This window comes from Vipera ursinii (assembly GCF_947247035.1).
Source record: "Vipera ursinii genome assembly, chromosome: 13".
Classification (NCBI taxonomy): Eukaryota; Metazoa; Chordata; class Lepidosauria; order Squamata; family Viperidae; genus Vipera; species Vipera ursinii.
Window position 1 is genome coordinate 14,842,071 of NC_139526.1, and position 59,493 is coordinate 14,901,563.

General features: G+C 45.2%; 2 protein-coding genes across 2 annotated transcripts; both read left to right on the top strand.

The window, feature by feature from the left end:
* Positions 1-2,408: 2,408 nt before the first annotated feature.
* Positions 2,409-28,264, top strand: MOSMO (modulator of smoothened). The gene is made up of 3 exons (XM_083372879.1): positions 2,409-2,769; positions 20,278-20,490; positions 22,323-28,264. Exons 1-3 carry the CDS (start codon positions 2,664-2,666, stop codon positions 22,505-22,507), a joined length of 504 nt encoding a protein of 167 aa, XP_083229005.1. The 5' UTR covers positions 2,409-2,663; the 3' UTR covers positions 22,508-28,264.
* A 3,387-nt stretch (positions 28,265-31,651) lies between these two features.
* VWA3A (von Willebrand factor A domain containing 3A) lies at positions 31,652-57,164 on the top strand (the record flags this gene model as incomplete). Its single annotated transcript, XM_083372443.1, has 25 exons — positions 31,652-31,747; positions 35,513-35,637; positions 35,706-35,771; positions 36,699-36,753; positions 37,315-37,413; positions 39,085-39,191; positions 39,890-40,015; positions 41,628-41,736; positions 41,848-41,913; positions 42,423-42,548; positions 43,960-44,098; positions 44,197-44,300; positions 45,534-45,614; positions 46,460-46,554; positions 47,785-47,904; positions 48,553-48,627; positions 48,852-48,996; positions 49,919-50,114; positions 52,584-52,654; positions 53,618-53,782; positions 54,035-54,113; positions 54,933-55,043; positions 55,648-55,730; positions 55,852-56,004; positions 56,997-57,164. The coding sequence occupies 25 exons, from the start codon at positions 31,652-31,654 to the stop codon at positions 57,162-57,164; spliced, it is 2,760 nt and encodes a 919-aa protein (XP_083228569.1).
* Between the last annotated feature and the right edge of the window lie 2,329 nt (positions 57,165-59,493).

Genomic DNA, 59,493 nt, shown 5'->3' on the forward strand with positions numbered 1-59,493 from the left:
CAGATCTTGACTGAATGCCATGAATTAATGCGGTCCTGTTGTAAACAACGCATAAACTCTGCCTCTGAGGGGGAAAAAAAACTTTCCGGTATATTTTTTTCCTTAAAATGAGGCTCTACAATAGCGTGATAGATTTTGCACATCAAGCCATGGAGATAATGTCCTAAAGGTCGTTTTCAAGGGTTTTGAATAAACGCTGGAGTTAAGTACTTTCTCAGAGACTCTGTAATTTGCACAGATGGATCTAAAAATACAGCAGATCGACCATCCATTATGTAAATGTCAATGGCAATTTAGGGCAACAACAGTGTTACGGGTATGTCCTATCAAGACAACTCTCGAAAGGAAGGGGTGTTGCTATGGTTTTATACATATATCTAGAATTTTCTAGAAGTCTGTGGCTTTCGAATTAAGAGTTGGCAGTCTAATATACTACTTATCGGTCAAACATCTGATACTACTGGATGCAAATTAATCGTACCTTGTGGGGTCTCTTGTGGAAGAGCTGTTTAGCATTGCCAAAGCAAAACATTTAGAACGTGATAACTCTTTAGGAACCACGCACCCAAGACACATTTTACACACGGTGTTTTATAAATGACTTTGCCTAGTCAACAAGCAAAATAAATAAATAAAAAGAAGTTTGGAATTTTTAAAAGTAAGTGGGGAGAACTAGTTAGAATTCCAGGAAATTATCTCTTCTTCGAAGCCTGGACCCAAGTTGCGTTAATTGTTGGTAATTGTGTTATCCAACTCCTGTTGGTAAGTGCCAGTTTTTTTGTGTGTGTGTGTGTGTGTGTGTGTGTGTGTGTGTAAAAAAAAAATAGCAGAAATCTGCTAAGGATTTAAATAGCAAGGTCTGGGAAGAATTGTTATTTGGAGGTCTTCAACTCCAACCCCCTTATTTTTGCAACTACATCTTCATTTTTCTTTTAGTTGAATCGTTATCTAATTCCACCAAAAGTCCTTTGAGCTAGGTGGGCAAGGTTTTTTTTTAAAATCCCATTTATATCCCGCCCTTCTCCGAAGACTCAGGGCGGCTTACAATCTAAGAAGCACAAACCAATGTGCTTAGCAGTAGCCTTCATTCTATGTATGTGCCTGCTTATTAGGGCTTTCGCTCCCCCCCCCCAAGCGGCATTATTACAAAGTCAGCTTAATTGCCCCCAACAATCTGGGTCCTCATTTTACCTACATTTACCTAAGGATGGAAGGCTGAGTCAACCTTGAGCCTGGTGGGACTCGAACCTGCACTAATTGCAGGCAGCTGGTGTTACTTAAGGAGGCATTAGCCCACTGCTCCACCAAGTCCCAAAGAAATAAAATTAAAAATAATATTGTGAAGGCTCGTTTTTTTTCCCTGTCATTTTGCATGGGTTTCCCCCCCCCCCCTGTCACATCCAACAAGGAAGGCCGATTTCGACCTCTTCTCTCCTGCTAATCTCAATGTACACATATTGTACTTTGACAATAAAGGTTTATTATTTTTATTTTAATTCCATTTATATCCCGCCCTTCTCCGAAGACTCATGGCGGCTTACAAGCTTAGCAGTAGCCTTCATTCTATGTATTATTATGTATTATTATTATTATTATTATTATTGGGTTAGGGTTGGGGTTTTAATACATCTTAATTATTGTTTAGGGACGCGGTGGCTCAGTGGGTTAGGACACTGAGCTTGTCGATCAGAAGGTCGGCAGTTTGGTGGATCAAATCCCGAGTGCCGCGTAGCAGAGTGAGCGCCTGTTACTCGTCCCAGCTTCTGCCAACCTAGCAGTTCGAAAGCACGTAAAAATGCAAGTACAAAAATAGGGACCGCTACGGTGGGAAGGTAACAGCGTTCCGTGTGCCTTTGGCGTCTAGTCATGCCGGCCACATGACCACGGAGACGTCCTCGGACAAGCGCTGGCTCTTCGGCTTTGAAACGGAGATGAGCACCGGCCCCTAGAGTCGGAAACGACTAGCACGCATGTGCGGGGGAAACTTTACCTTTTTAATTATTGTTTTAACCTTGGGCATTTATTTCATTCGCTTTTAACTTTTGTCTCCTGTTTTTGTATTTATTGCCCTGTACACCGCCCTGAGTCCTTCGGGAGAAGGGCGGTATAAAAACGTAATCAATAAATAAAATAAATAAATAAATTAATTAATGGCGCCCAAATCCAGCACGAGGCACCTTTTTTTTTTCCTCCCACCCGGCAGCTGCCAAGCCACGCCCCTTCCCGCCCACCCGTCACGCCCTTCAAGCCCCGCCCCGCCCCCCCAAGCTGTCCTGGCGACGGCGACGCCTCCACAGAAGCCCCGCCCCGTCTGGTGCCCGCTGTGAGAGAGAGAGAGAGAGAGAGACTGTGAGAGAAAAAGACGCCTCACTTTCGCTTCCGGGTGAGGCGAGCGCGGCGGTGCCTGCTCGGGTTTTGCTTCCGGCGCCGTCCCGAGTCGGGGCCCGGCGGCGGCGGCGGCGGCGGGGAGGGGCCGCCCCTGCGCAGCGGCTACCTGAGGACGGCGGGGAGGGACGGGGAGCGGGCGGCCGCGGGCCCGCTCAGGCCAGGCCAGGCGGCGGCGGCGCGAAGGGTCGGAGGCCGCGCCGAGCCATGGAGCCGCGGCTGTGAGGAGCCCCCGGCCCGGGCCCCGCCTGTGGGAAGCCGGGCCGGAGCCGGAGGACATGGACAAATTGACCATCATCTCAGGATGCCTCTTTCTGGCCGCCGACATCTTCGCCATCGCCAGCCTGGCCAACCCGGACTGGATCAACACCGGCGAGTCCGCGGGTGGGTGGCTCGGCCGGTGGGGCGGGAGGGGCGGGCTGGGGAAGGGCGGGAGAAGCCAAGCCCCCCCCCACCCACCCCGGGTGGAAAGGACGGCGCCGGGCGGCTCGTGGCTCTGCCGCAGCCCCTCCATCCCGCCTACCACCCCCCCCTCGGGGACGACCACCCCCCAAAATCCCCAGCGTGTGTGTGGTGGTGGTCGTGGGGGGGTCGGAGGTGGCTTTTGCGGGAGGGGGGAAATGTGGGGGTCGCGGAGGGGGTCCAGGCAGCGGAGAGACTCGCCACTTTTCAGATTCGGGCTGCTGGGAAAGGTAGGGGGGGGGCTGGCTCTGGTGGACCTTCGGACTGAAGGCCTTTGGGAGGGGGGACAGGTGGAGTTTTTTTGGTGGGGAGGGTCGAGAGAGAAGCTGGGAAGGAGAGGAAGGAAGGACAGAGTCCAGCCCTGCCAGGCTTTTCTTCCCAAGGTGGGTTTTTTTTGTATAAGTCCAGGGGCTCTTCAAAGCTGGGCCCTTTTGTGACTTGTGGACTTCAACTCCCAGAATTCCTCAGCCAGGCACGCCTGGCTGAGGAATTCTGGGAGTTGAAGTCCACAAAGTCATCAAAGGGCCAAGTTCGGAGACCACTGCCGTATACCGTTCGGACAAATGATGGTCTAACCCAGGGGTAGGCAACCTTGGCTCTTTTATGACTCGTGGACTTCAACTCCCAGAATTCCTGAGCCAAAATGGGGGAACTTTGGCCCCTTCATGACTCGTGGACTTCAACTCCCAGAATTCCCGAGCCAGCATGGGGGAACTTTGGCCCCTTCATGACTCGTGGACTTCAATTCCCAGAATTCCCAAGCCAGCATGGGGGAACTATGGCCCCTTCATGACCTGTGGACTTCAACTCCCAGAATTCCTGAGCCAGCCGTGAGGGAAACGTGGCCCCCTTCGTGACTCGTGGACTTCAACTCCCAGAATTCCTGAGCTGGCATGGCTCAGCTTGGAAACCTCTCCCTTTCCCCTCAGCGTGGCTGGCTCAGGAATTCTGGGAGTTGAAGTCCACGAGTCATAAAAGAGCCAAGGTGGCCTACCCCTGTTCTAATCTCTTCTTAAACCCTCCAGTGATGGAGCACCCACAACTTCTGGAGGCAAGGCTGGAATCTGTTGTATCTGTTGTCTAGACCAGGGGTCCCCAACCCCCGGTCTGTGGGCCGGTACTGGTCCTCAACATGCAAGAAACCGGTCCGCACAAACAGTGAAGCCCCATCTGCGGGATGCAAGCAGCATGCAAACCTATTCCCCCTCCGGTCCGTGGAAAAACCTCTCTCCATGGAACCGGTCTCTGGTGTCCCAAAGGTTGGGGACCTCTGGTCTAGACAATGGTCAGTCAACTAAACCCTCAGGTGCAACACCGCCCTTCCTCTGAAGAAGTTTGGGGAGAGAGGAAAAAATATTTCTTTCCTTTTACCATCCCCAAACCTGCTTGTTAGAAGTGGAGAATCTTCAGTTGCTGGATTTGATCCATTTCCATCAGCCACCATGTAGATCAGCAATTTTTGGAGCAGGGTGAAATTTCCCCGCCTCTGCTGTAAATCTGGGATAGAAGGGAATAAAAAGTACTACACGGGTGCAAGTTATGAGGAACTAGTAAGGAATTTGGTCTCCATGTTGACGGGTGCAAGTAATGTGTGACCTACCATTAATTGCTGTAGCCCATTGACCAACAATTGAAGTCAGTATGGTCTCAGGGGTCTTCAAACTTGGCCCTTTGATGACCTGTGGACTTCAACTCCCAGAATTCCTCAGCCAGGCATGCTGTCTGAGGAATTCTGGGAGTTGAAGTCCACAAGTCATAAAAGGGCCAAATTTGAAGATCCCTGGTCTAGTGCTTAAGGCACTAGGATGGAAAGTGGGAGACTGTGAGTTCTAGTTTTGCCTTAGCCATGAAATCCGGCTAGGTGACCTTGAGCCAGTCTCCCCCCCCCTCCCACCTCAGCCCAATTCACCTTCACAGGATGGTGATGGTTGTGGGGAAAATAGGACGAGGAAGGTGTGTTGGATATCTTCACCACCTTGAATTATTTGTAGAAAGAATAAATGGGGATACAAATAAATCATCAGCTAATGTTGATTGATGGTCTTGTACTAATAGTAAACGCTTTGGAATACTAGGTTTCATAAGTAGTAAAGTATACTTTGTGCATGATGATATATGGGTGACATTATTGAAAGAATGGTGAACTAGTTTACTTCTATTTTTCCTTCTTCGTAACGTTTGTTGTTTCGAAATTATAAGCTTGAGAAATGAATGTCTAGTCCTAATGTGGCATGGCTTAGAAAACTTGCAGGCAAATGGAAAAAGCAGAATTATTTTAGGAAATTAGCAGTGGACCTCATCAGATAAACTGTGGCTGCCTGAGGAATTCTGGGAGTTGAGGTCCACAAGTCACAAAAGGACCAGGTTTGAAGACCCCTGACCTCAATCCATTTCAGGTATAACAGCTGCATTGGCAAAACGTAATAAACTTAGTTTCAACTTTGTTTAGTGTTTATGTGATTTATTTGCATAGAGTCAATGTGTTCGAATCATATTGTACACTGATCCGTAAACCAAACTTTGAAAATGGCTTTATTCTTTATCCATCAGGCTAAGTGTCTTATGCAGAGGCTGCCAATAAGAAGGCAGTATGACCTCTGGGGGCACATGCATCGTGTTTATAAATACCTAATTTTAAAAGCAACAAGGGAAGGAGTTTGTGTGCTTGGTTCACTTCAGGTGAAAAAAACAAGCTGTTTTCGGTCAGCAAAGTACATTCCAGCTAGTTGTTTAGGAAGGAAGAACAGCAAACAAGTGGGGAAAAATGACTTGGAATTAACATCCCAAAAAGTAAGAGCAATAAATCTTTTCTGTTCTTTATTGCTCATTTTGCAGCCTTCCAAGCTCCCTATTTTGCCTGGGATTCAGTGGTGTGTCCGTGTGGGCGCGCACACAGCAGGAGAATGAGGAGCAAATGAGGTTTTCTTGCTGCTGAAGTGCAGACCAAAAAGAAATGCAGAGGTCAGAGAGTAAATTTGGACCCCGGGATCGACCTTAATCTAAAGCTCCCAGAGTTCCCCAAAGAGCCACGCTGAATTAAACTTGCCAGCTTCAAGAAGCACTTGTTGCATATCATAACACCCAGAAGTGCCTTGGTGGCGCAGTGGGCTAATGCATCCTTAAGTAACATCAGCTGCCTGCAAATAGTGCAGGTTCGCATCCCACCAGGCTCAAGGTTGACTCAGCCTTCCATCCTTCCGAGGTAGGTAAAATGAGGACCCAGATTGTTGGGGGCAATTAAGCTGACTTTGTAATAATGCTGCTTGGGAGGCCCCCAAAAAGCCCTAATAAGCAGGCATATACATAGAATGAAGGCTATTGCTAAGCACATTGATTTGTGCTTAATTGTAAGCCGCCCTGAGTCTTCAGAGAAGGATGGGATATAAATGGGATTTTTTTTAAAAAAACGTATGCAAAGCGATAAAAAGAAAATAAAGAGTGAGTTTTTAAATGCAAGGGATAGAAACAACCAACCTCGTTTTTTTTTTTCTTCAGTGGTTGGTCATTCTCGGAGCACGTGTGTACCTGTGTTTCTCGAGGAAAAGAAGGGCTTGTTCTCTTCATTGCACTGAGGCTTTGTGTGTTGTGATGGGAGAGGCTGTTCAAGGAATTGATTTATTCCTGTGCCACACAATTCAAACTGCAGCGCTGCTTGTTTAGTAAATGCGATAATAGCTGCCGAGAGAAGAGGCTTGGATGTTCTGCAGGACTTTTGATTTGTGGGTGTGTCTTTGGCAAATATAAGTGATTGTGTGTGTGTGTGTGTGTGTGTGTAAGTGTGTAATGAGTCTATTTGAAATAAGTATTTAAATTGCAGTGCCAGAGGGTACATCAACCAGCATTAGACTTCATTAATGCGGTAGAGTTCAGCCAGTCGACATGCAATAAACTTCATTTAATATAGCAAGTTAAGTGTAATCCTGATATCTCTCTGCTGTTTTACTTCTGATTGTCTTATATTTTCATTTCCTGGCTCATCACCATATCAAAATTAAGCAAGGCGTTTTTTTATTGTTTTGTTTTGTTTTTGCAGAGATGAATTGGTAAAAGTTACATAGTTGTCTCCTCTGTTTTGGTTCTGCAATAATTGCTCTTATCTTGATTGAGGGGGTGGGGTCCACCTCTGCCACTTTTGTAAGATTGTCTTGATCTTGTGTCTTCTGGGTGAGCCCAAAGTGACGTCTAACACTGCCAAAAGAGTTTATTTTGATTTCTTTGGCTGGTGGGTCTCAAGGACTGGTTCTCCTGCTTGAGCACGGGGCTGGACTAGAAGACCTCCAAGGTCCCTTCCAGATTCTATTCTATTCTATTCTATTCTATTCTATTCTATTCTATTCTATTCTATTCTATTCTATTCTATTCTATTCTATTCTATTCCATTCCATTCCATTCCATTCCATTCCATTCCATTCCATTCCATTCTATTCTCTATTCTATTCTATTCTGTTCTATTCCATTACATCTATTCTATTCTGTTCTATTCTATTCCATTCTCCATTGCATTTATTCTATTCTATTCCATTCCATTCCATTCCATTCTCTTCTATTCCATTCCACTCCACTCTATTCTATTCCATTCTATTCCCCACTCCACTCCATTCCACTTCATTATTTCTATTCTATTCTATTCTATTCTATTCTATTCTATTCTATTCTATTCTATTCTATTCTATTCTATTCTATTCACTTAACCTTCAAGGTCCCTTCCAGTTCTATTCTATTCTTATTAGTATTCTTATTCTGTTCTGTTCTACTCTATTCTTTATTTCTGTTCTATTCTCTATTCTATTCCTGGGTCCTCTTGGTCTTGGTAAATCTTTACGCAGGCTTGTACGGAAATTGGTCTATCCGGCCATAGGATAACGGTATAATTTCCCCTTCAACATCTGGAGAAAATGCAGTAATAACAGAAATAAGTGCAATTTAATGTCATGCCTCCTCTATCCCTTATTTCATTAGTGGGTTCTTTCCTTCTCCTCCCCCTTCCTCCCTCCTTCTCTCCTCCTGCTCCTCCTCCTCCCAATTAAAGTGATCTCTCCTAATTGCTTTCTGCAAAGAACATTCCCTATTCACTGACTTATGGGGTGAGGAGCAGGGCAGAGCAAGGCAGGGCAGGCTCAATTGCACACCCCATAAGGAAAATGATATATCATCAGCAGGCATTGTTTAGTTGTGTTGTTGGCAGAACGAGGGTGGGGTGATTGATTGTCCCAAGTCTTGAGAAGATCTGGAAATGCTTTTCAGATCTTACTATAAATCACTTAATGGAGTCTGATGCAGAAGGAGCCAATATCGGCTTGATGACGCCAACCCAATGGTCCTATCTTAAACGTTCGGAATCCCCAACGCCTTCACGGCCAGACTGGTTGAGCCCAGGTGAACTGGATTAATCAAAACAATACTTTGTTTTATTTTTGACTGGGGAAAGAAACATAGATCACCTTCCACTTTTGACTTTCTTCTCATTCCTCCTTAGATTCCGGCACTCTTGCTACGGTTGGTTTCAGAGCAGGCTCTCATATTCTTGTGGATTTCCCTTTGCCTGAAGTGTGTCTGTGTGTCTGTGCATGAGAGGGACAGCACACATAGGTTTTCTCTTGTTGATTTCTCCCTGTTGACCTCTGCATCGCAAGCTGCAAAATTGTCAGTTGTGGAGCGGGTTTTCCTTTACTGCACTTGCATTCCTTGAAGGCAAGAGTTGAGCTTTTAATTAACTTGTGCTGTGTTGATTAGGTCTCAATTCCTAGTTTCCTGGCAGCAGTATAAATTAAGGAAAATTAACTATGGTGGTTAAAAAAAATGTGGATGCCATACAGTTAAGTCTGCTGTATCAATCTCTACCTTGGGCAATGTTGTTAGTTGGTTGCGAAGTTGTGTCTGACCCACCGCGACCCTACGGACAACGTTCCTCCAGGCCTTCCTGTCCTCTACCATCTGCTGGAGTCCATTTAAGCTCACGCCTCCTGCTTCAGTGACTCCATCCAGCCATTTCATTCTCCGTTGTCCCCTTCTTCTCCTGCCCTCAACCTTTCCCAGCATTCGGCTCTTCTCCAGCGAGTCCTTCCTTCTCATTAGGTGGCCAAAGTATTTGAGTTTTAGCTTCAGGATCTGGCCTTCTAAAGAGCAGTCAGGGTATACGCACTTTTGTTGGCAGGATGATGTCTCTGCTTTTTAGTGTGCTGTCTAGATTTGCCATGGCTTTCCTCCCCAGGAGCAAGCGCCTTTTAATTTCTTGGCTGCAGTCCCCATCTGTGGTGGGCAATAGAGTTGGTGACAAACCCTCTATAGGAGACCATGACACTTTTCCGTTTATATTAAATAAATTACCTCTCTCCTTGATCAAGGGATTAATTCAAGAGCCTTGGTGGAGCAGTGGGCTAATGCCTCCTTAAGTAACCCCAGCCGCCTGCAATTAGTGCAGGTTCGCATCCCACCAGGCTCAAGGTTGACTCAGCCTTCCATCCTTCCCAGGTAGGTAAAATGAGGACCCAGATTGTTGGGGGCAATTAAGCTGACTTTGTAATAATGCCGCTTGGGGGTGTGTGAAAGCCCTAATAAGCAGGCATATACATAGAATGAAGGCTACTGCTAAGCTTGTAAGCCGCCCTGAGTCTTCGGAGAAGGGCGGGATATAAATGGAATTAAAATAAATAAATAAAATAAATAAATAAATCAGTTTCCTGCCCAACAGCAGTGTTCTGCTCCATCTTATTTATTCCACATCATCCAGTGATTGAGCAGGCACTGAACCCAAGAGGGCTTATTACACTTATTTTATTTTATTTATTTAATAATATTTATATACCGCCCTTCTCCCGAAGGACTCAGGGCGGTGAACAGGGCAAGAATAAAAAATACAAAGTTACAAAAGTTAAAAAAGAATTAAATATATGCCCACTAAAAACAGTAAATACTTATTGAAGTATCACCTATAGACAGTTGCATATAATTAGCAATCAATTACTCTTGGAACCAGTGCTTTGTTGGGGACCTAAATGGTCAAGTTAGAGCATGCCGGAAATCAATGTGGCGTTGACCCTTACCAATCACCGTTACTTCAGGATCAACACCAACTTGATGGAACCTGATAAAATGGCAGTAGATCGAATGGAATGACTTAGTTGACATAATGTGTTCAATGTGCTCGATTTATTATGGATGCTCAAATTATAATAAAAGTGTTTGGGGAGGATTTTCCTATGATATTGTGGGCAGAACCTGGGGGCAGAGTTAAAAGAAGGCTCAGCCTAGAATCTCTACATACCGTTAGCCATAAGTGAACTAAGTCTAACCCCTCTTCCATGCCATGGACCCTTATCTAACTCCAAGCAGATGCTAAACGTTAGTTGAGACGATTCCTGTCTATAGGCACGATTAGCGATAAAGGAGTTTATTTGGACCTGATCCTTCACGCCTGACAGATATTGCTAATAACTGAGTCAAAAAAAAATAGGGCCCTATTCTCTGGCCAACGTCCATGAAAACGGGCGGCTTTTGGCTTGCGGAATGCAGAACTATCCAAGAAAAAGAGGCCCTGAAGATCTTCCCTCTCCTCTGGAATTTCCCAACTTCACCAGGATGCTTCAGCCACGCATGCCAACCTTGGACATCTTCGAAAGAAATAGGTGAGCTCTTTTGAATGGCACCCTTTTCTTATGACTGTGCCATGTTTGCTTTCCTATATATTTTGGTTCCCTTTGGTGTCATTCCGCGTGGCGCGTTGGTGGGTGGAACACGCCTCCTAATTTGCGAATTTGTATCGAGATTTCGTGGCCTCCCGTTGAGGTTAATCATAATCTCCCTAGATAAATTAGGCCCTTGTGGCAGCCGGAGGGCATCCAGTTGTCTCCTTCCGGAATAACAACTAGGAGTGCTTCTCCGTTACTACCTCCAAAACGGTGCCTTATTTTAATTTCAGATCTGGTAACAGTCCCGCTTACGTAATTTCCAAGCCAGATTATTGTAATTGTCAAATAAAGGATTATCCCTGGTGATTGCTTAACGGCTTCCAGGTTGCTCCATGCAGATGCTCACCTAAAAGGCAGTAATTTTGCACCAATGTTACAACACGTACGTTTTCAGCGCAGTGCATTCGTTTGTCCACGCGCCCGCTGGCGTCTGAGAAAAACAATTTTTCACCATAAGTTTTGCTTTCATCTCTCTTCCTCTGTGTGTCCAGGTTGGTCTTCAGCTCAGGCGCTTACCGGCGTGAAGATGAAAAATGCACAAAATCGATTAATATCTCGCAACCAAGGAACTAGCAGCATCCATTCCTGCATTACTAAAAAAAGAGAAGCTATAACGAGCAAGTTTAGAAGATCGGAAGAAAGTACAGGCTCTGGACCAGAAAAAGAAGGAAAAAAAATAGCCCAAGGATGTGAAGAAATGAAAGAAACTTCTATAATCTTATATTGTTTGGGAAGGCGTAGAATAGCCACGACTTGGCCAATTTGGTGATAGATTTAAAAAAAAAGATAGAAATAGTCAGATATTACAGGCACCTTCAACCAACGAGTCTTCGCCACACCGACTTCTGAGTCCTCTCTTTTTGTGGTACCAATGGAGTCTAGCACCCATCTTCTTACCTATTTGAGTAATAAATCATCTGCAAGAAAACAACCAAGCTCAGAGAACACCAAGGACCCTTTCTCTCGTTTTCCCTCTCCTCCATCCGGCCGTAAAGGACACTCTCGATATCCAAGAGAGGATCGCAATGATTTTAAATATTGCCTGTAAATCAGGATCTGAGCCTTGGTTTATTTACAGCAATTTGTAGGCGTTCGGATGCCACAGGAAATTGATCCAGGAAACTGTGTGATCGTCTCTACAACTAGGTGTAGAAAAGGAAGGGGATGGTTGGTCACGCATTAAAAGTTCAGAAAGTGTTGGCTTTTTGCGGGGCATAAGAACTAGATGACCGCTTGAAGACAATTTTCTGCGTACATCCATATCCAGGACATGTGCTGCGGAGCGCATCCAGGACAGGTGTCGTTTCTCTGTGGCTCTCAACTAGACTTTTATCTGGTTCAGCTATTTTGTTCTCCCAGGTTTTCCCCCAGTTATGAGAGCAGGAGAGGATTTTGAAGAAGACCACCATAGTAACATCTTCAAATTCCCATTGTGCTTATTTATCTCTGTTGCCAACAAAGGCAGAAACAGCTGTATCCTCCCGGGTATTCAGCGGAACAATGGCTGCAGAAATCGTGTGCAGATGGAGTCCAATGGAAATTATTAGCACGTGGGATACCGTCAGAGCAGGCCTTGTGGTTGACTCTTGGCATATGGCAAATACGCAGCATCTTATCTTTATGGAGCCCTTGAATCTTTTTTCTATAACCGGAATGGCTCAACATTTGCCGACGTTTCTCACTCCTTGTCTTCTCAGTAACCCTGTTCGTGGTCTTCCATCTCTAGATCAAACTGTCAAATGAAGCCACCTCCTTGGCTTTGTTGTTGGCCCAAAATAAATCGTCATCAGTACATGCTTCTGGCAGTAGCTGACATACCAGCAGATGGGCCGGGCTCTGTGTCTCTCCGCGTTCACACACAGCGTGTTGTTAATCTGTTAACAGCGTCCACTTGAGCGTGTTGGTTTTACACTTAGACACGAAAACTCTCGACCTATTCAGGCTCTTCCAAGTAGATCCTTCAGCTGTATCCTCCTTGAACGTTATTCTTTGCTCGGTGGTCTCCTTCCTCCATCTTTTAATTCCCTTTTTTGCGCTTGTGTGTCCTCAAGGATGTTTGTTCTTGCCATAAGCTGTTCTTAGATCCGAGTCAGGATCTAGGAGGTCAAGGACCATCCTCATGCTTGGTTCTCTCGGCATCTGCTCCTACTTCTCTCCTGATCAGTTTAAGCTTGTGTGGTGGTTACCATATTTTTCGGACCATAAGATGCACTTTTTCCCCCCAAAAGTGGGGGGGAAAACGAGGGTGCGTCTTATGGTCCGAAGGTGATCCGTATGGCCAGCCCCAACCTCTGCAAGTGGAAAGCAAGGGAGATTGTCAGGAGCACGAATTGGCACGTGCTGAGAAACGCCGATCTCACGCTCCTGCACTCTCCCTCGCTCGGTTTCAGCTTCTCTTGCTACAAGAGAAAGCAGGCTGAAACGAAGCGAGGGAGATTGCCAGGAATGCGATCGGCTGATCTCGCGCTGCTGCAATCTGCCTCGTTTCAGCCTGCTTTCTCTTGTAGCAAGGGAAGCTGAAACCGAGCGAGGGAGTTTGCAGGAGCGCGAGATCGGCCGATTCGCATTTCTGGCAATCTCCCTCACTCCGTTTCAGCTTGCTTTCTGCAAGAGAAAGCCAGGCTGCAGGGCCGCCTCCGCGGGTACTGCTCTAATGCAGAGAGGGAAGGACAAAGAGGGAGGGAAGGAAGGAAGGAAGGAAGGAAGGAAGGAAGGAAGGAACAAACAATGGGAGAGGGAGGGAGAGAGAGAGAGAAGGAGAAATAATTATTTTTTCTTGTTTTCCTGCTCCAAAAACTGGGTGCATCTTATGGTCCGGTGTGTCTTATGGTCCGAAAAATGTACTTTTGAGTTCCAAGAAATGAACATTGATTTGCTGGGACTCTGAGGAGCAAACTCCCAACTCACAATCAATCCATTGCCGGTGGCCAGGCTGACAGTAATCCCAAACATCTGGAGAGCGATAGTCTCCGTTCCCTTATAGGACACTCACAAGCGTGTTTTCTGTTCCTTCTTTGTTTAATGCCTTCTGTCTTCTTTTGATAAGCCAGAATGTTTCCGCAGGAATTAATTCAGGTACACCGAAGTCCAGCTGGACAGACTTCAGCTTGTCTGCAAGGGGTTTGTAGATGCCATTTCGCTGCCTGTCGTCTTCCAGGTGTATATTTTTTTGCCTTAAGTATCTGTTGAAAGTTTGAATGCCTTGAGAGCGGAGTCTAAATCCCATTGAAAAAGGAAGTTAGCTTCATGCCGTCAAGTGGGAATACCGTTTCTCCTTGTGCGGATAAAGGCAGTCCTCGACTTAGCGGCCCTTCCCTTGAGTGGTGGCTCAAAGTTACGACACGGCTGGAAAAAAGTGCCTTCTGACTGCTTTGTCAATTCTCACACTTAACGATCGTTGCCGCATCCCCATTCGTCACCTGATCAAAATCCATCCACTTGGAAGGTTGTGTTACCCCAGGGTTGTGTCACCATCATTTGCGACCTTCCCAGCTTCCCGGCTTCCAGCAAGCAAAGTCAATGAGGGAGGCCAGAGTTACTTAACAGCCGTACGACTCCCTTAAACGGCTGCAAAATAAATCACACACCAAAAATAAATCACAAAATGTGTTGCAACTTACTGAACTCTTTTGCTTAGCGAGGGAAATATTGTGCTCACTTGTGGTTGCAAATGTGTAGATTGTTTGCTTCCCTTACCTCTTTTGGGTACGTTCAATTTACGATCGGGGACAATATAGGGGTGCCGCCCACCTTTTGCACACTTTCGCCTTTTCTAAGCCCTTTTTAAATTCCTTGAGCAAAGCCCTGCTAAGCGGTTCTTGTTGATGCCAGTTCGCGTCCAGTAGTTTGTTGTTCTGCTAAAATTTAAGACGGGAGGGAGGAAAAAAAATCCCACCAAATACAGCCAGAAGAAATATTAGCAACAGATGTTTTTATTATAATAAGAAAGCTTTAGTTTGCCAGCAAATGGAAGTGGAAGAGAGCTGCGAGAAAGCTGTGTTCCGAGACCCCCAAATGGCATCCAATAAAATTCCATTTCAGCTCCCAATCTCTTCTTAATAGCTTTCAATCTGTAAACTGACATTCACTCCCAAATTAGCTCGATCTTTGCAATTATGTGTTGGCATGCTTGTAGTATTTTTAAATGGTTTAATTTAGCTGTTTTCAGAAACAGAGCAACAGGGACTCAATGCAGAAATATGGAAATGTGCATGCTGTTTTGAGCATGTTTCTAAATTCTAGGATCTCTCCCTCTCTCTCCCTTTCTCTTTTCTCTCTCCCTCTCTTTCCCTCTCTCTTTCCCTCTCTCCCCTCTCCCTCTCTCTCCCTTTCTCTTCTCTCTCTCCCTCTCTCTCCCTCTTTCCCTCTCTCTTTCTCCCCTCTCCCTCTCTCTCCCTTTCTCTTTTCTCTCTCTCTCTCCTCTGTCCCTCTTTCCCTCTCTTTCTCCCCTCTCCCTCTCCCTTTCTCTTCTCTCCCTTTCTCCTCTCTCCCTCTTTCCCTCTCTCTTTCTCCCCTCTCCCTCTCTCTCCCTTTTTCTTCTCTCTCCCTCCCTCTCTCCTCTCTCTCTCCCTCTCTTTCTCTCCCTCTCTCTTTCCCTCTCCCCTCTCCCTCTCTCTCCCTTTCTCTTTCTCCCTCCTCTCTCTCCCCCCTCCCTCTCCCTTCCCTCTCCCCCCTCTCTCTTTGGTTGAGTTCATAGATTGCATTCAATCTGGACTTGTCTGTTTTTGGATCAGTGTAAAAAATATAGTCAAATGATGCTGAGGGCGACTTGGTAGATTGTTGTGGAGAAAATCTGTGTGGTCTCTAGGAGGCTAAAGTGTCTTCAGGGCACATAATCAGTAAATGGATAAACCAAGGTTAAGTAATACCAGAGTTGGGAAACATAATTTATTATTGTTAGCTTGCTTGTTATACTAGGTATCTCTTGCATCTAATCAGGCTTAAATATTGAATTCATAGTGGTATCAGCCAGACCTCCTGCTGTATCTTACAGCTAAGCACTTTGATTTCTTGGGTAAAGGGAGTCTTCCAAAACTGGGCCAGCAATTAAGTCAACTTAGCTGTATCAGTAGGGAGGGAAACAAATCTTGTCCATCCAATCCTGGCTACCTTAAAACCCGGCTAGCTTTTCTCTTTGCCAAAGAGATTTATTCTCGATCTGACTGCTGCTTTACACAACCGTACACACACCCTTGCTGATGCTAGTGAGATAAAAATTCCCTCTTGTTTCCGGATATAGGTCTTTAGAGCTATGCTGTAATTTCAGAGCAGGACAATCCTTTTTTTTTTCTTCTTCTTCCCCCAGACAAAGCTTTGATGTTTCCCCTCCCGATTCTGATGGGGACACCAGTGTGTGTGTGTGTGTCTGTCTGTCTGTCTGTCTGTCTACAGGCACGTATGCGTGAGAATGAGCAAGCCGCTATTTATACGCAGACAGCACCTGTTCTCACCAAAGCGGGCTGATGTAAGCTCCTGCAAACGTTAGAGGTTTCTCTTGCAGCGTAAAAAGAAAAAAGAAATTGCTCAGACGACCCAGGCAGCTTGCTCTCTCCTCCCCCGCCCCCCCCCTGCCTTGGCTTTTATTATTTGCTGGGTTGCCCAAAAGGTTGAACCCTGATCACCATTGCTGTAAAAGGAGCTAAGACTGTTAAGTGCCGTAGGGACTCCAGAGATAGAAACGTATTTGATCTTCCTTCAGTTGTTCAACTGGTTAAGCTACACTAAATGCAATTTAGTGTCACAGGAGATCAAAAGAAATTCAGATACGTATCTACACAAAAGGGACAGTGTGTGTTTTCTTTCTTTCTTTCTTTCTTTCTTTCTTTCTTTCTTTCTTTCTTTCTTTCTCCCTTCCTTCCTTCCTTCCTCTTTCTTTCTTTCTTTCTCTCTCTCTCCCTCCCTTCCTCTTTCTTTCTTTCTTTCTTTCTTTCTTTCTTTCTTTCTTTCTCTGCTTCCTTCCTTCCTCCTTTCTTTCTTTCTGTTTTTCTTTCTTTTTCTTTCTTTCTTTTTCTTTCTTTCTTTCTTCTTTCTTTCTTTCTTTCTTTCTTTCTTTCTTTCTCTGCCTTCCTTCCTTCCTCCTTTCTTTCTTTCTGTTTTTTTTTCTTTCTTTTTCTTTCTTTCTTTTTCCTTCCTTCCTTCCTTCCTTCCTCTTTCTTTCTTTCTTTCTTTCTTTCTTTCTTTCTCTGCCTTCCTTCCTTCTTCCTTTCTTTCTTTCTGTTTTTCTTTCTTTTTCTTTCTTTCTCTTTCTTTCTTTCTTTCTTTCTTTCTTTCTTTCTTTCTTTCTTTCTTTCTTTCTCTGCCTTCCTTCCTTCCTCCTTTCTTTCTTTCTTTCTTTCTTTCTTTCTTTCTGTTTTTCTTTTTCTTTCTTTCTTTCTTTCTTTCTTTCTTTCTTTCTTTCTTTCTTTCTTTCTTTCTTTCTTAAAATACAATGCTAGAATCTGAACAAATTAACTACTACAAATTAACTACAATTAACTTGCGACCGGTTGCTTAGTGACCGTTCAAAGTTACAGTTGACCCGAAAAAGGGGACTTTGACTTATGACTGGATTTGAAGTTCCAACGGTCAGGCTTCCTCTGCCGTTTTGAGAGCTATGGATCTCTCTTGAAGTGTTCTCATAGCATGGAAACACTTTCCATCTGGGTGGGATGCTAAATATAACTCCCTGCTCAGCATCCGAACGGCTGTGTGGTCGTTGCAGTTCCTGGCTCTGCTGCTCTCGGATAAAGACCAGAAGCATTAGAAATGCTGGCTGGGGAATTCTGGGAGTCGAAGTCCACAAGTCTTCAAGTTGCCAAGTTCGGAGAGGCCTGCTCTAGTCAAAGCTCTCTGGATTTTCTTGACACATCTGTGCGTGCACACGCGTGTGCCCCACTTACTGGCTTTTGCGGTTCCGAGGCACAATGGGCCCGTTGCGACTGGCCAGTCTTTCTTCAGTGCTGTACAACACATATGCCCCCAATGATTTGGCCACGTGGGCAATGGAGCTGGCGTTTCATGAAACTTTCTGTGCTGGGTGAAAGCCCCCTTCGGCTTCAACCAGGTCCCCTGTTGTGGTATGCCGGGCTTGGACAAAGGCTTCGTTGTGTTTTCCCAGGGAGCTTGTACAAGGGTTCCTTTCAGCAGCTGCCAGTTTGTTTCCTCCGAAGATGCACCCTTGGTGTTAAAACAAAATACAACCACCAAAGGGATATAGGTCATCGTAAAATCCGGAGAGCTTTGCATTCCATTGTGTTAAAAGCAGCGCGGAGAGAAGTCTATTTTAAAACTTCACTTTTTTGAAATCCGAATCATCAGATTTTTAAAAGGTTAATGGGTGTGTGTGTGTGTGTGTTTGTGTTTAGTTCCATTGAATTTAAATTTCAATGCGCTTCCTTAAACGGGCATGTTATCTTGGAACACAACTGCTAATTCTATTCTGTTCTGTAGGTTAATTTGAGGATGAGTGACAAGAGGCTAAGAGAAGTGAATTCTCCCTCTGGAAACGCATAGTTTTCGGTGCTTTTGACCAGCAGTGGGGTTCTTTTTTTAAAAAAAAAAAAGTATATTTGTTAGTGTACATCTCTGTTAATTCTGATGTGTGTGTAGAGAGAGAGAGAGAGAATCTACCTCTTTTAAATCTCGTGTTAGCTTTCATATTTCATGATACTAGTTATTTCTATTCTTTTATGCCGTGTGGTTTAGAATGTTTTACACTGTTGTGTTATCCAATGCTGACTGGGAACTTAATGAATATTTATTGTCATTCGAAAGCGAGCAAGTCATACGTTCTTCTTCCTTGTTCACTTCTTCCGTTTCAAATTTCCCTAAAAGCTCGTACATTTTTGCAATTACACATTCACCATTTGTTCATAGCTCGTCTTCAGATTCTGCCTTCTGCTGTTCTTGAACCAGGCGTGGCTGGCTGGGGAATTCTGGGACTTGAAATCCACAAGTCTTAAAGATGGCCGAGGCTGGACCTCCTCGGGTTAAAGTTTGTTGATGGTTAGAACTTGGATAAGAGACCAGTAGTTGCAAACTTGGCAGGGATGTGGAGGGGGGGGGGGGAAAATCCCGAAAGCACTTTGATGCTCTCTTTTGATATTAGTGCCAGAGGAACGACACGGTTTCAACCATCCAAAGATGAGCTCACTTGATAGGTCTCCAAACTGATGTAGGCGGGTCCTTCATCACTTTCCCAGGACCGTTCTTCCTGTTGATTTGCTATTCTTCTTCTTTGGCTTCTGATGCTTAGCAGATGTTCCTAGCACCAGCCCAGTAGAAGGAGACAGTTTTCGGCCAGCTGGCCGTGGAGGTGAGTCAGAAAGTTCTCCGTCCCTCCAACTTGGGAGACCAAGCCTCAAGGAGTTTGTTGGCTTTCTCCCCAACTTGGTCCTCGCCAAGGAAACACCAGCCAGTGGTTCTGTCGGTCAGTGTCTTCGCTCTGGGGAGTTGAAATAGTTTCCGTTCTGGAAAAACCTCAGAGCATAAAGCTCAGCTCTCTTTCCATTCGCAAATAATTCCAAGAAGCCTCTCTCTTTCTTTCCAAACTATTTAAATATTTCATATGCTCCACATATGGCTACGTACATCTTACTACTTAAGATGGGACCGGTTTGGCTTCAGCCGCTTAAGCTAAGAAGCCCTTTGTCCTTAAAGTGACCCAACCAGCCATCTGGCTCAGGGTTTGGGTGTTTGTATGCTTAAGCCAATTATTTATATCTATATATCTATATCTATATATCTATATCTATATCTATATCTATATCTATCTATCTATCTATCTATCTATCTATCTATCTATCTTATCTAATCTATCTGTGTGTGTATATGTGTGTGTGTGTGTGTGTGTGTGTAAATATATTTGTGTGTGTGTGTGTGTGTATGGCTGGCTTTTTTTGTCATAGAACACCCAGAATGGACTTCCGACACCTTTTTTGGATTGAACCTTGTAGGGTAGGCTTTTTCTTTTACAAAAAAAGCATTGTGTGTGTGTGTGTGTGTACACATACACACACACACACACACACACACACACACACTCCAGGTATAATATGAAATACACCTGCAGGTGTACCCTCGACTCACAACCATTCATTTAGTGGCCCTTCAAAGTTGCAACAGCCCTGAAAAAAGTGACCTATGACCGTTTTTCACCCTTATGACCATTGTAGCATTCCCCAGGGTCACGTGATGAAAATTCAGATGCTTGGCAGCTGGCTCATATTTATGACGGTTCCAGCGTCCCGGGACCATGTGATCGTCTTTGACAATTTTCTGACAACAAATGGGGAAGCCAGATTCAATTAACCAAACAGTTGCAGTGATTCACTTAAGAAGTGTGGCAAGAAGGGTGATCAAAGGGGCCAAAACTCACTTAGCCACTGTCTCGCTTAGCAACAGAAAGTTTGGGCCCATTGTGGTCATAAGTCGAGAATTACCTGTACAGGAATAGGGATAGAATAGAAATGGGAGTAGAGTAGAGTAGAGTAGAGTACAGTACAATACAATACAATACAATACAATACAATACAATACAATACAATACAATACAATACAAGCAATGTGGAATGGAATGGCCATCTCAGCCGTGAGCTCTGAGCTCACCCAAAGCAGCCGCGGGGTGAGGTCTCTTCTTCTTGCCTTCTGGTTCCAGAAGATGGAGGAAGCCAAAGCAGGCCAATGTTGGGTAGGCCACCGGCTCCCCAGAGCGTCTGTTAACGGACAGCCCCGTCCTCTTCCCCTCTTGTGTGTGTCGTTTCAGGTGCTCTCACCGTTGGCCTTGTGCGACAGTGTCAAACCATTCATGGACGTGACAGGACCTGCATTCCTCCACGGCTGCCCCCCGAGTGGATCACGACGCTCTTTTTCATCATCATGGGGATCATTTCACTGACGGTCACCTGTGGCTTGCTGGTGGCTTCCCACTGGCGAAGGGAAGCCACGAAATACGCGCGCTGGATAGCATTCACTGGAAGTAAGTCTCTTTGCCCTCCGCTCGGGAGACCACAGAGGGCAGGCTGCGTTTGGGAAGAGTCAAATCCATCCCAGGCTCATCTCTCCCTTGTTTTCCCAAACCCTGGGCCCGTTCAGAAAGCCCCCAGCTCCTTCCCTTTGTCCCCAAAGCCTGCAGAGACACAGTCTTCCCCCCACAGCAACAGGACTCAAAACTCAAAGGCCCTGGATTATTGTCGGCGCTCAGGATTACAGACTTCGCTGCGGGCGCCCTGCGTCCTGCAGACATTCCTTCTGGAAACAGAAGAGACTGGATGGGGGCGAACGTGTTGTTTTGCCTCCTTCAGGGCCTTCCCAATTACAGGCAGTCCTCGACTTAACAACCACCGTCTGCTAAGCGAGACCGTTGTTAAAGGAGCTTTGCCCCACTTTATAACCTTCCTGGCCACACTGACCAAGCCCAGGGGTAGGCAACCTTTGGCTCTTTGATGACTCGTGTGGACTTCAACTCCCAGAATTCCTGAGCCGGCATGGCTCAGTTTGGAAACCTCTCCCTTTCCCCTCAGCGTGGCTGGCTCAGGAATTCTGGGAGTTGAAGTCCACGAGTCATAAAGAGGCCTAGGCCAGGGGTAGGCAACCTTGGCTCTTTTCTGACTCGTGGACTTCAACTCCCAGAATTCCTGAGCCAGCCTGGCTCAGTTTGGAAACCTCTCCCTTTCCCCTCAGCGTGGCTGGCTCAGGAATTCTGGGAGTTGAAGTCCACGAGTCATAAAGAGGCCTAGGCCAGGGGTAGGCAACCTTGGCTCTTTTCTGACTCGTGGACTTCAACTCCCAGAATTCCTGAGCCGGCATGGCTCAGTTTGGAAACCTCTCCCTTTCCCCTCAGCGTGGCTGGCTCAGGAATTCTGGGAGTTGAAGTCCACGAGTCATAAAGAGGCCTAGGCCAGGGGTAGGCAACCTTGGCTCTTTTCTGACTCGTGGACTTCAACTCCCAGAATTCCTGAGCCAGCCTGGCTCAGCTTGGAAACCTCTCCCTTTCCCCTCAGCCTGGCTTCTTTTATGGCCACAACGGGGGACCAGAATTTCCGTTGCTAAACAAGTCCGTTTGGGAAGTTTGAAGTCCCGACACCTTAGAGCTGCTAATGTTGAAGAAAAAACACCGGCCTTTATTGTAAAAGAAAATTTTTTAAAAAGAAATGTAGGTAGTTCTCAACTTACGACCACTAAATGTCTGTTGCTGAGCAAGACATTTGTTAAGGGCCCCATTTTATGACCTTTCTCGCCACAGTTAAGTTATAATATGGTTGTAAAGAGAATCTGGCTCCCCCCCCCCCCCATTGACTTTGCTTGTCGGAAGGTCGCAAAAAGGGATCACGTGTCCCAGATCATCATAAATACGAGTCCCAAGCATCTGAATCTTGATCACATAACCGTGGGGATGCTGCAGTGGTTGTTAAGCATGAAAAATGGCCGTACGCTCTTCCCCCCCCCCCCAGTGCCATCGCAACTTCCAGACCGTCACTAAATGAATGAATGACTTAACAACCACAGTTAGGCCCAAAATTCCTGTCGCTAAACAGAAAACAGGGTTGGGGTTTTTTGCCCCGTTTTATGACCTTCCTTGCAACAGTTGTTAAGCACATCACGACGGCGGCTAAGTTAATAGCGCTTTTTCCCCCGATGGTATTGTAACTTCGAACGGCCATTAAATGAAGTTTGCAAATTGAGAACTACCTGCAGTTGCAGCCATCCGTACAACTTTCTCCACTAATCTGTTGTTCTTGTTTTCTCTCTCTCTCTCTCTCTCTCTCTCTCTCTCTCTCTCTCTCTCTTCTTTTTTCTTCCCTCTTCCAGTGATCCTTTTCTGTATGGCAGCCTTAATATTCCCCATAGGATTTTACATCAACGAAGTGGGAGGTCAACCCTATAAACTTCCGAATAACACCGTGGTGGGCTCATCTTACGTACTCTTTGTTTTATCAATTTTCTTTACGATAGTGGGACTTCTGTTTGCCGGCAAAGTGTGTTTACCGGGCTGACGACCGCCCGTGTGTTTTTTTCCGGGGTACGGTCATGAAGGAGAGTAGGACGCCCGGCACATCCGCGGGAGAAGGCTGGTGTCAGGCCGTCGCAGTCTTACCAGAACGAGGAGGTTTCTCTCTTCTCACTATGCACTTTGGATTATTATTATTATTATTTTTTTAAAAAAAAAAACAACCAAACTTTTATTATTATAATTATTCCTTTTTAACGGAGCGTCTGTCTCCATCACCAAAACCAAACAACCGCCACTCATCTCTTCGGCATCTGGACGCAGCCAGGTGTGCACTGTGATCGGACCTCGCATGGAAGAAGTCCTCTTTTTTTTTTTCCTGCACTCAACAGCATTATCTCCTCTTTTTTTTTTGGTTTTTTGCTTTTTGGGTTTTTTTTGGTTTTTGGTGTCCCCCCCCCCGTCCCTCCGCATCACCGTACTGTTACCCCTTTCGAAATATCTGACAAGTCTCAAAAGTATTTATGCACTTTGGTTGACCGGGCGTTCGCCAAGGGTGGGGCTGGGCCTCACCCAACCTTCAGAGGTTTAGCATCTTCCTTCTATGATAGGCAAGAAGCATTTGCCATCAAGCCTTCCCTTCGCTCCCCCCCCCGTCCCCACGCTGCATCCCCTCACACACACAGACACACACCACAAGAAATCAGTCTCACGTTATTAGCTGCATCCTGAAGCCTGTAGATCAAAAGACAATTTTTTGGGGGGGGGGAATCTGTTACGAGGATCCGTCTGCTCACCACCCTTGCTAATTGTTGCCGCCTCCCGGTGACTTTTGGAACATGCTAGGAACCTCCATATGGGGCTGAGAAATTCTTCCATATGTATGTATATGTGTGTGTGTTTGTGCGTGTGTGTGTGTGCGCGTGTGTATTTATATGTATGATGCAGTACACCGAATGTCTATGTCTGTGTATTTACACACAAGCACGCACATATGCATACATGCCGACCGACACAAGTGAAACACTGTGGTGTGTGCAACACTAGGGCTTGCAAAGGCGGAAGGAAGGAAGGAAGGAAGGAAGGAAGGAAGGAAGGAAGGAAGGAAGGAAGGAAGGAAAGGAAAGAGAGAAAGAGAAAAAGAAAGAGAAAGGCCATTTCTTCAAAGGCTGCATTGTTGGGAAAGTCTTCAGTATACCTCATTTGCTGTAGCAGCCCCTGCTTTTGACAGGTTTTTGTGATAGATATCAACAACTCCATCCCTTCCTAGGTGCAATTTTAAATTAAGCTAAGAGGGTTGGTCCTCCTCTTCCTCTTCCTCCGGCTTCTCCTCCTCCTCCTCCTCCTTAGGGTACTTTATTTGAATCTTAACGATCAAAGATGAAATCATGTCTTATTCTTGAAAGCTCTGACCCCCAGCAAATGGGAATTTTGACCTAAGAAATTTAATGCATAATTTAAACAGCGTCAATAGTCTCTCCTCTGTTTGAGAGCTTGGTCTTTACATCGTGGAGGGTTTTGGCCCAGATAATCTGCCACAAGCATCTCTTGATATGAGTAGACCCCAAACCTCGCCTAAAAGCTACGGTAAAGCAAGCCCAAGGCTTTTCTTTTTCTTTTTCACTTTGAAAGTTTGAACTCTTCTGTTGCTTTTTTTTCTCAAAAGAACAAGGTGATTATTGGATGATGCCATTTTTTTCTTAACGGCCTATCTATTTTCAGGGTTCTTTCTCTCTTTCTTGGAGAATTGCATCACTAATACCCAGATACCAGCCTGCCTCCTCGGTTTTACGTCTGATACTCTGCCGTTCGGCCCGCTAAAACCAAAACCGGGCTCACAGCCGTCTCGGGCTGGCCACACACTTCTCCCAAAGCACGCTAAGCAACATTTACAAACCTGTCGTGCTGGAGGATGCAGCTGCCCTGTCTTTAGAAATCCTGCCTCTGATCATCTTAGCCCAAAAGTGGAGGCCCTCCTACTCACTGCCTGCAGGCAAATTCTCCTGGCGGAAGGATTTGCTTAAGGACTTTCCCTATTTGTGCAAACAAACCGACAAAGCCATGCAGACCAAAGGATTCTCAGTTAAAACAATGATGTCGATTTTTAGAAAAGCCACTCTAGATTGGTTGAAGGAAACGACCGCCACGGTTGGCTTGACCCATCGTACCGGATGGCTTCACACCATCTTCTCAACTCCCCTTTCAGGCAATCCCCTTTTGTTCAGGGCGGTATTTTCGACTCCCTAAAAAATACCGGGCCAGGGCCCCGCTGCCACCAGTTGTTCTCCAAAAAGGGCCAATGTGGAATCCATCTCTCCCATCGGCGGTTTGCATCCATATTAAGTTTTGTTCAGTTCGACATTGAAAAAAGGTGTAAAGGGGCGTGGTGGAGCAAGGGTGTCAAAACCGCTGGGATGCGTTGCGCCGAAACCGTGCCCACCCCAGCTCCGGCAATGGGGGGGGAAGTTCCAATGCGTGAGGTGGCACGTTTGACACCCCTGTGGTAGAGCACCTGGTGCCAAAGGAGGTGGGGGGGCACCGGCACTCTGGGTGCTACGCTGAGGGTCCTATCTTGGGGACAGCTAAAGGGGATCCCTTGCAAGGCCTGGTTTGCTCGCCCTTCTCTGTGTTTCTGGATGACGGATTGCTTTTCTAAACCGGAAGAGGCGACTTGAGTTTTTTCCTTTCGTAATTGGAGCGTATGGTCCGTCCATTCAGTCGGGAGAAGAATTCCTCCCCCCTTCGCAAATGGGCCAAGTTTTAATGTGTGTGGGTTGTTATTTTATTTTATTTTATTATTTTATTTTATTTTACTTATTTTATTATTTTATTTTATTTTATATTTTATTTTATTTTATTATTTTATTTTATTTTATTTTATTTTATTTTATTTTATTTTATTTTATTTTATTTTATTTTAATGGCTTTGTAAAATTAGGTCCTTGTTTGGTTTGTCAGGTCAAGCATCTTGACCTTTGCCAGGAGCTAGCAGCGGCTCTGGGAGGCATTTTTACCTCTGCCGACAGAACACAAAAGTTCTGTAAGTGCCCGTCGGTTTTTTTAACAAAAAAAAAATTACTGTTGGTTTTAAATAACGGTGGCAAACAGGGGCCGGTCACCTTTTTTGCAGGTCAAGAGCAGGTCACCTTTTTTGCAGGTCAAGAGCTAGGGCTAACGTTTAGGGGGAGGATAAGGGCTCCCCCCCCTCCAGCGGCCGAGCAACAGCACAAAACAGATTTTGCACACAGGCGGAGGTTAGGGTTTTCCGTCTGCCCCCCTCCCCCTTTCGTAGGTTTGTCTGCAGATGTGAGTCTTTTCTTGGTTTACGTTGGAGGGAAATGAGGCCTTGGTGCTGCTTTGGAGTTTACGCCGTTATTTTCATGTCTTTCTCTCCCCCCCCCGCGCTGAAATTGCGCCGCTAGCGGTCAGCAGTTCACACTTCTTCACTTTAGAACTTGTGGCGACGAGTTCTCCACAGTGACCCGATCCGGTTGTAGGTAGTCAGTCCCATGGCCAGGTTGGGCAGTAGCCCCCCCCTTCTCCTCTTGAGCTCCTGAGATTAAAAACATCTGCCTAAGCAACCTCTGCATATGGAGTTGCGTTTTTAAAGGCACAGGCTAGCCTGCTTCAGAGCCGTGACGTGATGTCACTGGGGTTCACCGCACGGACGCTCCACAACCTCGGTGTTGCGCATCATCTGTTGCAGGCGCCCGTTCAGAATTTTTGGGAAGACCAACCCCCTCATCCTTCTCCTTTATACCCACAGTTGGCTCTGCTTGCTGCTCCTCGCATCCGGGGCTGAATTCTAGCCTCCGCCCACCTCTTAATCAGAGGTGGACTCTTATTCTCTTTTTATTAATCTTTTCCCATCCCCGGCAGGGCACAGGATAGGATTGCTTAGATCGGGGTGGGGGGGTCTCCAAATTTGCCTACTTTTAAGACTTGTGGACTTCCAACTCCCAGAATTCCCCAGCCAGGGAATTTTGGGAGTTGAAGTCCGCAAGTCTCAAAAGTGGCCAAGTCAAAAGTTGCAAGCGCGGCTGGCTGAAGAATTCTGGGAGTTGAAGTTCGCAAGTCTTTAGAAGTGGCCAAGTTACAAATTGCAAGCGCGGCTGGCTGAAGAATTCTGGGAGTTGAAGTTCGCAAGTCTTACAAGTGGCCAAGTCAAAAGTTGCAGGCGCGGCTGGCTGAAGAATTCTGGGAATTGAAGTTCGCAAGTCTTAAAAGTGGCCAAGTTCAAAGTTGCAGGCGCGGCTGGCTGATGAATTCTGGGAGTTGAAGTTCGCAAGTCTTTAAAAGTGGCCAAGTTAAAAGTTGCAAGCGCGGCTGGCTGAAGAATTCTGGGAATTGAAGTTCGCAAGTCTTAAAAGTGGCCACGTTTGGAGACAACCCCCCCCCCCCCCGAGCTAGAGAATTCGTGAAGAAGAGAAGATTTATCAGCCTGTTCCCATTCCCTCTTGCCCCACTTCTGTAAGATGAATAGTGGGGAAAACCCAACTCTGGAACTATTTTTAATCGGGATGTGTCTCAAGAAAGCAAGCGAGTCATTTCCCCCCCCCCCAATCCTAGTTTTAGTTTCCTTTTGGAAATGCCTAAGAAAAGGTGGGGAACCAGCTCAGCTACGTACCCTACAAGCAGGCCTTGTCGAACATTTTAATCCGGGAAGCGTCTCAGCCAGGGGTCTTCAAACTTGGCCCTTTTATGATTTGTGGACTTCAACTCCCAGAATTCCTCGGCCAGCGCCTGGCTAAGGAATTCTGGGAGTTGAAGTCCACGAGTCATAAAAGGGTCAAGTCTGAAGACCCCCCTGGTCTTAGCTGTCTCTGACAAAACAGCCTTGAGCTAGCATTAGGACGCTATCTGCAAAAAAACAACAACAGCAAAGGCATTTGTGGATTTCTATCCTCCGCAGAGTAGGTGGCCAGGGTGGATGGACAACCCACCCCCCCCACCCCCCAAATCATGTGAAGTTCCTAAGAAAGTCAGTCCTGTCAAATTTGACAAATACACATTACTCCAGTAATCAAGGACTGGGAAGTTTTCACCACAGCAAACGTGACTTCTTTTACACCCTAAAACAAATCCCCCCCCCCAAAAAAAAAATTGGTGGCTTTTTTTCACATCACTGCCTACAAAACTGGAGAAACACATTGGCTGGAAAGCATGTAGCGATCCCTTTGCCCGTAAACCGTTAAGGAATCCACGCTCGCTCACGCCAATCCTCAATTGCATCTTGTACGCAAATGGACGTTTCACCCACAGCTGCATCAGGCAGGCAGGACGCCCTAAATTTTTTGGCTTTAATGTGACACTGAATTTATTTCTTGGAAGGGGGAGGGGGGAAATTATCTGCAGTTATTTTTTCTAAAAAAAAAAAGGGGGTGGGGAGTTTAAAGGGGGGGTGGTAAAAAAAATCAACTCTTGCTTTCAAATAGAATCGCAAAAGCGTGCAGTATTAATTTATAGCAGAAAGGCCATATCTTGTAAACTGTATATAAAGCAGTTTTTTTTTTTAAAAAAAATAATAATGGTGCAAATGTCTGTCAGTTTTCTGTCTGTTGCATTGGGGGTTTCGGGGAGGACATCCGATCCCTCTGTATGTGTGTGCGTGATGTGTGTATGTGTGCGTAGGTGTGCATTTATTTTCATTGCTCGCAGCCTTCCCCAATCCAGCTTGTGCAGCGCACCAGATTCGAGAAGGCAGCTTGTAAAAGCTTTGGAGTCCAGTGTGCTATGAATTATGCCTCTTACCCTGGGGTATGTTTTTTTTAAAAAAATAAAATAAAATAACACGTCTTACTTGGATTTTAAATGTCTGCACCCACAATTTGGCTCGGCTTGCATTAACTTATCTTGTCCAAAGCAATTCATATTTTTATGAACAGAGATTGGGGGAAAAGCTGGAACCGACCCTTTGAAAACTGCCAGATTGTTTTTATAAAAGGCAGTTTATTAACCTTGAGGAGGAGTTAGCTGCTGTTTCGTTGATGCCTCAACATCTAATGTCATATATATTATATATATAAAACCTCCCAGCTACGGTGCAACCTCCCAGCTACGGTGCAATTTCCTTTTTGTGCATTCATTTTTTTATTTTTATTTTTTTGACAAGCTTGTATGATTCTTATCTATGCAGTCAAGGCTTTTCTTACAAGGTTGTTTGATATATTTTTTTTTAGCAATTTTTTTTTCCTCCCATCAAAGTGTCTCACCTTAGATCAGGGGTCTTCAAACTCAGCTCTGTTATGACTCATGGACTTCAACTCCCAGAATTCCTCAGCCAGCATACCTGGCTGAGGAATTCTGGGAGTTGAAGTCCATGAGTCATAACAGAGCCGAGTTTGAAGACTCCTGCCTTAGATTAGCAAACAAATCTGGCTTTTTCTTGCGGTCTGTAATCCTAATGGTGTTCAAGACATTTTCGGTATGTACATGAAGACTGATATCCAGAAGTTGCTAAAATATACAGTTCCCAATTAACTCCAGTCAGTGAAGGCCATTGAGAAATGTAGTTCAACGCCTAGAAAAATCAGAATTGGCTCTCCCATTATTGAGTACCAGCTTTCAAGAGCCCTTGCTTCTGGGAGCGAGTTCGAATCAACCTCCCAGGTGGCCTTTTCTAGATGAGAGATAAGATAACCTTTATTGTCTCTCTTTTTTTTTTACTGTGGACATACAGTAGAGGATTCTAGAGGATTGATATGAAGCTTCCACCATACTTGCAAACTTTGATGGCTGGACTGGGTGACGGGAGTTGTAGTTCTAGGATTTAGGAAAGCCAGGTTTTTTGCCTTATTTTGACATGTTTAGCCATGCCAAGGTGCATCCGATCTAAATTTATAGCAGTTAAGTCTCCTCCAGGCATTTTCTTGAAAAATTCACTTTCTGGGGCATTTTGGAGAAACTCAACTTTTTCCCCATCCGTCAGCTGCTGTTCAGGTTGCTGTTACAGAAGTATGAAAACTTTGTGAAGGACACAAAAGCTGAAGGAGATGACATTTCGGAGAGCTTTGCCTCCCTGTGCGATTTTAAAATACTGGGGCCTTGCGGTGGTCCCTTCCCCTCCGCCTTTCCACTGCTGCCCATCCTGCAACTCCAAAAGAATTGTTTTCTAAATCGGGGGGGGTGGGGGTGGGGGGTGGGAGAGGGGGGCATATTTTTATTTGTTTTCTTTCGCGGTTAATTTCCCAACAAATTGTTAATACAGACTGTATAAAACGGACATGATTTTCCTCACTTGTATTTTTGTTATTGAGCAAGTTTATCAAAATAAATTCTCTACTGAAAGAAACCCCAAGTGGTTTGATTTGATTTTTTTGCTTTGTTTTGCTTTGCTTGGTTTGTGGCAAAAAACACGTCCTCGGGACCGAAGTGCATTTGGAGTGTGAAAGCAGGAAAATGCACAAGCTAAGAGCTTTCTGACAAAATTGAGTGCTTTAAAACTTCCAAATATATCAAAGTCTGGAGATTTGTTTGTTTTTTTTTAATAAAAAGTGGATTTCTGGTTTCTAATATGATCAATGAAAACATCAAAAAAACACACTCAAAGCTTCCTTCTCCCTTTCCCAAGATAGATAGATAGATAGATAGATAGATAGATAGATAGATAGATAGATAGATAGATAGATAGATAGATAGATAGATGATAGAATAGGTAGGAGAGATAGACAAATAGAAGAGATGATAGAGATAAATAGAAGAGATAGCTAAATAGATGATAGGAGATGATTAGATAGGAGAGATAGATAGGAGAGATAAATAGATGATAGAGATGATAATTAGATATAGATAAATAGGAGAGATGATAGATAAAGATAGGAGATAAATAGAAGAGATAGCTAAATAGATGATAGGAGATGATAGATTAGATAGGAGAGATAAATAGATGATAGAGATGATAATTAGATATAGATAAATAGAGATGATAGATAAAGATAGGAGATAAATAGAAGAGATAGCTAAATAGATGATAGGAGATGATAGATTAGATAGGAGAAATAGATAAATAGAAGAGATGATAGATAAAGATAGATAAATAGAAGAGATAGAGATAGATAAATAGATGAATGATAGATAGATAGATAGATAGATAGATAGATAGATAGATAGATAGATAGTTTGCTTGTTTATTGTCTCCTCCAAAGATTGACGGCATCCGTGGTGCCCAAGGTCACATTGGTGAGATGGGCGGATATTTAAATAAATACGGTATAGTCCTCTTATGATTATCTTTGCTTCAGACAAACGACTACAGCCTTTTAGGGCCCTTCAAAATCTCAGTTTTCTGCCTTGGGCACCCCCAAAACCCTTTACAGGTAGTCCTTGACTTACAGCCATTCATTTAGTGACCATTCAGAGTTAACAATGGCAATGAAAGGGGCTCAACGACCCTTTTTCACAGACTTAACGACCATTGCAGCCTCCCTGTGTCGTCCTGTGATCAAAATTTGGACGCTTGGCAACTGACTCGCATTTATGACGGCTGCAGCGAGCCGGGGTCACGGGATCCCCTTTTGCGACGTGACCAGCCAAGGCAATGGGGAAATCGGATCCGCTTCACCCCTCTACTAATTTAGCCATCGCGACGATTTGCTGAAATCAGGGGCAAGGCAACGTCACAAAACGGGGCAAAGCTTCACTTAACAACTGTCTTGCTTAGCGACAAATTTTGGGCGGCTGTAAGCGAAGGGCTAGTTTGTAACAGTCATCGTTAAGGAGGGCACAACCGTTCTCTTCAATTCAACACACGTTTCAGAGCAAACAAAATGCCCATTTGGGTTCTTTACCCCAGGTGCTATGGGGGGGCCCCCTAAGAGCTCCCCATTTGCCTCCTGCTTTCAAGCACTGCCACTTAAACTCTTGAATGGACTTTAAAAATAAAAATAAAAAACAGTATGCATAGAAAGGATTACATCATGCAAGGGAGGGCTGAGTGCTCAAAAAATAGGGGGGGGGAACTTCCCATGCTTTATTGTCAGCACCTGGAAATATTTCCTGGAGACCTTTTTTTGGGCAGTCCAGCTGATGCTTGTGCAGCTCTTGAAGACCTGCAAAAGATCCCTTTGGCTGTTCGTCTTTCCTTCCTTCCTTCCTTCCTTCCTTCCTTCCTTCCTTCCTTCCTTCCTTCCTTCCTTCCTTCCTTCCTTCCTTCCCTCCTGGATGACAATGGTTGCTTCCGTTGCCGTTGGAGATGGACAACACAGGGCCAGCCAGGGACTCGTACCAAAAGGTCTCAAGAGCATCAGCTGCAGATGGAAGAAGCGTGCAAGAACATGGCAGAGGCCTGGTGAGTCCCAGATCTTGGGGGACACCAGCTTGGGACGATGGGTTGGGAAGGAGCCAGCTTAGCGCTGGAAAGGGCTGCGGGGGGGGGGAAGCATGATTTTCAACCGTCTTAGTGGAGGAGAATATGTGTGTCTTACAAGCATCAACGCAGAGGTGGTTGCTGCTGCGGTCGTTGAGGGCAGAGCTGCTTCTGCAGGGTCCTAGCAACTGAAAAAACCAAAACGTCACAAGTCAGGGCGAGGGGCATGCTGGGAATTTATTTTTATTTATTTTTTTAATCCCATTTATATCCCGCCCTTCTCCGAAGACTCAGGGCGGCTTACAATTTAAACCACAAATCAATGTGCTTAGCAGTAGCCTTCATTCTATGTATATGCCTGCTTATTAGGGCTTTCGCACACACACCCCAAGCGGCATTTTTACAAAGTCAGCTTAATTGCCCCCAACAATCTGGGTCCTCATTTGACCTACCTCGGAAGGATGGAAGGCTGAGTCAACCTTGAGCCTGGTGGGACTCGAACCTGCACTAATGGCAGGCAGCTGGTGTTACTTAAGGAGGCATTAGCCCACTGCTCCACCAAGGCTCTTTTTTGAATGGCGGTCCACGCTTCTTACAAGTTGCCAAGTTTTGGGGGAAAGTGGCACAATTCGCTTTATGGAAAGGTGCTCCTATCGGTCAACTGCTGACGAAATAAATAATGTCCGAATTGCTCTCTAGATTAGCGGTCTGTCTTTGGCTTTGGTGTACTACTCAGCCGTTTACTCAATGACTGCAATTGAGACCCAGGAGTTAACGTTTACTAAGCGAGGGAGTTGTGCCCCGTTTTGCAACTTCTCTTGTAATCCCTGCACTTGTTAAGTTAGCGAGACGGCAGTTAAGACGGTTGTTAGTAAGACCGTTGACTTTGCAAGACGGCAGTTAAGACGGTTGTTAGTAAGACCGTTGAATTTGCTTGTCAGAAGTTCGCAAAAGGGGATCAGGTGACACCCCCCCCGTGGGGGGGGCGCTGCGACCGTCATAAATACAAGTCAGTTGCCAGGCGTCTGAATTTTGATACACATGAGCGTGGGGATCGTTAAGTGTGAAAAACGGACATAAGCCCCTTTTTTTCGTGTCGTACCTTGAAACGGTCACTAAATCGGCTGTTGTAAGTCAAGGACTGCCTTACTGTGTTGCTCAGAAAAATAAAAAAGAATTATGTAAAATTGCGTAGAAAAAACAGACCAGGAAGACCCTCATTTCCCTTCCTTTGGGAAACTCTACAGATATATTGGGGTCCAGAAATCGTTGCCCACTTTTCTTTTACCCTTTCAAGCAAAGTAAAAGGTTTTTTTTGGGGGGGGGGGGGAAATCAAGTCTTTTTATAGACTTAACAAATGTTTAATCTGCCCTGAAAGTAACGCATCAAAGGATAAAAGACCTTGATTAGATGTGAGAAAAGACAAATACCCTTAAAATACATTGCATATTTTTATTTTTATCTTAATTTCTGTACTTATTATATGTTTTGTTGTTAGCTGCCCTGAGTCCTTCGGGAGATAGGGCGGGATATAAATCCCATTAATAAATAAATGGGATTTATAAATAAATAAATAAATGGCCCCCGACCTTCGCACCTTTCGGCGAGATTTAAAAACCTATCTATTCCAGCAAGCCGGCCTGGCCTGATAGATTTGGGGTTTTATTTGTAGATCTGGGGTTTTATTTGTTTTATTGTTGGTTTATTGTATACTTACTTTGCTCTGTACACCGCCCTGAGTCCTCCGGGAGAAGGGCGGTATATAAAACGAATAAATAAATAAATAAAATAAAATAAAATAAATAAATATTCCCTGTTCACATCTTGAGTTCTTTCGTTTAACCCCGGGGTAGGCAACCTCGGCTCTTTTATGACTCATGGACTTCAACTCCCAGAATAGCTGACTCAGGAATTCTGGGAGTTGAAGTCCATGAGTCATAAAAGAGTCGAGGTTGCCTACCCCTGGTTTAACCGTTGTAACACTCAACAACTTGAGAATACATTCCTCGTTCAGCTTCTGAAGAGGCTAGGTTTTCCACATTAAAAAGAAAGAAATCTCTTTGGCTCAAAAGGAAAAAAAAACATGTCCTGAAGTTCAAAAGGAGACACGGATGCCATGCTAAAATTTATTCAAAAGCTAATACAGGTAGTTCCTTGCCATATACAACCCGGTCGCTTAGCAACCAGTCGAAATTACGAGGGACTCCAAAAAGCTATTTGTGATCCAGATTTGAAATTCTGGATATCCGCCAGATATCATCTGGCGGAATTTTGGGTGCTCGGCAACCGGCTCACGATCACTTGATCACAATTTATACCTTTTTTTTCCTTTCCCTCCAGAAACTGGCCTTTAGTTCAGATTTTCAGCCAAAAAAACCGTCTCATAGCACAGGGGTCTCCAACCTTGGCAACTTTTAAGACTTGTGGACTTCAACTCCCAGAATTCCTCAGCCAGTGAAGTCCACAAGCCTTAAAGTTGCCAAGGTTTGGAGACCCTGTGTGTTTGCTTTACAACTTCTGCAAAACAAGCTCGTAAAATCAGGCACAGGCGTGCGACGACCCACTTTATGACCCTCGTGATTTACGACCAAAGTTGCCGCCTCAGTTACAGTGCGGCTGTAATGACGCTCCTAAGTCGGAGGACTTACCTGTAAGCCAGGTAACAGCGAAAGCCGAGTCTTGCACCGACCACGTATAGTGCAACATGACAAGACGGTTATTTTTGCAGCGCAAATCCAGAATCGAAGGCGACCTCACCCCAAAGGCAGAAATCCTGGCAGAACATTCTTCTCACTGATCATGTGGAAGTGGATGATCAAGGATTACTAGTCACCCATGTTAACCAAACGCAGGATTTAATGGTAAGTGAATATTCCCATTAATGATAACTAGAAGTACCGTACAGGGTGTCCTTGACTTATGACCATATAATTGAGCCCAATTTTTTTTTTGTGGTGTTAAGCGAATCTGGGTTTACCCTTGACTTTCCTTGTCAGACGTTCGTAGAAGCTCACCATTTTCTGTATGCAGAGAAATGTGGAACGGAGAGAAGCTAAAGTAAAATTTAAAAAATCTTTGTTTGTATATAATAATATAATAATAATAAACTTGGTAGGGACCTTGGAGGTCATCCAGTCCAACCCCCTGCTCAGGTGGGAAACCCTATACCATTTCAGACCATGTCCAGTCTCTTCTTAAAACCTCCCAGTGTTGGAGCATTCACCGCTTCTGGAGGCAGGTTGTTCCACTGGTTAATTGCTCTAACTGTCAGTGAATGACTGAAAGTCAAGGTGTGCCTGATCCTTGAATGACAGTGAGTCAGTGGCAATGCCAATAGCACTTAGACTTATATACCGCTTCACAGTGCTTTGCAGCCCTCTCTAAGCAGTTTACAGAGTCAGCCTCCTGCCCCCAACAATCTGGCTCTCCATTTTACTAACCTCAGAAGGATGGCAGGCCGAGTCAATGGCAATAGCGATAGCGCTTCTATGCTTATATACCGCTTCCCAGTGCTTTAAAGCCTTCTCTAAGCGGTTTACAGAGTCACCGTATTGTCCCCCAACAATCCGGGTCCTCATTTTACCGACCTTGGAAGGATGGAAGGCCGGGTCAACCTTGAGCCGGTCAGGATCGAACTGCTGGCAATCGGCAGAGTTAGCCCGCCATGCTGCCTTCTAACGGCCGCGCCGCCACAAAAACGCACAGGCTTATTTTTGCCTTGATTCCTGTTCTTCTTTGGCCCACAGCGGCTCAAGCACACGGAGGTGACGTTTGCTAATTTAAAAGCCACCGACGACTGGATTCAGGTCTACAGCTTGGCCAACTTGCAACTTTCTCTCGAGGATTTGATGAAGAAAGGCAGCAGGCAAGTGTGAGTCCAACTGGTTTTTCGATCGCTTGCGCCTTGGCTCTCAGCTCACCGTGGATGTTTGCCTTTAGGGATGCGAGCAACCTGGTGGAGTTTCCCCAAGAGGAGGTCCACAGATTTGAATCTCAGCTGCAAATGTGAGTATCCCATCGTCAGACTCCTCCACAAAGCAGGAAGGGCTACGTAGAGTTGCTTCTAAGCTATTTATTTCATTGTTCCTCGATAAAATAAGGTCAAGTGCGGCCTTACCAAGGCATTGCAAAGTGGTAGTCATATTTCACCTGATCTTGATTCTATCCCTCTGTTAGGGTGCATCTTTGGATCTTTTCAGTTGGAGCTAGTTGGATCTTTTCAGCCAATTCTTCCCCCCACCCACACCCCGAATTACGGGTTAGGTCAGCATTTTCCAACCTTTTCAGATGGGTTGAATTTGAGGGCTGATCCTGGGGGGGGTGCAGATCCAATTGGAGGCCGTTGATTCAGGGAAGGACACTAAGAAATACGTAAAGTACTTGTTGGTAATATTACAATATAAAACTAATTAGGACATTGATTGTCTATAAAGACTGAATGTTAAAATAATCACATGTATAAGCTAAAAATTATTGATAAATGTAAGTAGGTTATTTTTATTTAATTCATACAATAAGAATTGTACTAGTTTAAATCTGAGACAGTAAATACTAAGGGGAAAAGAGAGGACATATATAATGGGGTAGTTTGAGACTTGCACTAAAGATGTTTGTATGTTACTGAATTTTCCATTAACCCAGCTGCCATGTGGCTTTTAAAATACCTAAATGTAAAATTAGAAAATCAATAAAACCATAATAATAATAATAATAATAATAATAATAATAATAATAATAATAATAATAATGATAATGATAATGTTGTTGTTGTTAGTTGAGAAGTCGTGTCCGACCCATCGCGACCCTATGGACAATGTTCCTCCAGGCCTTCCTGTCCTCTAATAATAATAATAATAATAATATAATAATAATAATAAAAATGTTACAACAAATTATCTATATCTGCATGGGGAAATTATATTCATCTTACAGGGCCATTGATCTATATGACAAGCGGACGCGTTGGCTTCTCCGAGGCTCTAAGAAGGTAACGTTCAAAAAAACATTTAAATATTACTTCTAGTCCAGGCTGTCCTCAGTTTACAACAGTTTGTTTAGTGACCCTTCAATGTTACAACAGCAGTGAGAAAAACCTGACTTTGGACCGTTTTTCACACTTAGGCCGTCGCAGAGTTAGAGAGAAAGGAATGTGATATGTAATTTTGAATATATATATATATTAGCAAGAAGAAGGCTATTGAGTGATGAATTAACATATTGTTTATAATAACTATATTATTGTTTGTTAAACACATGAACCCAGACATTATGCTGTTTGCTAAATATTGAGAATGTTATTTGGAAAAACCCCAACCCCAACCCTAATCCTAATCCTAACCCAAATCCCAACCCTAACCCCAAACCCACCTTATTCCTAACCCTATAAAAGCTAATAAAATCTATACCAAAAAAAGTCTTCTGCCATAAAATTCTCAGTGTGCAATACCTTAAAGTTCCTAATTCCATATGAAATGAGTGAATGAATGAATGAATGTTCTAAGATCTTTCCATTTCTTTCTATGTTTTCCCCCTTCTTCTCCTGCTCCAGATGTTCGGTGTCATTCAAGGAAACAAACCTGGAGTTCTGATCGAAACGTCCAGCGTGGGTTATGGATCGGGACTGCAAGGATTCCAAATGGATCTCTTGGTAAGTATTAAGTTTAAGTTTAAGTTTAAGTTTATTTGATTTCTATACCGCCCTTCTCCCGAGGGACTCAGGGCGGTTCACAGGGCATATATAAATAGCAGTACAAAAATTAAAAAGAAATTAAACCAATGCCCAATTAAAATACAACAGCAATAGAATAATAAAAAACCAATTAAAAATCCCATATTCCCCCATCAGGCCAGACCAGCTAATTCAAATAAGTGGGTCTTCAGCCCGCGGCGGAAGGATCGAAGGTCCGATGCCATCCGGAGCTCAACCGGCAGTTGGTTCCATAATGCCGGAGCACCCACAGAGAAGGCCCTCCCCCTGGGGGCCACCAGTCGACATTCCTTGACCGGAGGCACCCTGAGGAGGCCCTCTCTGTGGGCACGCACAGGGCGGAGGGGAGTTGACGCCGGCAGCAGGTGGTCCTCGAGGTATCCCGGACCCATGCCATGTAAGGACTTAAAGATCATAACCAAGACCTTGAACCTCACCCGGAAGACAACTGGTAACCAATGTAGCTCGCGGAGCAAAGGTGTAACATGGGAGTACCAGGAAACTCCCAAGACAACTCTCGCGGCCGCATTCTGTACCAGTTGGAGCCTCCGAGTGGTCTTCAAGGGAAGCCCCATGTAGAGAGCATTACAGTAGTCCAGGCGAGAGGTCACGAGCGCATGAGTGACCGTACACAGGGCATCCCGGTCCAGATAGGGCCGCAACTGGCGCACCAGGCGAACCTGGGCGAAAGCCCCCCTAGTCACGGTATTACAGGCACTCCAGGACTTGGGCGGCCACAGTGGAGCTCAAAATTTCCGTTGCTAAGTCAGACAGTTTTTGAAGTTGGAGTTTTGGCCCATTTTACGACCTTTCTCTCTTTCTTAGCTTAAGTTAGCAACGTGGATGTTAAGGGAATCTGTCTTCCCCATCAACTTTGCTTGTCAGAAGGTTTCAAAAGGGGATCCCGTGACCCCGGGCCGCTGCGACCGTCATAAACGTGAACCAACATTTGCCAAGGGTCCGAATTTTGATCACATGACCCTGGGGATGCTGCAACGGTCCTAAGTGTCAAAAACAGTCATAATTCCCTTTTTTCCCCAGTGCCATTGTAACATCGAACAGTCACTAAATGAACAGTTGTAAGTCGGGGACTAATCTGTATTTAAAAAAGCGCAAGTCATGCTATCATGCTATCAAGTTCCCTTCGTCCAGTGCGCTCCCACAGGGAGGGTCTCCTCAGGGTGCCGCCGGTTAAAGACTGCCGGCGGGTAACACCCAGGGATAGGGCCTTCTCAGTGGGTGCGCCTGCCCTGTGGAACCAGCTGCCTGCGGAGCTTAGGACTGCCCCCAACCTCCGTTCATTCTGCCGGGACCTGAAGACCTGGCTCTTTGAGCTCTCTGGCCCAGGCTGAGAATATTTTTAATTTTAATTTTAACTGGGTTTTAATTTTCTCAGGGTTCTATTTAATCTTTTTAAATTTGTTTTAACGTTTGTATTGACTTTCTTTTAAATGCCCTGTAAACCGCCCTGAGTCCTTCGGGAAAGGGCGGTATATAAATCTAAATAAATAAATAAATAAATAATGCGTATGTTGTAAGAGCTGGGTCTTTTTTTTTTTCTTTGATGGGGTCAGCTCGGATCAACCTGAACTCTGGTTATTTTCTTCCCAGTCGTTAATTAACGAACAGCTGAGTTACATGAAGAAACTCTACTTGATTTCGTTCGGAACTGAGGCCTCGGCTCTGTGGGAGGAACCCCGGGCAGTCAATGGGGATCGGTAAGAGCGCTATTTGGAAATCTGGAAATTTCAGATTTTTATTCACCTTGCTGGAACGGTAGGTCCTCTGATTTCCCATTTTGAAATCCCTTGGCGGTTATACGGATACTGGTGCTTACTTGGAGGGATCATTTTTAGTCAAAGGCAACTTTTATCGCTGTCATTGTTCTGCTACAATTTTATTGCCCAATTTGACCACATCTAGAACCGCCAGTTGCTGGTTGACTTTCACCGTTTTATTTTTTTTATTTTTTATTTAGTTTAATTCCATTTATATCCTGCCCTTCTCCGAAGACTCAGGGTGGCTTACAAGCTTAGCAGTAGCCTTCATTCTATATGTATGCCTGCTTATTAGGGCTTTCACACACACCCCAAGTGGCATTATTACAAAGTCAGCTTAATTGCCCCCAACAATCTGGGTCCTCATTTTACCTACCTGGGAAGGATGGAAGGCTGAGTCAACCTTGAGCCTGGTGGGATGCGAACCTGCACTAATTGCAGGCAGCTGGTGTTACTTAAGGAGGCATTAGCCCACTGCTCCACCAAGGCTCTATAGTTTTAATTGTTCGGGATTGGTTGCTTGGAACATGCTTTGTTGACAGGCACGTCGATGTTGTCATTAAACCCAGGCTTGTATCGAAATTGGTGTGCAATAAAATTCATTTTCCTTCTTCTCCTCCCCCCTCCCTCCCCCTTAGATTAAATGAAGCCAGGCAGTGGGTCCAGGAGCTGAAACCCACCCGAGGCTGTAATTTGCTAAACGCTTTAAAGAAAGTCCTGGAGAAGAGAGAGCTGGACTCCTTGGTGATCATTGTAGGAACCTGGTAGGCCACCTGCGGAAAGGCAGATGTTGTCTTTGGTTTACCTATACAGGTAGTCCTTGACTTAGGAGTGCAACCGAGCCCCACATTTCTGCCGCTAAGCAAGATAGTTGTTAAGTGAATTTTGACAACCATCTGTCAACGCTGCTAACGTCGGATGTTTTTGCATTGACAACAGATGGAGATCCAACCGTTTTCTTCTTACGTTTTACTCTTAGAGTTAGATTTAGATGATGCTGGGGGGAGCAATGTGCATGAGAGTCTAGCTAGACATAACAACACTGAACCTAGTGTGAGAACCAAGGTTACTGAAATAAGAGATGATAAGAATTGGCGGGCTGGAGAGCTGGAGGGGAAGCCTGCGTTTCAAACTAATTGGAGAATGTGATTTATGACGGTTCACTGGAGGAGGGAATTGTGCTTTGATGCTATGTGCTCAGGGGAGGGGAATTCAATTTTTGGCTTCAATTGTGTTGCTGTGCTACTCAAACAAAGATTCTTTAAGGTAAACAATGCCTCGAAGTTCTTTGAAGAGTTTCATCTGTCGGAACCAGGACACCGTCCTCGTTAAGGGAATTGCTGCGGTTGTTAAGTTAGTAACACAGTTGTGAAGTGAATCCGGCTTCCCCATTGACTTTGTGTCAAGGCTGCTAACATCGAATGTTCTTGCTTGACAAGAGATGAAGAAGTAGCTATTTCATATGTTAAACTTGTGTATTGCTTTAAGACTTGTGTATTGCTTTAGTTTAAAGTTGGGTGGAGGGAAGAGTAGGAATGCACTTTCAAGGCCATTTGTCTCTCTAAAGAAGATAAGGCTTTGGCGGTTCTAACGGAAGGGAAACTGATTCTTTAAATTAAATGGAGAAGATGATGAATGACAAAATTAGAAAGGTGGAGAATTGTGTTTTAATATATTGTGCAAGGGGGCGGAGATTTCAGATTCCAGCTTCTTTCGAGCAAGCATTTGCCGGTGTATTAGGCTAATAAAGGACTTTTAAGGTAAACAATGCCTCAGAATCACTTGAAAGGCCAATACGACGGAAACTTGACACTTTGCTTGTCCGAAGGTCGCAAAAAGGGGATCACGTAATCCCAGGAAGCTGCAACCGTCATAACTATGAGTCAGCGGCCATGTGTCTGAATTTTGAACGCGTGACCAATATTCGTCAGTATGAAAAACGGTCATAAGCCACTTTTTTTTAAAAATGAGCCTCACAAACATCCCCGTGGTCACATGATCAAAATTCCAGGCGCTTGGCAACCAACTCATATTTATGACGGAGGCAATGTTTCCCGGGCTCACGGGATCCCCTTTTGCGACCTTCTGACAAGCTAAGTCCAAGGGGAAGCCAGATCCACTTAACCACCGTGTCACTAACTTAACCAGTGCAGCGATTCCCTTAACAACGGCGGCAAGGAAGGTCGTAAAACGGGCCAAAATTCGCCGCGGGAATGTCTCGCTTAGCAAGAGAAGTCTTGGGCCCGGCTGTGCGTCGAGGGCCACCTGTTTGACGACGGCTTTCTCTTTCCTATCCCATAATTGCAGCTCGTCCTTCTCTCCCGCCCTTTCCTACGACACCCCCACCCTTTTTTCCTGTCTCGTTTTCCCAAACAGTCCAGACCAGGCAACGGAAATTTTGTCTGATTACGTCCAGCAGTGCTCTGCAGGAAGACGTTTGCTGGTTCACACCGTGGCGTACAACTGCAGCAGTGAGAGGACTCCTGTGAGTTGTGGGAAGGGAAGCGTAGCTCGGGGCATCGCTAGCAGCCTCATGCGCCAGGACGCGCCAGCCTGAAAATCCAGAGTGGCTTTCGTTCATTTCATTTCTTTTTAGTCCATTCTCAAAAGCTTGGCCGAAGAGGTGGGAGGCCGTTACCATTGCTACTCAGGAGAGACTGAGGTAGGTCTGCCGACTTAAGGTGCATTCTTTGAAAGCAGAAGGGTGCAGTCTTAACCCTTAGGGCTGCGTGGGGCCTCTCAAGTTTTCCAAAGATGCCTGAATTGTGGTGGGTTTTTTTCTTTTGAAGGTGCCTGAAAGACAAGACAATAATATCTCTGTCTTTCCTCTCTCTCTCCTCTTTCTCTCTCCTCTCTTTCCTCTCTCTCTCCTCTCTTTCTCTCTTTCCTCTCTCTCCTCTTTATTTCCTCTCTCTCTCTCTTTCCTCTCTCTCTCCTCTTTCTCTCCTCTCTCTCTCTCTTTCCTCTCACTCCTCTTTATTTCCTCTCTCTCTTTCCTCTCTCTCTCCTCTCTCTCTCTCTCTCTCTCTCCTCTCTCCTCTCTCCTCTCTCCTCTCTCTCTCTCTCTCTCTCTCTCTCTCTCTCTCTCTCTCTCTCTCTCTCTCTCCTCTCTCCTCTCTCCTCTCTCCTCTCTCTCTCTCTCTCTCTTTCTTTCTGGTGTCATCTAATCAGAGTTGCCACAGCACTGATATTCAGCTGGTTCTCTCCGAGCGGCAAAAAGCAGGCAGCTTGCTCAAGATCGTGGACGAGATCTACGAGGGCAAGATGGGCGACTCGCTTTTCAATTTAGTGAAAAACGTGAGTCCCTGATTCCTTTGAAAGGCTTTGTTGCAGGCTGTATAGCCCAGGGCTGGGAAACCCCATAATCGCACATTATGTTTACTTGTGTCGTTTCTTTATCCCAACCATGGTATGTGAGAACAGCCTTGGGAGACCTGGAGGGAGAGAGCTGCAGATTAGGAAGGAGAGTTGCACTCTCAGACTTGCAAAGATGCAGACTCAGAATTATTACTTCTATTTTCTCCCCCCCCCCAAGTTTATCTTCAGAAGCCTACAGGTCTGAAAGGACATCTCTTCCCCCCCTCACTTTTACAGTCCCAAGAAAGTAGGGGGAGATGTTTATAGCATCCCTTTCCTTCTGAGGGCTCAGCTGCCTCTTATGTGACCGTTGTCTTGTCTGTGGCTCTTTCTCCTGTCTCCCAAAGTCGTTTCCACACACCGTTACATCAACTAATGAATCTACAAGGCTGATGTATCACAAGATTCTATTAAAGTAACCTTACACTAAAAATAGACATAGTATTGCTGGGTGATGCTTCCTATCTGGGATATCGATCTATCTTGCAAGTCTGAAAAAATATCTCTTCTCTCCCTCCCCCTCCCCTTTGTAGTCCTTGAAACTAGGGAAAATCTCTTCTGGGATGGTTTAACACTTCCCTTTCTTTCTGAAGGCTCAGCTGACCATTCTCTTGCCTGTAGCTCTTTTTCCTGTCTCCCAAGGTATTTCCCACTCCCACACACCATTACGTCAACTGCTTATCTACAGGTAGATATTGATGTATTGCAAGATTCTGTTAATGTAACCCAGGGGTTTTCAAACATGGCCCTTTTATGACTTGTGGACTTCAACTCCCAGAATTCCTCAGCCAGGCACGCCTGGCTGAGGAATTCTGGGAGTTGAAGTCCACAAGTCATAAAAGGGCCACGTTTGAAGACCCCTGATGTAACCTTAGAATAAAGACAGAGCTGGTATTCCTGGATGGTGCTTCCTATCTGGATTACTCCAAAGGGCTTGTATCAGCCTTGCAAACCTGAAAGTTCCTCTCCCCACCTCACCCCACCACCCTTACAGTCCAAGAAACTAGGGAGGGTTTTTCTGTTTCTTTTCTGTGGGCTCAGCTGCCTCTTATCCAATCGTTGCCTTGTCTGCAGCTCTTTCTTCTGTCTCCCAAGGCTATTCTCATACGCCATTGCGTGAAATGTCCAGTAAAGAAGCAATATGAGTATATATTTAGAAATGATCTTTTTTTAAAAAAAAAAACCAAAACACCTTGGTGGCAGCCGTGCCTTTAATTAAAATTTTGCAGTTGTTGAGTATTCAACAAGAACAAGAACACACAGGGTGTTGTTTTTTTACAGAGCACATGTTGTCTCTCTCTCTCTCTCTCTCTCTCTCTCTCTCTCTCTCTCTCTCTCTCTCTGTGCTTAGAGTTCAACAGAAGGTTTAAGCTCATCGCCTTTGGTACAGCTGTCCAAACCCCTCCAGCACGAACACCCTCTTGCAATCCAGATCCCCAACTTTTTGGCCAAATCTTCCGCCGAATGGTTAAAAGCCAATGGATTGCGAGGTAAGGCCAAAAAAAACCCAAACCCCCCCCCCAGGTTTTCCCTCTGAAACGGCACCCATCTAGACCAATCGCTGGACTCCCGTTTCTTCTTCCTGCAGCCAAAAAGCTCGGCCTTTACCAAGTCTTAGCACCCAACGCCTTCTCACCCGTGGAAGAATTTGTGCCTGTCCTTCGCAAAACAGTATCATCCACACTGCACGGGGTAAGCCAAGGGGAACGGACTTGGTTTGCTTGCCGAGGGGGGATTGTGGGAATCCTTCGTTCCTGGTAGGAGTCAGCGGGGAAGCGGAAACCAGGAAGATAGCATTGGGTAATGTTGGCGGGTTTGATCTTATATGTCTCATCCAGAACAACTGGATATATAGCCCCATGTTATATATATATATATATATATATATATATATATATATATATATATATATATATGAACAGCTCATTTAGTGACTGTTTGAAGTTAAAATGGGATTGAAAAAAAGTGACATGTCTGGTTTTACAATTAGGACCCTTGCAGCATCTGATCAAAATCTGGGAATAATAATAATAATAATAATAATAATAATAATAATAATAATAATAATAATAATAATAATAATAATAATAATATAATGATGATGATGATGATGATGATGATAGAGCTGGAAGGGACCTTGGAGGTCTTCTAGTCCAACCCCCTGCTCAAGCAGGAGAACCTGTACCATCTCAGACAAGTGACTGTCCGGTCTCTTCTTAAAAACCTCCATTGTTGGAGCACCCACGATTTCTGGAGGCAAGCTGTTCCACTGGTTGATTCTTCTCACTATCAGGAAATGTATCCTTAGTTCTAGGTTGCTTCTCTCCTTGGTTACTTTCCATCCATTGCTACTTCTCCTGCCTTCAGGTGCTTTGGAGAACAGCTTGACTCCCTCTTCTTTGGGGCAGCTCCTGAGATACTGGAAGACTTTTATCATGTCACCCCTCGTCCTTCTCTTCCTTAAACCTGACATACTAGATGCTTGGCAACTGGTTCATATTTTGGACGATTACAGTGCCCTGGGGTCATGTGATCACCTCCTGTGGCCTTCTGACAACAAAGCCAACGGGGAAATTTAACAACCCCGTTGCTAACTTAACAATTCCAGTGGTTCAGTTAACAACCGGGACCAGAAAAGTTTGTAAAATGGGGTTGGATTTAAATTTACCGACAAAGAATTAAAAGGAGACTAGTACAGCTATTTCTTTGTGGGTAAATTTAAATCTAATACACAAATAGTCTGTCTCAGGAGCGGCTGCCTTTGAAGGCTCCTAGATTGGGGCTGAAAAGTGAAAGCGGAAGCAGTAGGCTCCATGCCGTATTTTGGGTAGACCAGGTTGCCCTGATAGACCGGCAAGACTGGTTGTGAGCAAAGGAGCGCCTGCCTCCTGATTTGTGATGTTGTGGTCATCCTTTTCATTGCAGAACGCCATGATGCAGTTTGAATGGCACGATGGGACAGTGAAAAATATCCACGTGGATCCTCCAATATTATATGATTACCAGGTGAATAAATGGCACGTCATCCGTCCTAACCATTGTTGGTCTTGGGCCTAAACAGCCGATCAAGGTCTGAAGTGCTGCACACAACACAGTCCCGTTTCGATACAGGCAGTCCTTGACTTGCAACTGTTTTGTATGTGGTCTGCGTCCTTCGACGTTACAACCGCGCTAAGAAAAGCTGTTAATGACCAGTCCTCACAATTCTTGCAGTATCCCCACGATCACGTGAGTGAAATTTGTTCATTTGGCAGCCGGTACGTATTTACGACGGTTGCAGCATAACGTGATCACCATTTGTGAGCTTCCCAGCCAACCTCTTTGACTCGCAAAGCCTGTGGGAGGAAGTCAGGTTGGCTTAACAACTGCATGAGTCACTTAAGAACCGCAGCGATTTGCTTAAACGACTGTGGTGAAAAGGTCATCAAATCCAGTGTGACTCATTTAACCACAACAGAAATTTTGGTTCCAATTGTGGTCGTAAGTCAAGGACTACCTGTATCTTAGGAGAGCGGGGAAGATGGTTGCAACCATGATGCTGTAGATCAGGGGTCTTCAAACTTGGCCCTTTGATGACTTGTGGACTTCAACTCCCATGCGTGCCTGGTTGAGGAATTCTGGGAGTTGAAGTCCACAAGTCATCAAAGGGCCAAGTTTGAAGACCCCTGCTGTAGATGGGTGAAGGCTGGAGAACCTCCCGATCATGGATGGTGTGGGCATCCTGAAGCACCTTCTCCACTCTCCTATGGGAATTTGATTTGGGAAAGACCTCCCAACATTTGTTGCCTGAAATGTTTGCCTAATCCTTAGCCAGCAGCTTCAGATTATGTCTCTTCTCCTTTGCTTCACAGAAGCAACTGGGGCAGATGGTGAAATTGTACGAGAGACGCATTGATTGGCTATCTCTTTCCAGCAGAGGAATTTGGGGAACGGTTTGTGAACAGAGGTACCCAGATTTGACTTCCTTGCATCTGTTTCAGATTCCTTCTTGCCTTTTATTTCTACCTCTCCCTGTTCCTCTTGGTCAATCCCTTCTTGATACTTTGACTGGTTTAACAGGTGGGAAACCTCCTGGTGCAGGTGCTGAAATGATAATAATAATCATCATCATCATCATCATCATCATCATCATCATCATCATCATAATAATAATAATAATAAAAAGTTGGAAGGGACCTTGGAGGTCATCTAGTCCAACCCTCTGCTCAGGCAGGAAACCCTATACCATTTCAGGCAAATGGCTGTCCAGTCTCTTCTTAAAAGCCTCCAGTGTTGGAGCATTCACCGCTTCTGGAGGCAGGTTGTTCCACTGGTTAATTGTTCTAACTGTCAGGAATTTTCTCCTTAGTTCTAGGTTGCTTCTCTCCTTGACTAGTTTCCATCCGTTGCTTCTTGTCCTGCTTTCAAGTGCTTTGGAGAATAGCTTGACTCCCTCTTCTTTGGGGCAGCCCCTGAGATATTGGAACACTGCTATCATGTCACCCCTCACCCTTCTCTTCGTTAAACTACACATACCCAATTCCAGCAACCGTTCCCTATATGTTTTAGCCTCCAGCCCTCTAATCATCTTGGTTGCTCTTCTCTGTACCCTTTCTAGAGTCTCGACATAACAAAGTAATTTATTTGAATGTATTTCAATTCCAACTGACTCTGGGCAATGATACGGGAGCAGAAATGTAAGAAGTAAACTCAACGGTTAAACAGAGGCAAAGAAATTAAGGACCACAGGATTTGCTTTATGACGGTGGTAAAAATGGTCATAAATTGAGTCCGGTCATTTGGGGACTTGACTTACAATCTCACCAATTGATGACCCAACACTCCAATCCCAGTTGTGGCTGTAAATCAGGGATTCATTTGTAATTGTCTGGGCTGGTCAAATACAACCAAATGCTTCCCAAATCTGGATCAATTATATAAAATTGAGCAAACGTGATTTTTCTTTAAGCAACAACACACAAACTCATTACCCCATCGCCGCTGACATTGAAACAAGGACTTTCTGATTTTGTATAATAAAGGGGGAAAAAGTGCTTTGGAAGCACTACAACAAACCATAAATCAGGGTTTATCTTCCACCACCTCTGGTCTCACAAGGCTGAACCAAACGCAGGAGAATTAAGCTCTAAAAAAGACGGGAGAGGAAATGTTAATAGCCTTTGGTTTTTTTCATTAGGGTGGTTATCCTGGTGGACATCTCCAAAACGAATTCCCCTTACCTCTTTCACATCCAACATTCTCTACGCCTTTTGTTGGAAGAGCAAATGGCCAGTAAGGACCTGTTCAACATCCTTGCGTAAGTGGCTTTTGTTTTGTTTTGGTCATTTCTTAACTAGATAATATTTTTAAGAAAATGAAAACCTGACATGTTTTGGATGGAAAAAAAGAAGTAAAGTCGTAAATTCATCTACCGATCCACAAAACTGTGATCCGAAAAAGGCTAGCTTGGATCTCAGGTGAGAGAACCTGTCTTTCTCTTCTGCAAAGGGACCAAAATCGTGGCTGCCGAAGAAATCAAAATCTTAACAAAAGAAATTTTAGTCTTAAAGCGGTAGTAGCACTGAAAAAGCGACGTAGGACTGTTTTTTCACACAATCTGATCAAAATCCAGACGTTTGGCAACTGGCATGGACTTGTGACTGTTGCAAGTGTCCCGGAGTCTCACAATCTCCTTTGGCATCCTTCTGATAAGCAAAGTCAATGGGGAAGCCAGGTTCACTTCACAATCACTTAACAACTGCGAGAGAAAAAAGGACATAAAAGCAGGCAAAACTCATTCAACAACTGACTCGCGTAGCCACATAAAGTTTGGGCTCCATGATGGCCCGCAGGGCGAGGACTACCTGTATGCAGGTTGGACATAAAATTGGGGTAACTAATCTTTCCAACGGGTCATTGGGTCAGCCTGGCCAACATTTGTTGATTCTACGTTCTTTTTTTGCAGCTTTGGAAGCGATGTTAGGGCTTGGCAACCTGAGATGGTCCCACCTCATCCAGACAACTTACAGAGTGCTTGGAGGTAAAGGACCACGTCTAGATATTTTTTCCCACTTCTTCAGTCAAAATGAACGAGCAAAACCCGGGGTGTGTCCAACCTGGGCAAATGGTGCCCAGCTGCCCATGTTCTAACTTTTCAAGTGGTGCCCCTGTTCTTGATGTCCCAATCTCGATCCTTTTTGTATCAGCCCCACAGATGTGGGATGTCCGAGAAGAAGCTGTCTGATGCTTGGTTGTTTTTTCTAGATGGGTTCTGTGTCTTCGCGCCAAGGGCAGTAGGAATCTTCTGAAGGCCCTCAAAAGAGCCGTGGAGGTGAATTTTAAAGATAAAGACAGGCATGCATCTCAAGGCCTGTATCTGCTGGCAGCCGGAGTGCCAGATCAAGAGACGGTAGGTGGATTTCCAAAATCAGTTTAGGCAACATGCAGAACTCTTCATTATAAATGCCAAAAGCCTTCATGTGCCCCAACTCGTTTGGGTTGGCAGAGAGCTAGGAAGTGGAAAATTGGATTGCATGATTCTATTTATAACAGCAGGTAGGTGTGAACACTGTTAGATGAAGATAATCCCGTCGTTAAAATGAGCAACAAAGACGATTAGGGGACTAGAGGCTAAAATGTACGAAGAAATGGTTGAAGGAATTGGGTGCGGCTAGTCTAACGGAAAGAAGGACAGGGTGACATGATGGCAGTGTTAAAGTCTTTGAAGGGCTGCCCCAAAGAAGAGGAAGTCAAGCTATTCTCCAAAGCACCCGCAGGCAGGACAAGAAGCAACGGATGGAAACTAAACAAAGAGAGAAGCAGCCTAGAATTAAGGACAAATTTCCTGACAGAACAATTAACCAGTGGAACATCTTGCCTCCAGGAGTTGTGGGTAGCTCCATCACTGGAGGTTTTTAAGAAGAGAATGAGCAGCCATTTGTCTGGTTGGCCAGTGGCTGGCTGGAGAGTTGTGGAAGTTAAGTCCACCCATCTTAAACATTGCTGAGGTTGAGAAACGTTGCTCTAAAGTCGTGGCTCGTTGGCATCAAAGAGGCTGCCTGAATAGGAGAGCAAAATGGACAGCGCCAAGGATTCGCAATAAGAAGCTGTGGCCCTCTGTCACATATTGGAGGAGCCACACACAGATCCCATGGCTCATGGATAGTGCACCCTTGCACCATGGTTGCAATTACGCTGGTTCCCTGCTTTGCATAAAAGTGATTCTGTTGATGAATGTGAAGCCCTTGAATGGCCTTCAAGCAAGGAATCAATTACATTCGTGTCAAACGATGCTGCCCGTTGCATTTGGTCTCCACCTTCTTGTCTTTCAGCACCTCATCTCTTCTTACCTGGTTGAAGTCTGTGCAGGCTGTGAGTTGCAACTCCACGTTTGCCTCTTCAGCGTTAACGCTTATTCATTTGATGAAGACCCGCCACCCCGCTACGCAAGTCCCGAAGAAACAGCCACCGCTTACAAAGAAATTGTGCAGGCCGCCGACGGACATTTTCATTGGTTTGGAGAAACAGGTGTGCTAGAATTTCAGGGTGTATTTTTAACGCGTTTCCAGCTGCCACATGGGAACCCTCTCAAGTGGTCTCTGGACTTTTTAAGGATGTGGGCACCTCTTTAATCTTGCTGGAGTGGGTTCTTCCTTCTGTAAAGGGTTTATCTTTTCATTCTGTTTTACCGTTCTGAGGAGCTTTGAGTCGGGACTACAGTATTACAAATCACCTTTTCCCCCCCTATTCTGTATGAGTAAATCAGATCTAGCTCCATGGTGAAACAGATGTAACACCTAATTCAGTACTGTGGGGCCCTTGGTGCTAGGAGAAGGAGAAAGATAAAAGGAGGAGGAGGAGGAGGAAGGAGCAGGAGGAGAAAGAGGAGTGGAGAGGAGGAGGAGGAGGAGGAGAAAGGAAGAAGAGGAGGAGAAAGCAGGAGGAGAAAGAGGAGTGGAAAGGAGGAGGAGGAGAGGAGTGGAGAGGAGGAGGAGGAGGAGGAGAAAGCAGGAGGAGAAAGGAGTGGAAAGGAGGAGGAGGAGAGGAGGAGGAGGAAGGAGCAGGAGGAGAAAGGAGTGGAGAGGAGGAGGAGGAGAAAGCAGGAGAAGAAAGAGGAGTGGAAAGGAGGAGGAGAGGAGGAGGAGGAAGGAGCAGGAGGAGAAAGAGGAGTGGAGAGGAGGAGGAGGAGGAGAAAGGAAGAAGAGGAGGAGAAAGCAGGAGGAGAAAGGAGTGGAAAGGAGGAGGAGGAGAGGAGTGGAGAGGAGGAGGAGGAGGAGAAAGCAGGAGGAGAAAGGAGTGGAAAGGAGGAGGAGGAGAGGAGGAGGAGGAAGGAGCAGGAGGAGAAAGGAGTGGAGAGGAGGAGGAGGAGAAAGCAGGAGAAGAAAGAGTTGTGGAAAGGAGGAGGAGAGGAGGAGGAGGAAGGAGCAGGAGGAGAAAGAGGAGTGGAGAGGAGGAGGAGGAGGAGAAAGGAAGAAGAGGAGGAGGAGAAAGCAGGAGGAGAAAGAGGAGTGGAAAGGAGGAGGAGGAGAGGAGTGGAGAGGAGGAGGAGGAGAAAGCAGGAGGAGAAAGGAGTGGAAAGGAGGAGGAGGAGAGGAGGAGGAGGAAGGAGCAGGAGGAGAAAAGAGTGGAGAGGAGGAGGAGGAGAAAGCAGGAGAAGAAAGAGGAGTGGAAAGGAGGAGGAGAGGAGGAGGAGGAAGGAGCAGGAGGAGAAAGAGGAGTGGAGAGGAGGAGGAGGAGGAGAAAGGAAGAAGAGGAGGAGAAAGCAGGAGGAGAAAGGAGTGGAAAGGAGGAGGAGGAGAGGAGTGGAGAGGAGGAGGAGGAGGAGAAAGCAGGAGGAGAAAGGAGTGGAAAGGAGGAGGAGGAGAGGAGGAGGAGGAAGGAGCAGGAGGAGAAAGGAGTGGAGAGGAGGAGGAGGAGAAAGCAGGAGAAGAAAGAGGAGTGGAAAGGAGGAGGAGAGGAGGAGGAGGAAGGAGCAGGAGGAGAAAGAGGAGTGGAGAGGAGGAGGAGGAGGAGAAAGGAAGAAGAGGAGGAGGAGAAAGCAGGAGGAGAAAGAGGAGTGGAAAGGAGGAGGAGGAGAGGAGTGGAGAGGAGGAGGAGGAGGAGAAAGCAGGAGGAGAAAGGAGTGGAAAGGAGGAGGAGGAGAGGAGGAGGAGGAAGGAGCAGGAGGAGAAAGGAGTGGAGAGGAGGAGGAGGAGAAAGCAGGAGAAGAAAGAGGAGTGGAAAGGAGGAGGAGAGGAGGAGGAGGAAGGAGCAGGAGGAGAAAGAGGAGTGGAGAGGAGGAGGAGGAGGAGAAAGGAAGAAGAGGAGGAGAAAGCAGGAGGAGAAAGGAGTGGAAAGGAGGAGGAGGAGAGGAGGAGGAGGAAGGAGCAGGAGGAGAAAGGAGTGGAGAGGAGGAGGAGGAGAAGGCAGGAGGAGAAAGAGGAGTGGAAAGGAGGAGGAGAGGAGGAGGAGGAAGGAGCAGGAGGAGAAAGGGGAGAGGAGGAGGAGATAGGCGGAGGAGAAAGCAGGAGGAGGAGAAAGCAGGAGGAGAAAGAGGAGTGGAAAGGAGGAGGAGGAGGAGAGGAGGAGGAAGGAGCAGGAGGAGAAAGTGGAGAAGAGGAGGAGGAGATAGCAGGAGGAGGAAGGAGGAGGAGGAGGAAGGAGCAGGAGGAGAAAGAGGAGTGGAAAGGAGGAGGAGATAGGAGGAGGAGAAAGGAGGAGGAGGAGGAAGAGGGAAGACCTCTGTGAAGTACCTTGAAATTTTGTACGAATGGTGGAACATATTGGTAAAAATAACTTCATCGATAAATACCTAGAATTGCATGGATATGATCTCTCTTAGCCTCCATCAAAAAAACCCTAGCATTCCCAAACTGTTCCAAGAGGTGTGTGTCTGTGTGGTTGTGTGTGCTAACAATGTTTGTAAAAGTTGGATTGCATCAAGTTTCAAAACGTAATAGTTTATATTTTGTGGTTGTTGTTGTTGTTTTTCTTAATTCCTCCTTGCCTTCCGGAAAGGTATCAACGAAAGTGATGACATCAGCCTTATCCTATCTGAAATGGAGAAAGCAGTTAATTACTCTCACAAGGTTGGATCATAGACCTTTTGAAAAAAATGAGTTTATTTTAAGCTATGTCTCTTTACCATGAGGAGGGTGCAGTGGTTTGATCACCTGGTGTAGCATTTTGCACAGTCACTGAGGCCAACTGGCGTTCCCCTGTCGATTTCTAGGATGTATATACTAAATCTGAATGAGGTGAATATAAATGACCACAGGATGGCAGCAAAGGGACCCTGAAATCTCTCACGCCTTGTGGCCCTCTGGTGGTGCTGGTTGGGATTTTTGCAGCAGAAATCTGGTGACCCTAATTTGTGAAAAGAAAAAATAAATACCAAAGTTAGAGCAAGCAGAATGTTTCCCAGTTTACAGTAGGCACAGACTTCAGAACTCATTAATTTATTTAATCTCTTTTCTTTCCCGTCCATGGAAATAGATTTCAAGAACAGCAACAAATCACGCTTAGAGAAAAATGTACCGATGTCTGTATGCGTGTTTTTGGTGTGGACAACAGGAATTCATTTATAAATTTTGCTCTGTTCCCAGGTAGTTAGAAATACACACTTCATGAATCTCCCTTTAAACAGGAATGGAGAAAAAAACCCTGATTTGCCATTAATTTCCTTTGGAATTTGTTCCTGATAAGAGCTACGGTTATGTCTTACGTGAAATTTGCCTCTAAAAACAGGAGTCTTCAAACTTGGCCCTTTTATGACTTGTGGACTTCAAGTCCCAAAATTCCTCAGCCAGGCGCACTGGCTAAGGAATTCTGGGAGTTGAAGTCCTCAAGTCATGAAGGGGCCATAGTTCTCCCACGTTGGTTCAGGAATTCTGGGAGTTGAAGTCCTCAAGTCATGAAGGGGCCATAGTTCCCCCACGCTGGCTGAGGAATTCTGGGAGTTGAAGTCCACAAATCATAACAGGGCCAAGTTTGAAGACCCCCTGCTCTAAAGCAAGCCTCAATGTGTTTTCTGATTGTTGCTTTGCTTTCAGTGTGCTGTGTTAGTGGAGTCTTTAAGGCAGAAATCAGGAAACATTTCAAGGAACCAGTCACCTCCCCAAACAGATGACCTCTCATCACCGAAGAAGGAAGAAAAAAACCTCAGACCTTCAAAATTACCATTTCCAAAGCCGACAGCCCTCACCCTTGCCAGGATGGTAAGTTGGCGCTGGTATTTCAAAATGAACTCTTACCATCTATTGTCAGTTCCTTGCTTCGTTCAGTATTTTTTCCCTTTACCAATTTTGGCCCTTGAGCCAAGAAACCACCTTTTGGAGAATTGCCGGAGAAGGGAATTTGCTGGAGCAGAAAAAAACATGAAACCGAAATACGCGGGATTTTATTATTAAATGAAAGAACGAGTGTTTTTCTCATCTCTCCTCCCATCTCTTTATTGTCCGCGAGAACAGCACCAGGATGGCGAGAGGACTGCTAGCCCCAAAGCCCTTTCGTGGCGTCCTCCGAGTGGCAAAGCGGAAATCCCACCAGGTTTGTAGAAGCCAGATGGGATAAGCGAGAGTGGCTCCATAACTCTTAAATCAGATCTAAGTCCATAGTCAGCTGAAGCCCATCTGTGTGGAAGCTGCCATGGCTTTTAAGTCATAATATAGCTTGTTTCGATTTGCCTTAGGATAGGGAAGTCCAAGCTTTGCAACTTTAACACCTGTAGACTTCAGCTTCCAGAATTCCCCAGCCAGAAATACTGGCTGGAGAATTCTGGGAGTTGAAGTCCACGAGTCTTAAAAGTTGCCGAGCTTGGATACACCTGACGTAAATCTACTGTATTTTAATGACTTAGGGTTCATGCAGGCTGGGGAATTGTGGGTCTTATAATTCTTATAATTGTGGGTCTTAAAGTTGTCAAGGTTGGACAGTCCCAGCTTAGAGGATTGGATGAATTCCTCCCTTGCAAAATTGGGCGAATGTGACACTGGATTCTCTATTTATCTACCCATCTGGCTTGTTTGCTTGTAGTTAAAATACAGTGATGTGTTTAATACTTTCCCCCCCTGCATAGTTAACATAGTCTCAACTGTCTTTTCAAGGGTGGGGGGCTGCTGACGGATTTCCCCCTTTCCTTTTATAGGATGGGACTAATCCAAATGATATTATCAGAGTCTTAAAATTTCAACAGATTACAAACATCCAGCTTGCAGGCTAAAAGAATAATAATAATAATAGAAAGACCGAAACAAGAAAAAGAATGAATTAATCCTAGTTAGAATGCAAGCCATACCCATCTTGAAAGGACGGGGCTAATCTGATTCTAGATGGGGGAAGCTGACGATGATTTGATTTGTTGTGCAGTTCAGCCCATAAAAGAGATTTTCCTGGCCAGAAAGAAATTGAACCTCAAGGCAAAAAAACAGCTGGCGATGTCAGACTCTTTGCTGGACCACCGCCAAAGGAAAAACATAGGTGAGTTTCTTCAGGTAATGGGGGAATTTTTCTTCCCACAAAGATGTTTCTAAACTTTTAGCATCCCAAACTGAGTAACGGGTTTTTTGCTCTTCCCTTGGCTACAGAATGGGCATATAAGATAAGATAACCTTTATTGTCATTTTTTTTTACTGTGGGCACGACGACGCACATCAAAGATGAAATTTAGTTGCCCGCTCTCCAAGTGAAACACGTACATGACACACACCTAACCAGAGGTAGGCAGCCTTGGCTCTTTTATGACTCGTGGACTTCAACTCCCAGAATTCCTGAGCCAGCCATGCTGAGGGGAAAGGGAGAAGTTTCCAAGCTGAGCCATGCCAGCTCAGGAATTCTGGGAGTTGAAGTCCACGAGTCATAAAAGAGCCAAGGTTGTCTACCCCTCTACATATACATAACAAATAAATATTAAATACTGTCCATCTTGAATATATAAAGGAATGGGCATATTTTTCCCTCTGAGAGATTTAAATGTGCATTTTTAAATTCACCTCTCCTTCCAGGAAGGATATATATAAAGAGATCATTTCAAAAACGGGGTGTGTTTCGGAAGCAAGAGTAATACAGCTTTCTTCCTCTCCAGAGGCAGTTTTCAAAAAGAGCGGGAAAAGGTTGATTCCTTCGCTGGTGTTGCCAAAGGAGGAAGAAATCTGCTCCAGCAAGGCAGTACGTATCGTGTGTAAGACGCTGCCTGAACAGAAAGATTGTTAAATCACTGGATGCTTCTTCGCTTGCGGTGCGTCCTCCGTTCGCTCAACGAGCTTCCGTTTTCCCTCCTGTCCAATAGTGGCTCAGTAAATGCGGCCTGAAAAAGCTGAAGCTAGATTTGGCGACCGTCGTGTTTGGACCCGGGAGCATCCATCGGAAGCAGATGGTGGAATCGTTGCACAAGAAAGTTCCGGCAAAATATTGTGACATTTTCCCGAGTGTAGAAATGCAAGTGAGTCCCCGCCGTGGGTTCTTTTAGACTAGGGAACACGAAATGTTTCTTCAGCAATCCTGATTGTATATAGCAATGTTTCTCAATCCTGGCCAGTTGAAGATGTGCGGACTTCAACTCCCAGAATTCCCCAGCCAACATTGCTATGTAAGGAATCGTAGCCATTTTTCTCCGACTGTACTCAAGCCTTGGATTTTTATTCTTATTTATTTATTTGCTGTTGTTATTAGTTAAGGGTCATGGTCTTTCCAAACAGGTAAATAGATGATTAGGTAGGTAGGTAGGTAGGTAGGTAGATAGATAGATAGATAGATAGATAGATAGATAGATAGATAGATAGATAGATAGATAGATAGATAGATAGCTGGGTGGGTGGGTGGGTGGATAGGTGGGTGGATGGATGGATGGATAGAGGATGGATGGATAGAGGATGGATGGATAGATAGACAGAAATAGAAGACAGACAAGTGGATAGGGAAATAGATGGTAGGTAGGTAGATAGGTAGGTAGGTAGGTAGATAGATAGATAGATAGATAGATAGATAGATAGATAGATAGATAGATAGATAGATAGATATAGATAGATATAGATAGATAGATAGATAGATAGATAGATAGATAGATAGATAGATAGATAGATAGATAGATAGATAGAAATGATAGATAGAAATAGACACATGATAATACAGGGATAAACAGACAGACTGACAGATAAACAGAAATAGAGATTAGACAAATAGAAATAAACAGATAGATGATATACAGAAAGACGGAAGAGAAAATGACTCACGAGCCCCTCCCTACTTCACACAAAAGATAAAATGAGGGAGGCGGAGGGGAGGCATATTCCAATGTACAAGATTCTGCTCCTAACAGCCGTTCCAGTAAAAATAGTCTTAGACCTACATCGAACGGGTTTCTTAGCCTAGCCTACATTGGACATGACCCTCCCATCACCTATTTGAGTGACCTCTTGTGATCTTGTCTCCCAGGGGGTGGTGAAACATCTGCAGATTCAACCCAAGGATTTGGATGATTACATCAAGCAGTTGGAGAGAGTGTTGCAGTGCTACGTCCGAAGAGTACAGTGGCTTCTCTCGGGTCTGTCTACCCTACCCAGGGATTGCCCCACTATTAACCATCTCGACAGGAGTTGTTGATGCTCTTCACGTTCAGAAGTGGACCACGTGGCCCCAAAGTTGGGGGGGGGGGGCAGACTAATTCTTTTGAACCAGTTCAGGCCCATAGCATGTGCGAAGCAAGAGGGATAATGATGACATTCGTGTCAGGATGCGAGAATGTAAGGGTGGGATTTGGGTCATGGCATAACCCAACCTTGCTCCAGATGATCTCGGCTGATGAGAAAGTTTGGTTCCTTCATTTCAACATCTATAGAAATGACTAGAGCAGACATGTCAATCACAAGGCCCGGGGGCCGGATCCGGCCCACGAAGTGGTTTCATGTGGCCCGCGAAGCCATCCTGGAAACAGTGAGGGAACGGCCCCCACTGCCTTGGCCCTGGCCCAGAGACCCTCCTTCTGCCAGAGACCCTCAGATCTGTCCCACTTCTGCCCAGGCCCCCATAGGCACCCTTGATGCGAACGATGTAGAGGTGGCCATGCCCACCCAGTAGGCCATAGGTACTCTAGCCACACCCACCCAGTAGGCCACACCCACCCGGCCCCCTGAGGGCAACCGCAATGCTGATGCGGCTCTCAATGAAATTGAGTTTGACACCCCTGGACTAGAGTGTCAGATTTTGTAGGGCCCACTATATCTCCACCCACCTGTAACATTTAGGCCAGGATTGTAGCCTAGAGGACAATTCTATGGTCTTCGGCCAACTTGCCTTACAAGTGCTGGAAGCTAAAGAGGTCATGGAATCAACAATGCCTCACCATCTTATTGAATCAAATATTTCTGATCCGTGACTATGGAGATTCCCAATCATCTAGGTCGGGGTCTTCAAACTTGGCCCTTTGATGACTTGTGGACTTCAACTCCCAGAATTCCTCAGCCTGGCACGCCGGCTGAGGAATTCTGGGAGTTGAAGTCCACAAGTCATCAAAGGTCCAGGTCTGAAGACCCCTGATCTAGGTCATGGTTGTCCCAAAGCTGCTTTTTCAAAAGGCAACTGGACTTCCTCATTTTTTTTTCCTTGAAAACCTTTCACTTCTCATCCAAGAAGCTTCTTCAGTTTTGAAGAAATTTCACAACAGAACCGAAGAAGCTTCTTGGATGAGAAGTGAAAGGTTTTTTTTAAGGGAAAAAAACCCCAAGAAAGCCTACAGTAGCTGCCTTTTGAAAAAGCACCTCTGGGATAAGTCTTGGGATAAGAGCCTTGGTGGAGCAGTGGGCTAATGCCTCCTTAAGTAACACCAGCTGCCTGCAATTAGTGCAGGTTCGAGTCCCACCAGGCTCAAGGTTGACTCAGCCTTCCATCCTTCCCAGGTAGGTAAAATGAGGACCCAGATTGTTGGGGGCAATTAAGCTGATTTTGTAATAATGCCGCTTGAGATGGGGCCGAAAGCCCTAATAAGCAGGCATATACATAGAATGAAGGCTATTGCTAAGCACATTGTGCTTTAGATTGTAAGCCGCCCTGAGTCTTCGGAGAAGGGTGGGATATAAATGGGATTAAAAAAAAAGTCTGATCCAGTTTTAGAGGCCAGCCAAACAGAATATTCTTTAAGTGTGTGTGTGTGGACTCAGTTTCCTAGAATCCTCAACTTGTGACCATGCTGGACCATGATCATGCATGGAGCATTCTAGATCAGGGCTCTTCAAACTTGGCAACTTTAAGACTTGTGGACAAAGATGATTGGGGGACTGGAGGCTAAAACAGATAGGGAACGGTTGCTGGAATTGGGTATGTGTAGTTTAACGAAGAGAAGGGTGAGGGGTGACATGATAGCGGTGTTCCAATATCTCAGGGGCTGCCCCAAAGAAGAGGCAGTCAAGCTGTTCTCCAAAGCCCCTGAAGGCAGGACAAGAAGCAACGGATGGAAACTAGTCAAGGAGAGAAGCAACCTAGAACTAAGGAGAAACTTCCTGACAGTCAGAACAATTAACCAGTGGAACAACCTGCCTCCAGAAGTGGTGAATGCTCCAACACTGGAAGTTTTTAAGAAGAGACTGGACAGCCATTTGTCTGAAATGGTATAGGGTTTCCTGCCTGAGCAGGGGGTTGGACTAGATGATCTCCAAGGTCCCTTCCAACTTCTCCTCCTTCTTTCTTCCTTCTTCTTCTTCTTCTTCTTCTTCTTCTTCTTCTTCTTCTTCTTCTTCTTCTTCTTCTTCTTCTTCTTCTTCTTCTTCTTCTTCTTATTATTATTATTATTATTATTATTATTATTATTATTATTATTATTTCCAACTCCCAGCCAGGGTTGGCTGAGGAATTCTGGGAGTTGAAGTCCATAAGTCTTAAAAGTTGCCAAGTTTGAAGACCACTGTTCTAGATGTTGTACCAGCCTGGAGAAGGTTGG

What these genes read in the sequence shown, in the direction of transcription:
- MOSMO (XM_083372879.1), top strand. Translation starts at nt 2,664, where the DNA reads ATGGACAAATTGACCATCATCTCAGGATGCCTCTTTCTGGCCGCCGAC. An exon ending in CAACACCGGCGAGTCCGCGG is followed by an intron (nt 2,770 to 20,277) that starts GTGGGTGGCTCG and finishes GTGTCGTTTCAG; the next exon opens with GTGCTCTCACCGTTGGCCTT. An exon ending in CTGGATAGCATTCACTGGAA is followed by an intron (nt 20,491 to 22,322) that starts GTAAGTCTCTTT and finishes TCCCTCTTCCAG; the next exon opens with TGATCCTTTTCTGTATGGCA.